This window comes from Nicotiana sylvestris, chromosome 3, assembly GCF_000393655.2.
Source record: "Nicotiana sylvestris chromosome 3, ASM39365v2, whole genome shotgun sequence".
Classification (NCBI taxonomy): domain Eukaryota; kingdom Viridiplantae; phylum Streptophyta; class Magnoliopsida; order Solanales; family Solanaceae; genus Nicotiana; species Nicotiana sylvestris.
This window is the reverse complement of record NC_091059.1, coordinates 196,105,940-196,177,591: the sequence shown is the minus strand read 5'-3', so window position 1 is coordinate 196,177,591 and position 71,652 is coordinate 196,105,940. Positions and strand designations below refer to the sequence as shown.

Genomic DNA, 71,652 nt, shown 5'->3' with positions numbered 1-71,652 from the left:
AATATGTTATAGGGAAATACTTTTCACATAAGACAGAAAATATTTTCCAAAAATTATTTACGTAAACACACAATTTTTAGCTAGGCAAGCATTATCTATTTTTTACTATTAATTATGTAAAGTAACTTTTTCTGTAATATCTGATCAAGGAAAAAAAAAAAAACCTTCGCTCAAATTTAACAAAAATTCACAAGTTTGAAGGGATAAGCCTATCCAGCCAGTGACACGTGTCGCCACTCAAATGGGATTCTATATCTCTAAAAAGATACCCAAGTTCGCCACATGTCTTGCTTGGATCCACGCAAAAAGATGAAAAAGCAAGAGGTATCCACACTCCGATCAATTGCCAGTCCACACTCTGAATTCTGAAAATAGTTTTGTTAGTTTGGAGTGAAAAGCCATGGCATCTTTGGCAGCCTTTGCTGCAGTGCAGCCCACTACCAATGTCAAGGGTCTAGCTGGAAGCTCTATTACTGGAACTAAGCTTCATCTCAAATCATCTCGCCTCAATTTGAAGCCCACTAAATCCAGGTAAATGGATTCCCCTCTACCTTTTTGTGATTGCCAACTGATAATTATTGTCGAAATATGTGACCACTTTATCTAAAAGTTTGAACTGTTAGAGAAACATACTGCTGATTTACTTAATTATATTTTCAACACGTCTCCTCGCGTGCATTCTGGCGCTCTTTCTCGAGCCAAAAAACGTAGTGCAACATCTATTTGATAGTGACTTAAACTCAATATCTCTGTCAGCTGTGGTAATACGTTGAAATGTGTGATCACGTTGTCTAAAAGCTTAAGCCGTTAGGACTTAGGAGAGCATGGTTTTAAATAACTAATCATGTTTTCAACTATTCTTGGTGTCATCTCTGAACATACATATGTTGGTTGGATTTGTTGGGGTATTGGATACTCTTAATGGTCTGAGGTCTTTCAAGAAAATACGTGCGGGCTTGGCCCAAAGCAGACAATATCACACCTTGTTACGAGTATCTTTGGGCGTTTTAGCCCAACAAGATTCAGTTCATCTAATAAAAGAAGGAACTTTTTAAAAGAATAAGTTCCTCTGTTCATATAGTCACTGAAGAAGGGGATAAAAACGACATTGGATTGGATGTATTTATGCGTATAAGCATGGCTTGTTTTGGTCATTATGAAGTGAATACATACATGTTTGTGTAGGGCTGGCCCTGTGGTTGCCAAATATGGTGACAAGAGTGTATACTTTGATTTGGAGGATTTGGGCAACACCACTGGCCAGTGGGACTTGTATGGATCAGATGCACCTTCACCATACAACTCTCTTCAGGTATTTTATTTTCGTCCACATCATTGATAAATAACTTCTATAGCACTGTGCTTTTGATCTGATTTAGTATTAGTTTGATGTATATCTGTGTTTGCTACTTCAATTCACTTTTCAATGACCTATCAAAGATTCTAACTTTATGCTTTTGCTTGTAAAAGCAATTGGAGTGAAAATGGTAGAATATACTTATCGCTATCGGACATTTTCCATGGCCACTGGAACAGTACATCTTAGAGCTTTTGCCCTTATTTGCCGATATTATACATGGTTTTTGATTTTTTTCAGATTTATTTTTTCGAGAAGGATGATCATTTAAGATTTATCACTGTATTAATCAGGATTTTTTTCCTTTTACATTTCAAAAGCTATCAGAATTACTTTTTTCTCGTTAGAATTCATTGGTCGTACTTGATTTTCTGCCTTGTTTAGTTACATAAGTTCAATGGGGCTTTTTAAAAGTCATTACTTAGTAAGTCTTTGTATGTCGCCAACATAACCTAGAGTTCTGTCTGTGTGAGCTCATCATTGAATAACTTAAGAGTTCAGTATTGCAGCACATGTCTGAGTTATAACTGTCTCGCCTGCTGCTTTGTGTTATGTAGAGCAAGTTCTTTGAGACATTTGCTGCTCCATTCACCAAGAGAGGTCTTTTGCTCAAATTCTTGATATTGGGAGGTGGCTCCACCCTTGCCTACTTCAGTTCGACAGCATCAGGGGATATCCTACCAATCAAGAAAGGTCCACAACTTCCACCCAAGCTCGGCCCACGTGGCAAGATCTAATTGCTTTTCTATCCAAAATTCAACCTTCAATTTGTAATTGATGTATGTGTTCCCAGTTTGTGTAAGTATAATTGAAGACTTCCCACAAGTTATATCTTATGGTAAATTTGTAGCACTGCTTTCTTACTTGGTGGCTTCTGATATTCTTCTCAAATAATTGGGATGTTAACTTTTATTAGTTCATGTTGGTGATCATTCCTATTTGGTGTTGTAAATTACACTATTAAAAGTACCAACTTTGACTTCTATAATAGGTCAGAAACTTCTATGTAACATAACTAAAAGAGTTCCTTGCCTTAATTTGTCTGTGAATTTCATCAAATTTTTGATATATTCTCACCTTATACTTTCTTTTGGTGAAGTGAAAGAAGGATTTAAGATAAGTTGCTGGTGAATTAACTAATAACCAATTAATGAATCTGTAAAGTGCAAACCAAATAGACTTTAAATTGTGAACTACAGATCATGTTACTAATAGATCTGAAAACAGAGGTTATTCAAGGTAAAAGGTCTGTAATTCCCATTGTTGTTCAACAACAAGGTGACATCTTGTACTGAGTAAATCATTTCAAGAACTGCCACAGACCCAGTAGGTCTACTAACTGTATCCCTATTTACAAAAGGAATGACTTAGTGAAATCCTAGATTGGTATGCTTCATCTCGATATGTACATTTGACGCCGAGCTTTCTTAATCTGATGAAACTCTGTTCATCGATCCTTGCCTCTGATGAGTCAATCAGTATTCTGCAGTGAAGTCTGCTAGTGGCGTGCTGTTGGACTTCTGGAACCAGCTAAATTCTCTAGGTAAGATACTCTCTTATTAGTGACTATATTTGGAGGTTTGCTTAGGAGCTTTCCATCAGTGTCTTTGGTTCGGTCCTCCTTCAATTCTTTCTCAGCATCATCGTCTCCTTGTTCCGCTCCCCAACCCATGAAATCCAGCAGTGTCATTGAATTAGGAGTCTCTGCAGAATTAAGCTTCTCTACTTCTTCCTTACCATCCGGGAATGCTTCTGATGCGACTCCTGAGGAATCATCTCCAGGAAACCTCTTTACCTCTCCATTGGAAGGATTTTGGGCCACAGCATCTGCTTGGAGAACATCTTCGATTCGTGACATGACTGTGTATGCCCTGCTTTCAATTATTCTCGAATAGCTTTCTAAAATAGCTTGCCCCACATCCTGTTAGATAAAAATAGATTATAAGTTAAATTTTTAAAGTTCAAGTACTAGATTATCTATAATATGTGGAATCCTTTTGTGAAGTCACAAGGACATCAAAGAAGAAAAGATGAAACAAACTTGAAAACTAAGAAAAAGTGGATGGATATATGGTAATATAAACAATGTAATTGCATATCATACAGAAGCTAAATAAATAGTCTAGACTCTTTAGAATATTAACAGGGGTTGCTTCTTACTCTGTTGTACTGGATTTTGCTTATGTCTAGTGATGACTGAGGAATTCCAGGGAACCGATGCTTAAGGATAAGCAAGATAGTTTCTGCTCTCTCCTCAAATAATTCTCTCTTCTCCATACTAACGGCTGAACCCCAGGCTGATTTCCCATCTTTAGCATTCATTTTTCTTCTCCATATAATTACAGAAGCCTCAATCCTGTTCTTGAGGTCTAAAATTTTATGTTCTGAAGACAAGTCCATAGTTGAAAGGAAGTAATCCGGATCAAAGTATTCGTCAGTGATGCTCCTGTATATCGAGTCTCCAAGGCTTGCTCTCCCATTCTGAAAACACAAGAAAAAGAGTAATACTAAATCCAGCTAATAAAACTTGTATTTAGCTATAGTGAAATTCTAGATTTTTATCTTACCTTTGGTAGGGATTCTATATAATTTTCAGGGACCTCCATTTCTGTTAGAACTTGAGCATTTATGGCCATGGCTGCTTTATGAACTTGGTTCACAGAATCTTTCTGAAATTGCAGCCATTTTCTCGTAGTATCGGACAAGCCATTTGGGGGAACTTTAGGGGTGGGTATCCACCATTTGTCATCTTTCCTGCTGTTTTTTCCTTCATCATCCTTAGATGTATAAGAGATTTCACTTTGGTCTCTAAAACTATCTAAGCAATCCTGTTTGTTTTCAAACCAAGCATAAGCATAATTGATCCCGCAAATTACACTACTTAGAATGACATCAAACACAAAAAAGGAAAACCAAAGAAAAGAAAAGAACTTTTCTCTTACCAGAAGCATCGCGTCTAGTTTGCGTAGTGCTGGGATGTTCATTTGAAGATCAGTTCTCTGCTTTGTCACCATAATCTGAGAAGTACACATTCGGCTCGTGTTAGTTTGCTGTTTAGATAGGTGACATATGTGAAGAAGAATTTCAGGGGAGAGAGGTGTATATACCTCCATGTTTGTTCCATCTTTTGATTTTTGTTTAGAAGGAACAAATTCAACAATATGATCTGTAACAGATAAAAGCCAATCAATTTCTTTTCTCCACTTGGCTTTTGTCTCTGGTTGCATGGGCTCTAATCTCTTCTGTTCCCCAAATGCAGAAGCTGCATTTTGTAAAACAAACAAAAGATATGAAAACGAAGCATACAATGAAACCTTCAAATGACTTCTGTAGAAAAATAACAGACAAAGTTGAGATTTTTTTTTCTGGTAATACATATATTCATCAGAAAAAAAAAATCTCAATTTTTTTTTTCTTTTTTCTGGTGATACATATATTCATTTTTTCTTTAGCTGAGGGTCTATCGGAAACAGTCTCTCTACCCGTTTAGGGTAAGGGTTAGGCTGCATACATCTCACCCTCCCCAGACCCCACTTGGGGAATAAACTGGGTCGTTGTTGCTGTTGTTGATACATATATTCATCAGATAAAGGTATATGTAGCTGAGAACATGGTAGGATTCAGATACCTGCTAAGTTTGTGATTGCATTTGACAATGCCAATGCTGATGAAACACCCTTTCCTCCGCCGGACATATCCTCACCAAGGAGCAACTTGGCAAATTTTTCCTTCATCAGCTCCATATCTGAACAAGAATGAGTAGAGTACTTTCGTCAAAACACGATATAACAAAATATAAATTGAGAATTAACAAATTTGAAAATATGGTTAAAAGAACACGATACAGCAAATTTTAAAACCCCTCAATCTGTCAATATATTTGTGCTCAATCATTGAAGGAATAAAGGGAAAATGTGACAACATTTTCAACAAGACTAGAGTTTTCCCATGAAATAGTAAAATTTTGAAGAAGATGATCACTTGCCTGAAGGCTGGTTCTGGTTGATGTTAGCGGAGCCTGAATCGTCGGCTTTATTACGTGACATGATGGTCTCTTTACGGAGAAGCTTCAACCCATTAACCTTTTGAGATTCAGCAGATGGAATCTCTTTCTCTTCTTCTAGTGCTCGAACCATCTTTTCTGATTCAAGCCAAAAGAATGTTGCCTTAATTATGCGACGAAGTTTGAGACCATAAAACAGAAATATAATATGATATGGAGATAGATGAACAAAATGGAAACTTTTGGCGTCAGAAAAAGGAAAGGGTTTCAGCTAGCGCAGATAGGAGAAGAGAAAAGGAGACAGAAGTTTTCTTGATAGAGAATGAAGAAGTCTTTTGATGTTTGTTCTCTTGTTTTTGTGAATGGTTGAGAGAACGTGGGGTGCATGTTTTTGGTAAATGAAAGATGAAAACAGGTCATTTCTGTTGCTTTACGAATTTAGGAAAATTCTCCTCTTTGGCTTAATACTTACAATTTTTCTTGCTTTTTTTTAGAAGAATATTGGTGAGACAATGGATGGCTGAATTTTGATGTCAGGCCATATATCCATTTAACGAATTAAAGAATCAAGAATAAAAAAAGACAACTTTTTGTCCTCAAATATTTGGGATAGGCGGTTCTCTCAAGGTTGACGAGTGGCCTTTTACTTTTACTACACTACATGATTGCTTCGCACGACCTGCTTCTGGTGTAAACAAGAGTCAGCTTCTATTAGAAATTACATTTCTGTGTTATTTAGTGTCCTGTCAACTTTTATTCGAGAATATGATTCCTTTTTCTGTAATATGATTGTGTTATAAATATATTATGTTATGGATGTTCATTTAGTACTCCGTTATAAATAATCTTTCTGAAGAAGCTTATCCATATGGGATTCCACCGTAAATATGTTTATCTATTTAGTACTCTATTGGAAATAAGCTTCCTGAAGAAGCTTATCACTTCGGTACCCAGTTATGGATAAACATTACCCTAGGTAGAAGATTATCCATACCGGGTATAATAAGCTTATCCATTCAGTACTCCGTTATGGATAAACATTGCTCTCAGTAGAAGATTATCCATATCTGGTACAGTAACAGCTTACACAGCAGCTTGCGTAGCAGCTTACACAATAGCTTGTAATAGCAGCTTACACAACAGCTTGCGTAGCAGCTTACACAACAGCTTGCGTAGCAGCTTGTAGTAGCAGCTTACACAGCAGCTTCCTTTCTTCTAGAAATAGAAGAGATTTCAGTTCATTATGTACATCAGTTTGAATTCGAATAATATATCAGTTTCTCTCTATACTTGTCTTTACTTTACAGTCTTTATTTTATAACACGTTATCAGCACGAGACTCTGACATCTCGAGCAAATACTTTGAAAGTATTAGAGGTAAGAACTTTCTTTTCCTAAATAATGTCAAATCTTTCTAAACTTGAATTTGTAGCCCTGGATATATCGGGCAAAAGCTACATGTCTTGGGTGCTTGATGCTGAAATTCATCTTGATGCGATGGGTCTGGCAGACACCATCAAGGATAAAAATCAGGCATCAAACCAAGACCGTGCCAAAGCAATGATATTCCTACGCCATCACCTTGATGAGGGCCTGAAAATGGAATATCTCACTATTAAAGATCCAGTCATACTGTGGAATAATTTGAAAGATAGATATGACCACCTGAAGATGGTCGTTCTTCCACAGGCACGTTATGATTGGACTCATCTAAGGCTACAAGATTTTAAATCTATCAGTGAGTATAATTCTGCTATGTTCAGAATTATTTCCCAATTGAAATTATGTGGTGATAATATTACTGATCATGATATGTTGGAGAAAACTTTCACCACTTTTCATGCCTCGAATATGCTCCTGCAGCAGCAATATCGAGAGATGGGATTTAAAAAGTATTCTGAACTTATCTCACATCTTCTTATAGCCGAGCAACATAATGGGCTATTAATGAAAAATCATGAAAGTCGACCTATTGGTTCTTGTCCATTCCCTGAAGTGAATGAGACGAACTTCCACCAAGCTAAACGTGGAAGAGGTCGTGGCCCCAGTCGTGGTCATGGCCGTGATCGGGGAAGAAACCCCAATCATGATAATAATAATGCACCAAAGAAGCCTCCTCACCACCAGCAGTGGAAAAGGAGGGAACAAAAGCATGAAGCGGTGCAAGCGCCAAATGCAAGAAAATGCATGCTATAGATGTGGAGGAAAAGGGCACTGGTCACGTACTTGTCGTACGCCAAAGCACCTGGTTGAGCTTTATCAAGCCTCCCTGAAGAAGACAGAGAAAAATGCTGAAGCAAATTTTATTTCTGAAGATAATTTAGACTTCATGCATTTGGATGTAGCTGATTACTTTGCACTCCCAGAAGGAGAAACAAGTCATGTAATCGGTAGTGAATCTGTAGAAATGTAAATATTTTAATTTTTGTTGTTTGTAATAGATAGTATGGTTATGTAATTATTGTACATAAATAAAAGTTATGCTTTGATAATGATGTTTACTATAATATATTTTATTTATGTTATTTTGAAGAATATGGATAACCCTCAAATTATGTTTGGATCAAAGACATATCATGAAGATATTTGTGTTATTGATAGTGGAACAACTCATGCCATATTCAACAATCAGAAATACTTTTCTTATTTGCATAAGGAAAAAGCAAATGTTTCAACAATTTCTGGTAATATAAGTTTGATTGAAGGCTCCAGAAGAGCCATAATATTTCTGTCTAAGGGAACAAAACTTATTATAGACAATGCATTGTTCTCCTCCAAGTCCCGAAGAAACTTGTTGAGTTTTATAGATATCCGCCGAAATGGATATCATGTTGGGACAATAGATGAAATGAGCAAGGAATATCTTTGTATTACAAAGAATATTTCTGGCCAGAAATGCATTGTAGAAAAGTTACCAACTTTATCTTCTGGCTTATACTATTCAAAAATTAGTACAATTGAAGCACACTCTATCGTAAACCAGAAGTTTACGGATTCAAATACTTTTGTGCTTTGGCATGGCCGTTTGGGCCATCCCGGATCAATAATGATGAGACGAATTACTGAAAATTCGAGTGGGCATCCATTAAAGAACTTGAAGATTCTTACAAATGACGAATTTTCTTGTGATGCTTGTTATCAAGGAAAAATGATCACTAGACCATCACCAATGAAGGTTGGTATTGAATCCCCTGCCTTTTTAGAGCGTATACATGGGGATATATGTGGACCTATTCACCCACCAAGTGGGTTGTTTAGATATTTTATGGTCCTAATAGATGCATCTTCAAGATGGTCTCATGTGTGCCTACTATCATCTCGCAACCTGGCGTTTGCAAAGCTATTAGCCCAAATAATTCGATTAAGGGCACAATTCCCAGATTATCCTATAAAGGCTATTCGCCTTGATAATGCTGGAGAATTCTCATCTCAAGCTTTTGATGATTATTGTCTATCCGTTGGGATAAAAGTTGAACATCCTGTAACTTATGTTCATACTCAAAATGGCCTTGCAGAGTCATTTATTAAACGCCTGCAATTGATAGCAAGACCACTACTTATGAAAATAAAATTGTCCACTACTACTTGGGGCTATGCTATCTTGCATGCAACATTACTTATCCGTCTCAGACCGACACATTATAATAAATATTCTCCGTCACAATTAGTTTTTGGTCATGAACCAAATATTGTCCATCTACGAATTTTCGAATATGCTGTGTATGTACCAGTAGCACCACCACAACGTAGTAAGATGGGACCACAAAGAAGGATAGGAATATATGTTGGGTTTGAATCACCCTCTATTATTCGCTATCTTGAACCATTAACAGGAGATTTATTTACTGCTCGATTTGTAGATTGTCGGTTTGATGAAACAAATTTTCCACAATTAGGGGGAGAGAAAAAGGAAATCAAAAGAGAAATTGTGTGGAAAATTTCATCATTATCTCACTTTGATCCCTGTACCCCTATATGTAATCAGGAGGTCCAGAAGATCATCCATTTACAGAATATAGCAAATCAAATGTCAGACACATTTACTGATTTGAAAAGGATAACTAAGTCACATATCCCAGTAGAGAATGTGTCTATCCGAATTGATGTCCCAGTAGGACCATCTACTAGCATGAGAGATAGTGAACCTAAAGCACGCCTAAAGCGTGGTAGGCCTTTGGGTTCTAAGGATCGAAATCCTCGAAAAATAAAATCGACAAATGATCAAAACGATACTATGAAGGGATCTCCTGAAGAGACCCAAAATCTGATTAGTTCTGAGATTCCTGAAGAAATTCAATGAACCTGAAGCTCATGTGAGTGAGGAACTTTTAATAAGTTCGAACGGTGATGGGATTAATTTAAATCGATTTGAAATAGTGGTGGATAATATTTTTGCATATAATGTTGCACTTAATATTATGCAAGATAGTGAGGATCTTGAACCTCGATCTGTCGAAGAATGTCGACAAAGATCTGATTGGCCAAAATGGCAAGAGGCAATTCAATCGGAATTGAAGTCACTTGCTAAAAGAGAGGTCTTTGGACCAGTAGTCCAAACACCTGCTGGTATAAAACCAGTTGGTCATAAATGGGTTTTTGTGCGAAAAAGGAATGATAAAAATGAAGTTGAAAGATACAAAGCTCGCCTTGTTGCACAAGGATTCTCACAACGACCTGGAGTCGATTTTGATGAAACATATTCACCTGTTATGGATGCCATAACATTTCGATATCTCATCAGTTTAGCACTACATGAAAAGCTTGAAATACATCTAATGGATGTAGTTACAGCTTATCTGTACGGTTCACTTGATAATGAAATTTATATGAAAATCCCTGAAGGATTTAAAATGCCTGAAGCAAAATCTCAGGAAATGTATTCAATCAGATTACAAAGATCTTTGTACGGTTTAAAGCAATCTGGGCGCATGTGGTATAATCGCCTTAGTGAATATTTGCTGAAAGAAGGTTACATAAATGATGTTATTTGTCCATGTATTTTTATAAAGAAAATGGCATCAGAATTTGTTATACTTGCTGTTTATGTTGATGACATAAATCTTGTTGGAACTCCAGAAGAGCTCCAAAAGGCAATTGAATATCTTAAGAAAGAATTTGAGATGAAAGATCTTGGAAAGACAAAACTTTGTCTTGGTCTGCAAATTGAACATTTAGCAGACGGGATCTTTATCCATCAATCTGCCTATACAGAAAGGGTCTTAAAACGCTTTTACATGGACAAAGCGCACCCATTGAGTACACCAATGGTTGTTCGATCACTTGAAGTGAATAAGGATTTGTTCCGACCTCCAGAAGAGGACGAGGAACTCCTTGGTCCCGAAGTACCCTATCTCAGTGCAATTGGTGCACTAATGTATCTTGCTAATGCTACAAGGCCTGACATAGCATTTTCTGTTAATTTACTAGCAAGATATAGTTCTTCTCCTACACGGAGACATTGGAACGGGATTAAGCATATATTGCGATATTTAAAGGGAACTCTTGATATGGGTTTGTTTTATGCTAACAAAGATAGTGCAGACCTTGTTGGTTATGCAGATGCAGGTTATTTATCTGATCCCCATAAAGCTCGATCTCAAACCGGCTACGTATTTACATATGGAGGTACTATCATATCATGGCGCTCCACAAAGCAATCTATTGTTGCTACTTCTTCAAATCACGCTGAGATAATAGCTATTCATGAAGCAAGTAGGGAATGCGTATGGTTGAGATCAATAATTCATTTTATTCGAGAAAAATGTGGTTTGAAATGTGAGAAAAGACCCACAATTTTATACGAAGACAATGCTGCATGCATAGCCCAATTGAAGGGAGGATTTATAAAAGGAGATAGAACGAAGCACATTTCACCAAAATTATTCTACACACACGATCTTCAGAAAAGTGGTGACATTGATGTGCAACAAATCCGTTCAAGTGATAATCCAGCAGATTTATTCACTAAATCTTTGCCAACTTCAACTTTTGAGAAGATGGTATACAAGATTGGAATGCGGAGACTCAAATATTTGAAACAAGGTTTTCATCAGGGGGAGTAAAATACGCGATGCACTCTTTTTCCCTTACTAAGGTTTTTTCCCATGGGGTTTTCCTTATAAGGTTTTTAATGAGGCACCTAGCAATGCATATTACTAAATATGTGTACTCTTTTTCCTTCACTAGGATTTTTTCCCATGTGGTTTTTCCTAGTAAGGTTTTAATGAGACACATTATCTTTTAATGAACATCCAAGGGGGAGTGTTATAAATATATTATATTATGGATGTTCATTTAGTACTCCGTTGTAAATAATCTTCCTGAAGAAGCTTATCCATATGGGACTCCACCGTAAATATGTTTATCTATTTAGTACTCTATTGGAAATAAGCTTCCTGAAAAAGCTTATCACTTCGGTACCCGGTTATGGATAAATATTACCCTAGATAGAAGATTATCCATACCGGGTATAATAAGCTTATCTATTCAGTACTCCGTTATGGATAAACATTGCTCTCAGTAGAAGATTATCCATATTTGGTACAGTAGCAGCTTACACAGCAGCTTGTAATAGCAGCTTACACAACAGCTTGCGTAGCAGCTTACACAACAGCTTGCGAAGCAGCTTACACAGCAGCTTGTAATAGCAGCTTACACAGCAGCTTGCGTAGCAGCTTACGGAGCAGCTTCCTTTCTTCTATAAATAGAAGAGATTTCAGTTCATTATGTACATCAGTTTGAATTCGAATAATATATCAGTTTCTCTATATACTTGTCTTTACTTTACAGTCTTTATTTTATAACAGATTGCACTTTTCTTGATTTCTTTCTATCTATTAGAAATTACGATGGAAAAAGGTTGTTTGAACCCGATGCATAATCATGTTGACTTATGTCAGCATAATTATTAGTAAAAATAGCACGGTATAGCCAGTTTTTGGACTGATCATTCAAAAATATCCAGCGTTTACGAAGTCAATGAAAAATAGTCACTATTTTGCTGCAACAGAGACCGGTCCAGCATAATATACTAGAGTTCGGTGCACCTATGTATGAACTCCAACATATTATGCTGGACCGGTATACTTTGCTGACTCCAGTATAATATACTGGAGATTGGAGCACCAGTGCTCCAAACTCCAGTATATTATAATGGACAATTATACTTGTTGGAACTCCAGTATATTATGCTGGAATTCTAGTGTACTTATGGAGGAACTCCATCATAATATGCTGGAGTTCCAGCATACTTATCTTGGAACTTCAGTATAATATACTGGCGTATTTTACAGGTTTTGAACAATATTTTCGCTCAGATTTATCTTTACATGAAAAGTGGCTAAATTTCGATTACTTTTGAAACTAGGATATTTTTGAATGACCAGTTGTAAATTTTGCTATTTTTGAATTTCTCCCTAATTATTACTCCTCTTTATGTAGGGTCGACTGGAGCTTAAGGCCCCAAAACACTTAGGGCCCCAAAAATAGTATATATAATATTTAATAATTATGCTCTACTGATGGAATTTTTAAATTATTTGGTTAAAATAGTTATAGCTAAAAGTTTACACATTTTAAATTGTAGTTACTAGTTGTTTTCTATCTTTAATTCGTCCCAACTTAAATCGATCTTCTTATAATGTTAGTTTAGAATAATTTTTTTAAGTCTTTGAGTGTCTTTGTGTACATTTTCAAGCTACTTTGATAAGTAACTATTAAAATTTGTCATTAATATTGAATGACTCTTGAAACATACTAGTTATAACTATAATATTATTTGTTTCAACTTATATTTAGAATTAAAAGTGCTAAGAGAAACTGTATAAGTAGAAGAATACTCTAATTGGCAACTCAATCGGGTAAAAAGTGTTAATTCAATTATCGTTAATATATAATTTCTATATCAGTTGCCTTGGTTGAAAAAAAATTTCAAAACTAAATCAATAAAGTTCAACATGATAACATGAGAGAAATTAAACAAAATGATTAGACAATAACTAAAACTGATTATAACCTCTTTAGTTTTCGATAAATTATAAGAGGAATTTTTTTTAAAAAAATTTAATGCCTCACTTTTTATTTTCGCCTTATGCCCCATATTATGTCGAGCCGCCCCCGTCTTTATGTGGCAAAGTATGAATATCCACCGAGTTTAAGATGAGAAGATAATTCTATGGTTGTAAATCGTATAATATAAGAAGTTTAAAATTAAATTATTTTCAAAAATTAAAAAGTTAACATTGAACGGACTAAAAAACAAATGTTACCACATAAAGTGGAACCCAGGGTGAGTATGTCTTAATTTCAAACAAATTGAAGTTTGATTGATGTGAAATACATGTTACTCCAATTAATTATGATGAGGGGATATATTTTATAAAGGAAAATGGTTCATTATAAATTCTTTGCAGTTTAAATACTAGAAGAAAATGACCTTGTAAGGATTTCTTATTTTCTTTTCTGATCACTTACGTACAAAAATAAAGATTTTTTAGAGATGTGACATAAAACTTGAAAAAACGAAATTGCAACGAGCACAAAATCAATTGATCCAATTTTATGTGAGAGCATCAGATGCTATTATGCGAACAAATATTTTTGTGAAGTCCACTCTCCACGTTTTTCCGCGGGCCTATCTCTCTCACCTACCAACTGCAGTAGGCAAGTAGTGAGATTCAAGAAAATAGGGATAAGCTCTCATCGATTCTGTTATGTCTGAAGCGTAGAAAATTGAGAAAGTGAAGAAATGAATTAGGGAAAGGGATAAGAGAAGGAGCCTATACTGGGCTGAATCGGTATTGGGCCTAAGTCACAAGTAACATGCCCAATTATTAGAAGCAGCAGTCCTTAATAAGCAGCAGCCCAATTACTAATCATTGCCAGCTAATAAATAACAAAATTGGGGGAGCGGTTACTAGTTTTGATTCTGGTAAATTTGTTACTCTCTTCTCTCTTCTCTCTTCTCTCTCTCTCTCTCTCTCTCTCTCTCTCTCTCTCTCTTCGTTTATCTTCCTAACTTTTTTCTCTCTTCTATTTTCCAGGTGGATACATGAGCTCTTTTATATTCATTGTAATTGTAACCCAATTGACGGAGCAATTGAATAATAAATTGTTCTACTTGTTCTCTTTCAATTTCTTTCGTAATAATTCTAGTATATTACAAATTGGTATCAGAGCCCGATCCTCGCACTATGACGATTACAGAAACTCGAGCCAAAGTTACAGAGGAAAGAGTTAAAAAATTAGAACATCAATTACAGAATTACATGACTGAAACCAATCAGAAATTGGAAACTAATGAAGCAAAAATGGATGATCTTGGTCACAAATTAGAAGTGATGATGGAGAAGCTATTCACCAACAAGGACGGCCTTTTGGGGAGTGCACCAGCTGGAATTCATGAAAGAACAGAAGGATCTGGTAGAGCCAGGATGAAGGATCTTCATGAAAATTCTGGCGGTAGATTCCATGTGAACAACAACAAGGTTGATTGTCCTTACTTCAAGGAAGGTGACCCCAGATCTTGGCTGCGAAAATGTGAGAGATATTTTCATTATAATTGCATAATAGATCCTCAACACAAATTAGAAACTGATGTATTACATTTAAATGGTAGAGCTGAGTCTTGGTACTTTTCATATCAATTAAGCAGGGGAGTTGTAAAATGGGCTGATTTTGTGGAGGAAATTTGTAAGAGGTTTAATAATTCTGATAATAACAATCTGAATTTACTTAGGAAATTCAAAATGATTGAACAAATAGGGACTGTGAGAGAGTATCTTGAGAAGTTCGAAGATCTTAAAGCTTGGGTGTTGATCAAACACCTTACTATGTCTTAAGGAAGAAATTAGACACACAGTTAAAATGTTAGATCCTTATTCCTTGAGTCAAGCAGTAGAAAAGGCTAGATATAAGGAAGATTTGTTGGAATCAATGAACAAAAAAGAAAAATTGGGTAGTAGTAGGCAGGGGGTTCAGTACAACACTAATCTTAGTGTAGGAGTGGTAAAGAATTCTGGTATAGGGCAAAAAGAAGGGAATCCTAACAGTTCTATATCTGGTAACAAACTGTTTGAGGCTAGAAAAGCTAGATGAGAGTGTTACAAGTGTGGGGAGAGATACTTTCCAGGTCATGTGTGCAAGAATATACAAATTAATACCTTATCTGGTACTACTGAATAGGAGGAGTTAGTAGAAAGGCCCAGTTTAGAGGAGACTAAGGAGTTGGAGGAGCCTTATGAGGAGGTGATTGATGAAGCCATTAGTTTAAATTCCTTATCAGGTACTGTTACATCCAACACAATCAAGCTAAAAGGAATGTATGGGAAGCAAGGGTTGATAATATTAGCTAACAGTGGGAGCACCCACAGCTTTGTGGCTAGTGATATTGCCAAACAATTAGGTTGTGTGATTAGAGAAGCTGCTCCTATGAGAGTGACTGCTGCCAATGGTAGTCATCTGATGAGCTACCACTACTGCCCTCAGTTCAAATGGAAGGTTCAAGAAGTAGAATTTGATTACAAACTTAGGTTGTTGGATATTGGAGGTTGTGATATAGTACTTGGGGGAGATTGGATAAGAAAACATAATCCTATACTATTTGACTTCATTGGGTACAGGTTGCAAGTGAGTGTCAATGGGAAAAGGATAGATTTGAAAGGATACACTAAAGACGGGAGCCTCCAAGCTATGTCAGCTTCAGGTGTGAAACAACTACTGAAGAAGGGTCAAGTATTGTGGGCACATCTATTCACTTTAACAGCCAAAGAAGAAAGGGTAACAGAAGCCATACATGAGGAGATTAAGTCAGTGTTGAAAGACTTTACAAAGGTCTTTGCAGAGCCAAAAGCACTACCTCCCAGAAGAAAGCAGGATCACTTCATTTCCCTCAAACCTGAAGCAGTTCCAGTCAGTATTAGACCTTATAGGTACAACTATTTCCAAAAAAATGAAATAGAGAAACAAGTTAATGAAATGTTCTTTAGTGGTACTATACATCCTAGTCATTTTCCCTTCTCTTCCCTAGTTCTTTTAGTTAAAAAGAAATATGGAAGTTGGATATTTTGTATCGATTATAGGGAGTTAAACAAAATGACTATTAAGGATAAGTTCCCTATTCCTTTGGTAGATGACTTGATGGATGAATTACATGGTTCCTGCATTTACTCAAAAATTGATCTAAGGGATGGTTATCATCAGATAAGGATGAGAGAAACTGACATCTATAAGACTGCTTTTAGAACTCATTCGGGCCATTATGAGTTCAAAGTCATGCTCTTTGGCTTGACTAATACACCTGCCACCTTTCAAAGTCTTATGAATCACATTTTTAAACCTTTTTTGAGGAAAGTTGTGTTGGTATTTTTTGATGATATCCTAGTTTACAGTTCTTCAGTAGAAGTGCATGCATTACATCTTAGAAAAGTGCTGGAAGCACTATGCAAGGAGCAACTATATGCCAAATTGTCCAAGTGTTTATTTGGACAAGATAAGGTTGAGTACCTAGGTTACATTATTTCAGGAAATGGAGTTTCCACTGACCCTTCAAAGAATGAAGCAATGATCAATTGGCCTATTCCTAAGTCTGTGAAAGCCTTAAGGGGATTTCTTGGGTTAACTGGCTGTTATAGAAGATTTGTTAAGTCCTATGGGGTTATTAGTAGACCCCTGACAAATCTTCTCAAGAAGAATTCTTTTCATTGGAGTATATAAGCAGAAGAGGCTTTCCAGCAATTGAAAGAAGCTATGTCAACTGTACCAGTATTGGCTCTTGCTAATTTTAGCAAACCCTCCATTATTGAAACTGATGCATGTGCAACAGGTATGGGAGTTGTACTCATGCAAGGGGGCAGACCTATAGCCTATTTCAGCAAGGCATTAGCCTTGAAACACATGGGACTTTTTACTTATGAAAAGGAGTATCTAGCTGTACTTTCAGCCATAAACAAATGGAGGCATTACTTACAAGAGGGGCATTTCATTGTCAAAATAGATCATCAGAGTCTTAAGTATCTGTTAGAGCAAAAAGTGACCACAACCTTGCAACATAAAGGACTCACTAAATTACTAGGGTTGCATTATGAGGTTCAATACAAGAAAGGTGTGGAGAACAAGGTTGCAGATGCTATTTTCAAGAAGACAAGAAGAAGACTCTACTTTACTAGCTATATCTACATCTCAGGCCACTTGGTTACAGGAGGTTTCTCAGAGTTTTGAGAATGATCCAATAGCTCTACAGATATTAAGTGAGTTAGTGATCAGTCCTAACAGTAAAGCTGACTATTCACTACACCAAGGGATCATCAGATTCAAGCAAAAGATCTATGTTGGTCAGAATAAAGAGTTGAAGCAACAAATATTGGAGGAACTTACAGGAGAGTGCAATCCATGTTCTATTGGCCAAACATGAAATCAGAAATCTTTAAGTGGGTTAGTGAGTGTGATATCTGTCAAAGGACTAAGACTGAGCACAACCATTATCCAGGGTTACTTCAACCCTTACCTATTCCTAAACAGGCTTGGCAGGATATATATCTTGACTTTATCGAAGGATTACCTAATTCTGGGTGTCACACCTCCTTTTTCAGCCGCGCCGCCGCAAAGGGGCGCGGAAGGGAGTTTTTCCAATTAAAGGACAATCGAAACGGGATTTTATTCAAAGATTCAGAGTCGCCACTTGGGAGATTTGTGGTGTCCCAAGTCACCGATTGAATCCTGAATCGAGGAAAAGAATGACTCTGTTTAACAGTCTGCGCACCAGAAATCCGGATAAGGAATTCTGTTAACCCGGGAGAAGGTGTTAGGCATTTCGAGTTCTGTGGTTCTAGCACGGTCGCTCAACTGTCATATTCGGCTTGATTATCTGATTTTATACAATTATGAACCTATGTGCAAATTTTAACTGTTTACCGCTTTTGTTATTATTTATTCAAAGAATTGCAACGTCGTGAGAATGCATTTCGAATTGCGCCACATAAATGTACCCGCAATTTTCGATATGTTCCAACTTCGTTGAGATTTGGATTTGGGTCACATAAATGTGCACCCAAGTTTAGAAAGATAACATTATTAAATACGCGCCTAAAGATACTAACGCATTGTTATTTTGAAAAAAGCCGTAAAGTTCGCTATGCGGCCTATCTCGAAATCTAAGCATTTGAAATAACTGTCCGTTGAGGGCCCCACAGTTTGTGTATGTTTGTCGAGGCTCGTCTCATTCATTATTTTTTAAAAGGATTTTGCAACGTCATGGAAATGCATCTCGAACCACGTCACAATCAATGTACCCGTGATTAACGACACATTTCGACTTCGTCGAGATTTGGATTTGGGTCACATAAATGTGCACCCGAGTTTAAGAGAGTAAATTATTTAAAGCGCGTCGGAAGTGACTTGCGCGTTGTTATCTTTTGGGGAAGGTCGTAAAATTTTGCTAAACGGCCCGTCCCTAAGTCTAAGTATTTTAAAACAAATATTTATTGAGGGCCCCGCAATTTTGTATTTTTTTATTCGGCGAGGCTCATCTCATTTTTTATTCAAGGATATCCTAAAACGACTATGATTTTCTATTTATTGGTCTCTAAGAATAAAGAAAAATCCTAATCAATTAGCATTAAAAGTTCGGGCTTCGAATTCAAGTCCAGGTCCAAACAAAAGGAAACACCTTCTAGTTTGAACCCGCCACCTAACTTAAGGTCCGCTGCCTGCCATTGTAAATATTAACAAACTAGCTACCATTTCTATCCAGTTCAACTTTAGCTTTATTATATGAATTGGATTATTGGAGTTAATCTATGTGGAACACAAAGTCATTTTTTGAGCTCTTTTTACGGTTTGTTGAAAAATGCATCAATGCTTAAAACTGACATCAAGCTAACATTAATCACTAACATTCGAGAACTAACATTAGTTACTAACATTATTTACATTGCTATTTAAAATGATGTTATTTACTCAAGTGAACTCGCGATTTCAGAATTAGACCTATTAAACCAACATGCTGATTTCCATGAACTATTTGAACCTGTTTCGTGGCATAACCTATTTGAAACTATTACGCGACTACTGGAAAAAAAAGAATTAACTACACTATATTTCATAACTAGTAATCACCAACTAAGATTAATTACAATTGATATTCCATATTTGTAGAAATAGATTCAATCAGTCCAGTTATGCATTTCAAAATCATTCCAATACATACTATGAAATATCAAGTGAACTACTGCTTATACATCAAATTAAACACAAAGAAATAGTTATTTTCGGAAATCCATTCCAACAACTCTTTACTTTCTTTCCATTAAATTTGAGAGCTTTAGAATATGTACCTGGATAATGAAAATACAAGAAGATGAAGGAGCAGTCAGCAACAGTAGTAACACAGCAAAACAACATCAACCCAACAGCAGTAGTTCAAACCAAATTCGAGGCTCAGAAAAATTTGAAGAAAACCAAACAAGCTCGAAAGAACAGCCCCAAAAGTTTGTAAAAGACTAAACAACAACCACCAATGAAACAGTAGCCAATAACCAATAGAAAACTCAAGAAGAACCAATTGAAACCACAACAGTACTAGTTCCTCAAATTACTGAACTTTTAAATGTTAAAAATTCAGCCTAGACTCTCTAGAAAAAAAAACTGAAAGAGAACTCGTTTTTCTTTCTCCAAAAACCAGCCCCAAACTCTCTTCAAAAAATCCCGCCCCTAACTCTGTCCTAAGTGACTCTATTTATAACCCAAAACAGGTATGGGCAACATATTTTAATCAATCCTTTTTTAATCTTTTCATACCATTATGTTTTGTTCCCCACACTTGCATACCTTGTTCTTCACTATATTAAACAAATGTATTAGTTCCCACTACCACATGTCTTGTCCCCCACTATATTAAACAATGCATTATTGCCCACTACCACATGTCTTGTCCCCCACCATGTATTAAACAATGTATTAATTCTCACTACCACATGTCTTGTCCCCCACTATATTAAACAATGCATTATTGCCCACTATCACATGTTTTGTCCTCCACTATATTAAACAATGCATTATTGCCCACTACCACATGTCTTGTCCCCCACTAGGCATTATTTTAATATTATTAATGCCTAGTGGATGGAGCACTCAAATTAATCATTTTTTAAAACTTAAAATCCCGAAAATGCCCCTAAAACTACTGAAATTATCATTCTACCACATCAGCTATATCCAATCCTCCTAAGTCAATTAACCAAACTTTAGCAGCTATAACCAATTCATCTAATCAATTTCCAATTAATAATCAAACTCAGCATAACAAACTCGCTAAACAAACTCCTAATCGACAACGTTCATGAATTAACAACAGAGTCAGATTCATATCCGAACAAACTTAACGGAACAAACGAGTAGATTTCAATCACTAACTTGAGCATCAATCGAACTCAAAATAGTAGGAAAGTCGTCCAAAATGCACACACACACACACACAATTTCCACGAATATGCAGTAGGAATATCATGCAAAAATGTTCAAAAATGAAACCACATATTAAAACGAAACCAAAGAAAAAGCAACAAAAATCCGTGAACGAACTATGGCTGACCTTTATGCTAACGATACGACGTCGAACAATGTTGAACTTCCGATGAAACACAACTTCGTTCGCAACACTGTTTCGACGCTAGACTAACAGACACGGACTCGAATGGAATCCTCGAATGGAAAGTGAAGACCTCAAACCAACCTCAACTTAAAACTGTTTTGCGTGTGTGCAAGTGGTTTCTGGTGGACTGGTTGGTGTTGCGACTGACTGGAGATGGAGTTGGGGTGAGCAGTTGTGGCTTGGAGATGGAGGGGTCATTTAGGACGATGGGTGAGGCAGCAGAGGCGAAGCAGCAGTAGCCATGATGTTCATCGCTTGGTTGTTCCGACGAAGATGAAGGAAATAGTGGCCATGGCGGACTGGCTATGCAGGTCGTGACTGGAGGTGAACGACGACGAGGCTGGGCTTTTTTGAGGCAGAAGCAAGCAGTAGCTGATGCGTTTTTGTCGCATGACGTAGCTGTATTTTCGTTGCTTCTTTGAACTGTTTTAGGAGCTAAACTCTAGCTATTTCATGGTTGATTTTGCCCGGTTTAGAGCTGAAGCTTGTTCGTTGTGGTTGTTGGATTTCTGGCGATTTGGTGGTGAACGACGACGAGGCTGGTTGCTGCTGGACGTGAGGGATCTGGTTGTTCCGACGAAGAAGAAGAAGAAGAAGAAGAAGGCAGCCATGGGAGGGTGGTCGTTTGGACGAAGATGAGTGAGGCAGCAGCTGCCATGGAGGTGAGGGGGCAAGGGGGAGTGGTTTGGAGAAGATGAAGGGAAAGGGGGGCGGGTGGTTTAGGGTTCTCTTTTGGTTAGGGGATGAAAAATAGAAAAGGGGGGTGGGGTTCGTTTGGGGTTATGGGGCGGACCGGGTCGGGTCGACCCGGTGTGGTTTGGTTCTTTGGGCCTGTGGTTTAAAATTGAAGAAAAGGCCCAATCCGATTTTCTTCTTCTTTTATTTCCATTGCTTTTTTTTCTTAATACTAAAATTCTAAAAATTCTAAATTAACTTATAGAACTAAATTAATTTATAAAAGTACTAATTAACTCTTAATAACAATTAACACACAATTAAATAGCAATTACGATAAAATCACACAATTTGGACATCAAATGCTAAAACTACAACGTACATTATTTTTTATGATTTTTGTTCTTGTAAAACAAACTTAATTGCTCCTAATTGTAGAATTAAATCCTAAATGCAAATGCGACATATTTTGTATTTTTTATTAATTTAATAAATAAACATGCACAGACAAATACCAATAATTATCCAAAAATGCCACGAAAATTCTCAAAATTGCACACAAAGGAAAATTGTTTTATTTTAAATTTTTGGGAGTAATTCTCACATAGGGCAAAAATCACGTGCTCACAGCTGCCCCTCTTTGTCCGAAAACACAAAGAATTTTCGTGCAAATATAAAGTGAGCAGATACGAGCGATTTTTGCCCATCCGAGTACTCCGTGTGAAGCAATTTTTTGAAAGATTTAACCGAACCTTTGCTTCAAAGGTTTCCTACATATCTCTGGCTAGAGGGGAATCAGGTTAATGTAGTTCGGGAAGTTTTGGTAGCTGAGACTACCATGTGACTGCAATGCTACTGTTGTTGCATGCTGTTATTACTGCTTGCCGACCTCCTTATTACACCATGCTGAAAGAAAACAAGAAGCTAGACTAAACTATAGTCTATGAATTACAAAATCTTATCTAGATCTTCAGTCGTGCTCTTGTATCTCTTATTGCTTTGATGTCTCGGTGACTCCTCTGGTATTTCCTTGCTTCTGATTTGTCTTGTATTCTCCCTTGACTGTCAATCTCGAACTACTTATGTCCTTCTCGTGAGCTTCGCATTATCTTTCCATCGAATCTTGAGCTTCCTTCCTCTGCTGGGGATTTTTGTTGTTTCCCGCTGGGGATTTCGGTTGTATTCCTCTCTGTTGTTTCTTTACTACTGGCTCGACTTGTGGTCTTCCTTCTGATTTCTGTTGGGTTTTTTTTGTTGTAACCCTCCACTTTACTGACTTCAAACTTCCATGTATTCCTCTGTTATATGGGCGGGCTCCCAACTTCCAAACTTGAAATGTAACGACTGAAATGTATTCCTCTGTTATATGGGCGGACTCCCAACTTCCAGACTTGAAATATAACGACTGAAATGTATTCCTCTGTTATATGGGTGGGCTCCCAACTTCAAAACTAGAAATGTAAAGACTGAAATATATTCCTCTGTTATATGGGCGGGCTCCCAACTTCTTCAACTTAAAATGTAAAGACTGAAATGTATTCCTCTGTTATATGAGCGGGCTCCCAACTTCAACCAACAACTTCAAAAAAATAAATCGTCATTCCGTTCTTCAGGCGGAGCTCCTGACCTCAACAACAACTTCAAAAAATAAATCGTCATTCCGTTCTTCAGGCGGGGCTCATGACCTCAACAACAACTTCAAAAATAAAGCGTCATTCCGTTCTTCGGGGGGGCTCCTGACCTCAACAACAACTTCGAAAAATAAATCGTCATTCCGTTCTTTAGGGGGGGGCTCCTGACCTCAACAACAACTTCGAAAAATAAATCTTCATTCTGTTCTTCAGGGGGGCTCCTGACCTCAACAACAACTTCAAAAAATAAATCGCCATTCCGTTCTTCAGGGGGGCTCTTGACCTTAACAACAACTTCGAAAAATAAATCGTCATTCCGTTCTTCAGGGGGGCTCCTGACCTCAACAACAACTTCGAAAAATAAATCGTCATTCCGTTCATCAGGGGGGCAACAACAACTTCGAAAAATAAATCGTCATTCCATTCTTCGGGGGGGCTCCTGACTTCAACAACAATTTCGAAAAATAAATCGTCATTCCGTTCTTCACGGGGGGATCCTGACCTCAACAACAACTTCAAAAAATAAATCGTCATTCTGTTCTTCAGGCGGGGCTCCTGACCTCAACAACAACTTCAAAAAATAAAGCGTCATTCCGTTCTTCAGGGGGGCTCCTGACCTCAACAACAACTTCGAAAAATAAATCGTCATTCCGTTCTTCAGGGAGAGCTCCTGAACTCAACAACAACTTCGAAAAATAAATTGTCATTCTGTTCTTCAGGGGGGGCTCCTGACCTCAACAACAACTTCGAAAAATAAATCTTCATTGTTTCCCCTTACCTCCTGAACCATTTTCCTTGATTTATCTTTCTTCAAAATCGATTCCCTCAAAACTTGTATTGTCTTCTCTGCGAACTGCTGGGGATAACATTTTTTCAAAAATATGTTATCTTACTCCTTCGAAGACTACTTCCTTTAAGACTGATATTTCATTTCTCTGCAAACCGTTTCCCTTTGCAAAACTGGTCTACAATTTTTTTATTTTTTTTTCCTTCGAGGACTACCTCCATTAAAACTCGTGTTATCTTCCTCCTGACATTGCTTTCCTTAAAAATTGTTTTGCCTTCTCCCGAAGAAATTGCTGGGGATACCCCTTTTCACCAAACTTGTGTTAGACTTCTCGAAAATTTTCGAAATGAACGAAAATTTTCTGCCCCAGTTTGACAATCTTTCTTGCGGCGCATCTTTCCGTCATTAGTAACATTCCATGTCCCTGCTTCAAATCAAAGAAAATTTGGTCAGTTTAAAACGTAGTGGTTGGTTGTGATACTCATGCTGGGGACGTTATCAACCATTTTCCCATCTGTGCGTTGTCTGACCATCTTGAATCTTGGCTGATACCTTCTGTCCTTTTTGGCGATTCCTCATTCACAAACCTCTTAACCAGTTTCCTTATCTGACCTCATGTATTTTCATGACAGCCGATTTCACTTGAAGATCTTGCATGTTCATTGATTAACCACTTCATCCATCGTCTGTGTTACTGAAATACCTTTTTCTCGGTGCAGACCCAATATCTTCTTTTGTGGTACTGTCCGTGAAATGGAATTTCCCCAACCTTTGAGTCTCCTATTATGCCTATCGCTCTCCACGTTGTTCTTCCTTGATTTTTTCACTGGCATTGGCCTTATAACCCTCGATTTCTGCTGGGGACATCCTTCTTGACACTGGTCCATCCTTTTGTCAATCTCATCATCGAATATACCCTCGGTTCAATCCCCCTGTCCCTCTTCTTGTTGCACAGTCCCTGAATTGATATGGACCAATCTTGGGTATTTTGCGCGAACCTCAAAGCAAGTTTGACCATTACCAGCTCATTGCGCTTGTTCTTTCCTGACTTACACCACTTTGATGTACTAGTCAGATCTCGTCTTGCATAATTGGAAAGCTGATGGCAAATTTTGAAATCATTTCTCGCTTGTTCTGACCAAAGAGACTCAAGAAGAGGAATTGACAAAGGTAAAAGGAACAGAGTAAAAGGCAAAAGAAATAGATGACCCCTAACAAGAAAACTATAAAGTAAAACCTATCAGATGTGGATACCAACTCTATTGGCCATGACATGCACAGGTGGCCTATCCTTCGTCGTTAATCGCCTTTCACAATCTTCGTCTGGTGATTTCCTGTATGATTCTCAATCTTTATTCGACTTGTAGTGCCCAAAGGGTTTTCACTATCAAGCCTCTCTCATTTTGATTTTTCTCTCAACTTATAGCCGCCTCAAGGTGCCCGTGAAGGTTTTCACCGATAAGACTCTCTCATTTTATTACTTTTCTGCCGGGGATCAGAGTGTTATTCTCGACTTCCATTTGTATGACCTGGCATCTTTCGAAGACTGGTCAAAAGGTCTTTCTTTGGACCGTAACGTGGGGTTTTGGATAGGGCTAGAGAAAAAGGGTATTAGCGGCTCAAAACAAATCAATTTGGGTTCAAAATTTACAAACTTCGGAACCAGATTTCTTTACATCAAACATAACTTCTACCCCAGTTTCTTGCTTGGGGATTTTTGATTTTTTTTTACACTATGTTACACTATGCACACTATGTTACACTATGACCGAGCCGTGAAGCGCCTACGTATCCTTCTTTGAGGAATCAGGTCAAACGTAGTTCCCAATTCCTTTTTGTTTTCCTTTCCACTTATTTATTCTTTTCTTTTCTTTTCTTTCTCTTTCTATTTCTCATTTCTCCTTTCTCCTTTGTCGTTTTGTTGTTTCTGTTGTTTCTGTTTTTTCTGTTGTTTCTGTTGTTTTCTTTTCCTTTTTTTCTTTTTCTTTATCTTCCATGCTTGTGTTTTCTAATTTTTGCTACTGATTCCGAATGAGGGGTACGAAAGAAAACAAATAAGGCTTAAAAGGGTTAACGAAGGATAAAGTGTTTAGATAGCAGAATAAAATGCCTTCGTTATTCCAATCTTCAAAACATGCCAAGCACAAACAACACAATTAAACACTCGCCACATTTCTGATTGTGCCGGACTTGATAACCATATCCACACATTCGCCTTTTCATTTGTCATTTTTAAAGCACCATTGGGCAATACTTTTACTTTCGTTACCATGAACGGCCCCCTTTGTGAATATGGCTAACTTGCTTTTATGGTTTTCTTTATGTTTTACTTGCCCCAGTTTCACGTAGCTCGGGCTTCAAATGATCTCAAGCTGTTCTTATTTCCCTTAAGTATCTCGATCATCTCCCAATGGCTTTATAATTAACTTTTAAGATTAGGCCCAAACTGTGCGCGCATGTCATGTCACTAGAATCGGCGTTGACCAAAGGCAAAACAAAAGGATAAAAAGAGACAAGCGGTGAAATGGTTCGTATTACGAAACAAGCAAAACAACTGGGGTACAAACTTGGAACAAACCTAAAACAATCCTAGACAACACTAAACAAACCACTATGACAAAATGGAAGGATAAGAGGGTTTGACACAAGACAATGTCTGGATTGCAACCCTGCAAATAACTCGGACAACAGAAATGATAACAAAATGAACCACCAAAACTCCTCCCTGACCAACCAAGAAAGGAGCATCTTTCCAATTGCCAAGCTCGACATCTTAGCTACTGAATTCGGCATCAACATTATTGGGACCTCCACCAGCTTCCATCTCATTGTTCTTAACAAATTGCTCTTGGGTTCCCTTTGCGGGCTTATTCTTAAGAGCAACCTCTGATAGCACTGAAAACTCTGCAATGCGCGGACCTCCGAGGATCTCAGAAGACTTCTCATATTCCTTTTCAAAACAAGTCATATTCAACATATGCATCTCATTAAGATTAGGCGACGGACTTTGGCGAGTGTCTGTTGCATCTGGATTTTGCATGACAATGTCACCTGCATTAATAAGCTTCTAAATTGCTTTCTTCAGCTTCCAACACTTTTCTGTGTCATGCCCCGAGGCATCTGAGAAATATGCGCACCTTCGAGAAAAATCAAACTTCTTTGATAGAGGGTTTGACATTTTTATATGAATCGGCTTCAGCATGTCCAATTGCTTCAAATTTTGGAACAAACTGGCATATGATCCTCCAACAGGGGTGAAAGCCTTTTCTTTCTTCAGCAACCTCTCATTCTTAAATGCTTGATTGGGGCGGAAACCTGATCCAGAGGGATTTCGGTAGGCTTGTGAGGGTGGATAGGCATTTTGTGGAGCTGGGTACTGGGAAAGTGAAACATGTTTTTGGGAGTCCTGTGGAGAGAAGTAGCGTTGGGGAGGGGAGTAGCGCTGGGAGAATATAGTTGGATGACGAGTGATGGAGCTACTCGGGTGGCTGGGAAAGCTATTATAAGCGGGTAGATATGGAGAGTATGAGGGATCATCCGTTATTGTGTTAAGTGCTTGGGTAAGGACAGAGTTCAGGAAGCTAGGCGGTGGCGGGGGTGGTGCTTTCCCAGTCATCCATGCCCAATACATGTCTACCACATGCTGTCTCAACATTCTTACCTCTTCTACCAACCCGTAGCCCAGTTCAACCAACTGTTTTCGGGCATCGGTACCAACCCGCTCAGTTCTGTTGCTCTCTGCCATTGTCTTTTGCCTTTGTGTTGCAGGGAAGCGTTACTTTAGAATCACAACCAACCACCTTTCTGATTATTGAAAAGAGGACAAAATGGTAGCAACTTGTTAGCGTTAGGGTTTTCAACAGATAAGAAAACACACATTAAGGATGCAATGCAACTAGGCAATTAACCCTTTCTATCATGCATTTGCTTCAGTTATGTGCGTCATTCCGGCTTCTTGTAATTGTGCTCCCTTTTTTTTCTATTTTTCTTCTTTTTATTTTTTCTTTTTAGTAGTGGTCAAATCTTATGTGGATTGCCTACGTATCATATCCCCGCATGAATCAGACCGGGCGTAGTTCTGCCCACAAGTGCAAAAAAAAACAAAGACACCATTTTTTTGGATTTTTCAATCTTTATTAGCAGAACGATCTATTACAAGGCAAAACATTTTGAAAGGAAACTGACAGACTTGTCACAGACTACATACTTTATGCAAAAGGGAAATTACAAACTCCAACGGACAACAGACTCTGAAGACAAAGAAAATACAGACTTCAAACTGTGAATGTCTCAGAGTTTTTAATTTTGGCGCCCGCGGGGCATCGTTCGGCCTCGCCGCGGGTTTTGGTGAACAACCCCTCTGTAGATCATTTAAATCTTCCATAACCTGGTGGACTTGAATCATTTTTGAAGCAAAGAAGGTGGTACGGGACATATCCTCACAAGCTAGGCACTTTATGGTGATGTAGTGCCTGATATCGTCGATTCTTCCCTTGATTCTGTCCCTTTTCATAAGCAATCACTCTATTTGTTGATTCCGTATCCCCAGCACTTTGAGCGTTGTGAAAGAGTTGATCTAGAAACCCATTCATCTGTTTCTCCATCCGGGCCATCATATCATAACAGCGCTTCCTATATGTTCTGGCATCTTGGGCTTGTCTAAAGATCCGCTCTTTTGAGAGTGGATATTGTTTTGCTCAATATAGTGATGTTCCCTTCGTAGTCCCTCTTTATTTGCCGCGTATGCTTTGCTCGCGCTTATGTACCTCTCGAAGAAATCTGCCTCGTCTTTACAAGCTGTGAGAGCTCAGTACATCTTGGATACCATCATGGGACAAGCGTGCTTTCGTTGCTGGCAACCAAGGTTTTGACGACTCCTGCCACCTTTAAATCAATATTTCTGTCTTTCCCGGGAAACACCACAATGCCTAAGGATGGTTACCATGAAGGCGAACCGCCTATGTTCATCTCATTTTGTCTGACTCCCTTTGCTGCCAACCCCGCTTTTTGGATCGTCGAACCCTCCTATATGTCCATGAACTGCAGAGTAGAGAAATTTTATCCGACTCAGAGTACAAGACTCCTTTGCTTATCTTTAGTAGATTCATGACCTGGTGCGTATCGACGGCTCTTGGAACAATCAGATATTTGTGCCTTAGCCCCTCAGTAATGTCCCTATAACCTGCTACCTCTTTTGGGGTGAGTTCAAAATCTGAGAAGTGGACTACATTGTGGGCTGTGTCCCAAAATGTAACAAAAGCTTTTATGATATTCCCCTAAGATTAATCTTCAGCAACCCAGTGAGGTCTCCCAGGTATAGCTCGAGCGTGTCGCGCCCTGATTCGCCCAACTCATCCCTCCATATGTGCAACTTCGAAGGGATCTTGTTCACTATTGTTATGTGTAAATTTTGATCTGTGCTCATTCTGCACATTTATTAGGGTGTTTAAAATTTAAGACTTATTTGACTCAAAATAAGATTAACACACATTTTTCAAAAAATAAAATAAAAATCCGATTTCGCAAATACGGCCTTTCAACACTTCGAGAACGAAGATTTTAAGGCTGTGTCGGCTCACTGATGAAAGCCTTGCGAAAAATGACCACAGGTGGCCGTTCTTGCAAAAACGGCCTTTCGGCGCCCTTTTTAAGGACATTCGGCTATTTATGACAAGAATGACATTACTCTAACTATTTTTCAAATAACAGTAAATTTTGTTCTTTTGGCTATATTTGCAAAAGGGGAGGTTGGACCCGATTAGGGTTGCCTACGTATCTCACATCCGGTGAGAATCAAACCGGCGTAGTTCGGGCAGATAAAACAAACTTCTTTTGAAAACAAGATTCTTTTCAATGGCAAATAAAAACCTTTTTCACAACCCTTTTCCTTTTTTCTTTTTTTCTCTTTTTTTTTGTTTTTTCGTTTTTTCAAAAAATCGACAGAGTTTCGACGCTATTCGGACATTGATGATTTTTTCCAAAACAGGCGATTAACTCTCTTTAACCCACACACTGCTATTTCTCTTTCCTCAAAAGCCGGTCAGCATGCAAGTCTGAAACAAATAAATGCACAAGTAGAAGCAAGTAAGATGCATCAGGATGGTCTTTTGTCATTTTTGGTACACATGTCCTAGACAGACCCAACCCCTGTGTTGAGCCTCCAAAGTCAAATGCACGTGATGCAAGCAAACGTTCCTACTAGGGATCTGGCATGAAGCTGAGTTATTATAGGTTCGTAACCTGGGTATTTGTTCTAGACTGTGTACCCGAGCGGACAACTCGAGTCGAAGAGGGGGCTACGTACCGGGAACCAAAAGGTCATCCGGCTTAGTAACTTATCCGGTCTCTTTCTTATTTCAGGGTATGACACTAACATAATAGGGAGTCTCAACCAGTAAGCACATCCCCAGAGGCAAGAAAAGAAGGGTTCGGCACAGTTTATATACAGCTCAGATAATATCAAAACAGTAAAAGCATCATTTAGTACATTAGGCCCAAACATGTAACAAAATCAGATTAAGCCAAATATAACAATTTATCTAAGCTCGAATTTTGAACCCTGAACCAGAGATTCTGGACTCGCGTCCCCAGCAGAGTCGCCAGAGCTGTCACACCTCCTTTTTCAGCCGCGCCGCCGCAAAGGGGCGCGGAAGGGAGTTTTTCCAATTAAAGGACAATCGAAACGGGATTTTATTCAAAGATTCAGAGTCGCCACTTGGGAGATTTGTGGTGTCCCAAGTCACCGATTGAATCCCGAATCGAGGAAAAGAATGACTCTGTTTAACAGTCTGCGTACCAGAAATCCGGATAAGGAATTATGTTAACCCGGGAGAAGGTGTTAGGCATTCCCGAGTTCCGTGGTTCTAGCACGGTCGCTCAACTGTCATATTCGGCTTGATTATCTGATTTTATACAATTATGAACCTATGTGCAAATTTTAACTGTTTACCGCTTTTGTTATTATTATTCAAAGAATTGCAACGTCGTGAGAATGCATCTCGAATTACGCCACATAAATGTACCCGCAATTTTCGATACATTCCAACTTCGTTGAGATTTGGATTTAGGTCACATAAATGTGCACCCGAGTTTAGGAAGATAACATTATTAAATACGCGCCTAAAGATACTAACGCATTGTTATTTTGAGAAAAGCCGTAAAGTTTGCTATGCGGCCTGTCTCAAAATCTAAGCATTTGAAATAACTGTCCGTTAAGGGCCCCGCAGTTTATGTATGTTTGTCGCGGCTCGTGTCATTCATTATTTTTAAAAGGAATTTGCAACGTCATGGAAATGCATCTCGAACCACGTCACAATCAATGTACCCGCGATTAACGACATATTTCGACTTTGTCGAGATTTGGATTTGGGTCACATAAATGTGCACCCGAGTTTAAGAGAGTAAATTATTTAAAGCGCGCCGGAAGTGACTTGCGCGTTGTTATCTTTTGGGGAAGGCCGTGAAATTTTGCTAAACATCCCGTCCCTAAGACTAAGTATTTTAAAACAAATATTTATTGAGGGCCCCGCAATTTTGTATTTTTTTTATTCGGCGAGGCTCATCTCATTTTTTTTTCAAGGATATCCTAAAGCGACTATGATTTTCTATTTATTGGTCTCTAAGAATAAATAAAAATCCTAATCAATTAGCATTAAAAGTTCGGGCTTCGAATTCAAGTCCGGGTCCAAACAAAAGGAAACACCTTCTAGTTTGAACCCGACACCTAACTTAAAGTTCGCCGCCTGCCGTTATAAATATTAACAAACTAGCTACCATTTCGATCCAGTTCAACTTTAGCTTTATTATATGAATTGGATTATTGGAGTTAAGCTATGTGGAATACAAATCCATTTTTTGAGCTCTTTTTACGGTCTGTTGAAAAATGCATCAATGCTTAAAACTGACATCAAGCTAACATTAATCACTAACATTCGAGAACTAACATTAGTTACTAACATTATTTACATTGCTATTTAAAATGATGTTATTTACTCAAGTGAACTCGCGATTTCAGAATTAGACCTATTAAATCAACATGCTGATTTCCATGAACTATTTGAACCTGTTTCGTGGCATAACCTATTTGAAACTATTACACGACTACTGAAAAAAAAAGAATTAACTACACTATATTTCATAACTAGTAATCACCAACTAAGATTAATTACAATTGATATTCCATGTTTGTAGAAATAGATTTAATCAGTCCAGTTATGCATTTCAAAATCATTCCAATACATACTATGAAATATCAAGTGAACTACTGCTTATACATCAAATTAAACACAAAGAAATAGTTATTTTCGGAAATCCATTCCAACAACTCTTTACTTCCTTTCCATTAAATTTGAGAGCTTTAGAACATGTACCTGGATAATGGAAATACAAGAAGATGAAGGAGCAGTCAGCAAAAGTAGTAACACAGCAAAACAACAGCAACCCAACAGCAGCAGTTCAAACCAAATTCGAGGCTCAGAAAAATTTGAAGAAAACCAAACAAGCTCGAAAGAACAGCCCCAAAAGTTTGTAAAAGACTAAACAACTACCACCAATGAAACAGTAGCCAATAACTAATAGCAAACTCAGGAAGAACTAATTGAAACCGCAACAGTACTAGTTCCTCAAATTACTGAACTTTTAAATGTTAAAAATCCAGCCTAGACTCTCTGGAAAAAAAAATTGAAAGAGAACTCGTTTTTCTTTCTCCAAAAACAAGCCCCAAACTCTCTTCAAAAAATCCCGCCCCTAAATCTGTCCTAAGTGACTCTATTTATAACCCAAAACAGGTATGGGCAATATATTTTAATCAATCATTTTTTAATCTTTTCATACCATTATGTTTTGTTCCCCACTATATTAAACAAATGTATTAGTTTCCACTACCACATGTCTTGTCCCCCACTATATTAAACAATGCATTATTGCCCACTACCACATGTCTTGTCCCCACCATGTATTAAACAATGTATTAATTTCCACTACCACATGTCTTGTCCCCCACTATATTAAACATTGCATTATTGCCCACTATCACATGTTTTGTCCTCCACTATATTAAACAATGCATTATTGCCCACTACCACATGTCTTGTCCCCCACTCGGCATTATTTTAATATTATTAATGCCTAGTAGATGGAGCACTCAAATTAATCATTTTTTAAAACTTAAAATCCCGAAAATGCCCCTGAAACTACTGAAATTACCATTCTATCACATCAGCTATATCCAATCCTCCTAAGTCAATTAACCAAACTTTAGCAGCTATAACCAATTCATCTAATCAATTTCCAATTAATAATCAAACTCTGCATAACAAACTCGCCAAACAAACTCCTAATCGACAACGTTCATGAATTAACAACAGAGTCAGATTCATATCCGAACAAACTTAACGGAACAAACGAGTAGATTTCAATCACTAACTTGAGCATCAATCAAACTCAAAACAGTAGGAAAGTCGTCCAAAACGCACACACACACAATTTCCATGAATATGCAGTAGGAATATCATGCAAAAAATGTTCAAAAATGAAACCACATATTAAAACGAAACCAAAGAAAAAGCAACAAAAATCCGTGAACGAACTATGGCTGACCTTTATGCTAACGATCTGATGTCGAACAATGTTGAACTTCCGATGAAACACAACTTCGTTCGCAACACTGTTTCGACGCTTGACTAACAGACACGGACTCAAACGGAATCCTCGAATGGACGGTGAAGACCTCAAACCAACCTCAGCTTAAAACTGTTTTGCGTGTGTGTAAGTGGTTTCTGGTGGACTGGTTGGTGTTGCGACTGACTGGAGATGGAGTTGGGGTGAGCAGCTGTGGCTTGGAGATGGAGGGGTCATTTAGGACGATGGGTGAGGCAGCAGAGGTGAAGCAGCAGCAACCATGACGTTCGTCGCTTGGTTGTTCCGACGAAGATGAAGGAAACAGCGGCCATGGCGGACTGGTTGTGTAGGTTGTGACTGGAGGTGAACGACGACGAGGCTAGGCTTTTTTGAGGCAGAAACAAGCAGTAGCTGATGCGTTTTTGTCGCATGACGTAGCTGTATTTTCGTTGCTTCTTTGAACTGTTTTAGGAGCTAAACTCTAGCTATTTCATGGTTGATTTTGCTTAGTTTAGAGCTGAAGCTTGTTCGTTGTGGTTGTTGGATTTCTGGCGGTTTGGTGGTGAACGACGACGAGGCTGGTTGTTGCTGGATGTGAGGGAGCTGGTTGTTCCGACGAAGAAGAAGAAGAAGAAGAAGAAGAAGGCAGCCATGGGAGGGTGGTCGTTTGGACGAAGATGAGTGAGGCAGCAGCTGCCATGGAGGTGAGGGGGCAAGGGGGGTGGTTTGGAGAAGATGAAGGGAAAGGGGGCGGGTGGTTTAGGGTTCTCTTTTGGTTAGGGGATGAAAAATAGAAAAGGGGGGTGGGGTTCGTTTGGGGTTATGGGGCGGACCGGGTCGGGTCGACCCGGTGGGGTTTGGTTCTTTGGGCCTGTGGTTTAAAATTGAAGAAAAGGCCCAATCCGATTTTCTTCTTCTTTTATTTCCATTGTTTTTTTTCTTTTCTTTTTTTTCTTAAAACTAAAATTCTAAAAATTCTAAATTAACTTATAGAACTAAATTAATTTATAAAAGTACTAATTAACTCTTAATAACAATTAACACACAATTAAATAGCAATTACGATAAAATCACACAATTTGGACATCAAATGCTAAAACTACAACGTACATTATTTTTTATGATTTTTGTTCTTGTAAAACAAACTTAATTGCTCCTAATTGTAGAATTAAGTCCTAAATGCAAATGCGACATATTTTGTATTTTTTATTAATTTAATAAATAAACATGCACAGACAAATACCAATAATTATCCAAAAATGCCACGAAAATTTTCAAAATTGCACACAAAGGAAAATTGTTTTATTTTAAATTTTTGGGAGTAATTCTCACATAGGGCAAAAATCACGTGCTCACACTAGGCAGTGATGTGTTGGTGGTCATAGATAGACTAACAAAGTATGGGCATTTCCTCGCTATTAAACACCCATATTCAGCACAAGATGTAGCAGAATTGTTTATGAGAGAGATATACAGATTACATGGGCTTCCCAAGACTATTGGCTCTGACAGAGATGCCATTTTTACTAGCCATTTTTGGTAGTACCTCTTCAAGGCTTTAGGCACTAAACTCAACATGAGTTCTGCCTATCACCCATAGTCCGATGGTCAGACTGAGCGACTTCACAGGTATTTAGAGACTTATTTGCGAGCTATGGTATTTGAAAATCCCAAGCAGTGGGCTAAATGGCTACATCTTGCAGAGTGGTGGTACAATACTAACTACTACACTTCTCTCAAGACGACACCATTTGAGGCGCTATATGGATACCCTCCGACTCAATTACCATTGGGTTCACTGCCTCATAGTGGTCACAACCCAGCAGGAGTCAACTTAGCACAGAGGCAGCACATGCTCCAGATTCTCAAAGATAACCTCACCCAAGCTCAGTCTAGAATGAAATTTTGTGCAGACAAACTAAGGTCAGAAAGAACTTTGGCAGTAGGGGATCTAGTCTACCTAAAGCTTCAACCTTATAGACAATCTTCAGTCGATGTTCGTAAAAATGTGAAGTTAAGTGCTCGCTATTATAGTCCCTACAAGATTCTACAAAAGATTGGTACAATGGCTTACCTGCTTGAACTTCCAAGTGGATCTCAGCTTCATCTCGTCTTCCATGTATCTCAATTGAAGAAGCGGATCGGTCCAGCAGTGACATCTCAGCCACAGTCTCCCACTTGTGATGATGAAGGTCGAGTCTTGATCCAACCAATTGCCATTTTAAAGAGAAGAATGGTTAAGATCGATAATGGGGTTCAAGTGAAGGTGTTGATTCAATGGGCTAACTTGAGCAGAGAAAAAGCATCCTAGGAAGATTGGGGCTACATCAAGCACCGATTTCCAGATTTTGTGGCACAACAAAGACCTTGAGGACAATGTCTGTCTTGAAGGGGTGGAGAATGTTATGTCTGAAGCGGAGAAATTAAGAAAGTGAAGAAATAAATTAGGGAAAGGGATAAGAGAAGGAGCCTATACTGGGCTGAGTCGATATTGGGCCTAAGTCACAAGTAACATGCCCAATTATTAGAAGCAACGGTCCTTAATAAGCAGCAGCTCAATTACTAATCATTGACAGCTAATAAATAACAGAATTGGAGGAGCGGTTACTAGTTTTGATTCTGGTAAATTTGTTACTCTCTTCTCTCTCTCTCTTTGTTCATCTTCCTAACTTCTTTCTCTTTTCTATTTTCCAGGTGGATACAAGAGCTATTTTATATTCATTGTAATTGCAACCCAATTGACGGAGCAATTGAATAATAAATCATGTTCTGCTTGTTCTCTTTCAATTTCTTTCCTAATAATTCTAGCATATTATAGATTCACCTACTTCTAAAACTTTCACAAGAAATGGAATCTATAGGAGTGTTAATGACCTGACCAATGTCGCCATACCTTGAGCAAGAGCTCGACAAGCATTTCAACTTTCTCCGGCTCTGGAATTTCCCCGAACACCAAAAGAGCCACTTCTTGAACTTGCATTCTGAATCTATTAGAGGAGTCGTTGGAAACGCAACAATCGGAGCAAATGCGGAGCTAATTGGTGCTTTATCGAAGCTGAAAATTGCATTGAGTTACAGTGTGGGATTGGACAAGATCGATTTGGAAATCTGCAGGGAAAAAGGAATTAAGGTTACTTACTGTCCCGATTTGATTACTGAAGACGTTGCAGATATTAGCATTGCTTTGTTTTTGGCAGTTTTGAGGAGAATTTCCCAATGTGATCGCTACGTTAAGAATGGCCTTTGGAAGAATGGCGATTTTATGTTGACGACCAAGGTCAGGCTCTCTCTCCCCATTTTCCATTTCTTTATTAGCAAAATATAAAATTGGCAGATTGACCGGAACTAATTATATTCACAAAATATAAAAGACATATATAAAAAATATATAAATTTTTTAGTTACTATTATTTTTGGATGCAGCTAAAATTATTATTTATTTCGTTCGTTTAGATTTTTGGCCCAAGTACTTGTTGGTCCAACCTTTTACCTAGGTTTATATACATGTTAGGACTAGTTTTGGACTATTGTATGGGTCTAACAACGGAGAGATTATGAACTGGCCTACAATACACTCATTAAGTCACATGATTAACTTGATTTTCCGCTCTAAAAATAGCACGGCTTAGCCAGTTTTTGGATTAGTAATTAAAAAATAGTCAAAGTTTGTAAAATAGTTGAAAAATAGCCACTATTTTGCTGCAACACAGAAAGTTCCAGCATAAAATACTGGAGATTGATGCACCTGTGTATGAATTTCCAGCATAGTATGCTAGAACTCCAACACACAGAAAGTTCCAACATAATATATTGGAGATTGGAGCATATGTATATAAACTTCCAGCATATTATGCTGGACCAGTATATTATGTTGGAATATTTTCCGAATTATGAACAACGTTTTCGTTCAGATTTATTTTTACATAAAAAGTAGCTAATTTTTGATTGCTTTTGAAACAACATCTATTTTTCAATTACCACTTGTAAATCTGGCTATTTTTGAATTTCACAATTTTTCGCTAAATTACGTGATGTTTGTTATTTTTAATTGAACTTTAATTATTTATAATTCATTAACAATATTTTTATGTTATGTTAAATAAAAGTTTAAAAATAAAAAAATTGTGTACTTACATTTGTATCTACTATATAAGTATGTTAACATTGGAAATTGTTCGTGTGAAAGAACAAAAAAAATCAACCACATACCTTAAATTCATGGGAACACCCAATAATTAAGCAATAAGAAAAAAGAGAATACGTAACTTGTCAATTACATTAAAATATGTTGTCGATTTAGTGCAGATCTGTTGCATTAAAGGCAGTTATACTGCACCGACTGTAATAGTGAGAAATAACAAATGTCTTCTTCTTCTTCTAAGTTACATGCAATGTCGATTTAGTGCAGATCTCTACTGAGATTTTGTCATGGTATTAGAGTGGGGGCGATTTGAAGTTAGATCAAGGATTTCAAAATTCCAAATTGACAGCCACTGTTGAAGCTTGAGCTGGTTTGTCATGGCAGAAACTGAAAATTTACAAATTGATCACAAGCACCCACTATTTTTGCAACAAACAGACACACCTGGGATAGCACTGATTGACATCAAGCTCACAGGACCTGAGAATTACGCATTATGGAGCAGATCGATGAGGATGGCATTGATGGTGAAAAATAAGTTAGGGTTCATCGACGGAATCTGTTTGAAAAGCTCTTATAGAGGTGAATTAGGGCATCAATGGGAACGATGTAATGTTGTGGTGCTCTCGTGGATTGGTCGCACTATTTCTGCTGAATTACAGCCTAGTATTATCTACGCATCTAATGCGAGGAAGGTATGGAATGAATTTAAGGAACGATTTAACAAATCGAACCTTACTAGATTTTGTCATTTGTGGACAACAATAGGGACCCTAAGGCAGGGAACAGATTCTATAACAACTTATTACACTAAAATAAAAGATTTGTGGGATGAAATGGATCTAATGGTACCAAGAGCAGGGTGTGATTGTGAGGAAACCAGACTTTTTTTGGATCAGTTCAAAAGCCTGTGTTTATTACAATTCCTTGTTGGTTTGAACGAGAGTTACGGTCATGTGAGAAGTCAAATTCTTCTGAAAACACCTATATTGACTGTGAATCAAGCTTATGCACTAGCAGTCCAAGAAGAAAGTCAACGTACACTTAGTATAGCTAGTTCAGATAAGGAACCTTTAACTATGCTAGCTGAAAGAGGACAAGGCGGCAAGGCGGCAAGGAAATCAGGTCTCATATGTGATTACTATGGGTATAAATGTCACTTGAAAGAGAATTGCTATAAGATCATAGGCTATCCACCGGACTTTAAAAGTAAGAAGAAGCCTCAAAACACTGGAGTAAAGGGATATGCTAATGTATCAACAGGAGAAGGAGGAAGTTTTGACACTGCCTCTCAGATGCAGGGGCATTTTTTCACAAAGGACCAGTACAAGCAATTACTAAGCCTCATAAACAAGCCAGATCCTGATCCAGATGAATGTCATACCTTAATGACAGGTATAACTTCTTTTTTGTCCAAGGTATTTGACTATGATTGGATAATTGACATCGGTGCCTCTCATCATGTTACACCTTATAAAGAAGTGCTAGATAATGTAAGAAAAGTTGAAAATCAAAATAATAGTGTTGTACAAGTCCCTACAGAGGGGAAATGTCATGTAACATATACATGGTGAAAATGTTAGATGAATTAATACTGAAAGATGTTCTATATGTCCCTGATTTTAAATTCAATCTAATGTCAGTGTCTAAACTGAATAAGGAGTTATCATGTTGTGCTGCATTTTCCCACATTTCTGTGTATTTTAGGGTCTCTACGGTGGGAAGGTTTTGGGGATTGATAAAGAACACAATGAACTATATTTGTTAAAAAGGGAGATCATTAAAGAATTTCCAGCTATAGCAGGAAGTATTGTGCAAGTGTAGGAAGACTTAGTACGATGGCACCTCCGGTTGGGTCATCCTTCAGCTGTTGTAATGCAACATATTTCTCTGCTAAAGAATAAGATAGATGCCAGGACACAACACAGCTTTGAAGTGTGTCTCTTGGCCAAATAGAATAGACTTCCTTTCCAGCATAGTAGCAATAAAATAGAACAGATTTTCCAATTAGTGCATGTAGATGTTTGAGGTCCTCACAGGATACCAACATATGATAAGAAATATTACTTTGTAACACTAGTTGGTGATTTTAGCAGATATACTTGGATAAGTTTGTTGCAGTCAAAGTGTAAAGTGTTTGTTTTGCTAAAGAATTTCTTTACTATGGTGCACAATCAGTTTAATCTGAATGTAAAAAGATTAAAGCCAGACAATGGTACTGAATTATTTAATTCTAAGTGTAATGAATTAATGAGTTGATTGGGCATAGTGTATCAAATTAGCTGCCCATACACACCCCAACAAAATAGGGCGGTAGAGAGAAAATACAGGCATATACTGGAAGTAGCTAGAGCATTAAAATTTTAGATCTCCTTGCCAAATAGATTCTGGGGTGACTGTGTTAAGGCAGTAGTTTACTTGATAAACAAATGACCAACTTCTGTTCTATCGGGAAAATCACCTTATGAGTTGCTCTACAAGAAAACAACAAGAATTGACCATCTTAAAGTTTTTGGATGTTTGTGTTTTGCAAGCATTCTACCTAGAGGAGACAAATTTGCAGCAAAAGCAAGGAGAGCTATACTGATAGGCTATTCAGAGACTCAGCAGGGTTATAGATTATATGATTTGGAGAATAGAACATTTCTAGTAAACAGAGATGTTGTTTTTAGAGAACAAATATTTTCTTTCAAAGGAATGGCTTCAGATTTAGATGATATATTCCCAGAAGATCCTCCTGAATTAACACCTATTGATATCCCTTCCCTACACAAACTTCTTCCCAACCTGATCCTTCTGATAACCCTACACATGAAGATATGCCTCTAAATATCACATACACAGAACCATAAGAGCATTTACATGAAGAATTGAATGAGGATAGTATAGATCAGTCACAACCACTGAATCAGGAAGAAACAGATATCAACATGAGTTCAGATACCTTATCTGTAGATATAGTTGAGGAAATTGAAGAAACTTCACCAGCAGAAAAAGCAGTGAATGTTAGAAAATCAGCAAGAATTTATAGGCCACCTATATGGATGAAAGACTATGTGGCACCAGGAAACAACTTATACCGTATTTCTCAAGGACTCTCATATGCTAACCTCACTACATGATATCAGTCATACTTCAAAGCTTTCTTAGCATACATTGAGCCTAGTTCCTTCAAGGAAGCTGCCCAGGATAACTGGTGGATTGAGGCAATGCAACAGGAGATAACTACACTAGAAGAGAATAACACATGAGAGCTGGTTGATCTACCACCAGGAAAGTAGGCTATTGGGTCAAAGTAGGTTTATAAGATAAAACATAAAGCAAATGGAGAGGTAGAAAGGTTCAAGACCAGACTAGTAGCAAAAGGCTACAATCAGAAAGAGGAATTGGATTACCATGAGACATTATCTTCAGTGGCAAAGATGGTAACTGTTAGAACCATCATTAGTATTGCTGCAGCCAAAGGATGGGATTTGCATCATATGGATGTGAATAATGCTTTTTTACAAGGGGACTTGTATAAAGAAGTATACATGGTACTACCACAAGGGTTTCACAAACAGGGGGAAAAGAAAGTGTGCAGGTTGCTGAAGTCACTCTATGGGCTGAAACATGCATCAAGACAATGGAACATTAGTTAACAGATGCATTAGTTACACATGGTTATCTACAGAGCAATTATGACCATTCCTTGTTCAGTAAAAGGCAGGGTTCAGATTTGGTCATTATACTTGTTTATGTAGATAACATGCTGATCACTGGCAGCGGTTCCAAGCTAGTTAATGATGCTAAAAGGACATTGCAAAGTCAATTCAAAGTAAAATATTTGGGTGAGCTAAGATACTTCCTTGGTATTGAGGTGCTCAGATAAAAAAAAAGGATTCTGCTGAATCAAAGTAAATATGCACTTGAGTTGATCTTAAGTGTTGGTTTGAGTGGTTCTAAGCATGTTTCAACACCTCTAGAGATGAATCAAAAACTCGCCACAGTAGAATTTGTTGCTCGTGTAGGAAGACTAGGAGATCCAGACTTGAAGGACATTACTGCATACCAGAGGTATATTGGGAAACTTTGTATTTGACAATTGCACGACCTGACATCAGTTTTGCAGTACAGACATTGAGCCAGTTCATGCAAGGTCCAAAAAATCTCACATGGATGCAGCTTTGAGGGTAGTTAAGTACATAAAAGGAGCACCAGGTTTGGGAGTTCTTCTGCAGGCAAAGCCAGTTGACACATTGTATGCCTACTGTGATGCAGCTTGTGTGCCTGTTCCAATACTAGGAGATCAGTGACATGTTATATTATTAAGTTAGGGAGCTCCTTAATCTCATGAAAATCAAAAAAGCAGCAAACAATTAGTAGAAGAGAGAAGCATAGCAGTAGTGACAACATAAGTTGCCTGGTTATCAAGACTCCTAGAAGAATTGAAGATGCCAATTTCTAAACAAGTCTAGTTGTTTTGTGACAACAAAGCAGCCATTCAAATTGCAGAAAATCCAATTTTCCATGAACGGACCAAACACATTGAAATAGATTGTCACTTTATAAGACAGAAGATCAAGTTTGGGCTCCTCACACCACACCATGTTAGTTCAACAATGCAACTTACAGATTTGCTCACTAAATGGTTATCTGCAGCTCAACATCATTCCTTAGTTTCCAAGCTTGGAGTGTTGGATGTCTTCCAACCTCCAGTTTGAGGGGAGTGTTGAATACTCAGTAGTGATGTTAGTTAAGTAGTTGGGGTATTTTGGTCTTTTTACCTCATCACACACGTGACTCGTGTGAAAGGTCTTGTATTAAAGACAATTATAGTGCACCGACTATAATAGTGAGAAATAACAGATATCTTCTTCTTCTCGGTTATATGCAATATCGATTTAGTGCAGATCTCTACTGAGATTTTATCACATGTATACACTAAATTATATTAATTTATTATTAAGTTAAATTAAAATAAATGATTATGTCAATTGATTAAAGTTAAATAGAAAAAACTTAAGTAAATAACATATGCCATGTAACTACGATTTGGATACACACGAGATTGGGATAAAAAATAGTTTGGAAATCGATCAACCCCTCATTTGTTAGCTACAAAAAGAGTACACTTGTATCACTCTTCATACTCCACACACAAACAAGAAGAGAAAAAATGGAAAGCATCGGAGTGTTAATGGCGTGTCCTATGTCATCCTACCTAGAGCAAGAGTTAGACAAGCGATTCAAGCTCTTCCGCTTCTGGAACTTTTCCCAGAAGAACGAATTCCTCAATCAGAACGCCGATTCCATCCGCGCTGTCGTCGGCAACGCCTTCGCCGGCGCTGACGCTGAGCTCATCGATTCCCTCCCCAAGCTCGAAATCGTTTCGAGCTTCAGTGTTGGTTTAGATAAGATCGATTTGAACAAGTGTAAAGAGAAGGGGATTAGGGTTACTAATACCCCTGATGTTTTGACCGAGGACGTGGCTGACCTGGCTGTCGGGTTGATGTTGGCTGTTCTCAGGAGGATTTGTGAATGCGATCGCTATGTTAGGAAAGGGTTGTGGAAGTCTGGTGATTTCAAGTTGACTTCTAAGGTTGGCCGATTTTCCTCCCCTTTTTTCGTTTGCCGTTTTTATTTTGTCCATCTTATGTCTGTATCACAAGCCATCGTTTTTGCTTTGTATTTTTTCTTTTGCATTTTATGTTCCTATTTTCCCTATGATCTGCTTGATGAATAGATTCTCTCCTTTTGTCTTTTTATTATCTTGAGCCGAGGGTCTTTCGGAAACAGATTCTCTACCCCTTCGTGTAGGGTAAGGTCTGCGTACACACTACCCTCCCCAGACCCCACTTGTGGGATTCTACTGGGTTGTTGTTGTTGTTGTTATGTCTGTATCACATCGTCTGATATCTATGTGAAAGGTGTAGATAAATGAAAGCTTGAATCTTTGCTGCCTGAAGCAAAATGATGGGAAATTTAGCTATAAATAGACGAAAATATTATCTGTGTATTCTTGGCTTTACTCCGGTTATATAAAGGAGATGATGTCCGCTTTCCCCTAGATGTAATTTCAACGGTATTGGCGCCTACTGTAGGAATGAATTGTGTCAATTATGGTTACAGACTCTGACCTATATCTATCAAGGCATCTTATTCTTTGAATTAATGGAATTTTGATGTGCTTGAGGCCAATTAAGTATCTAGTTAGTGATATGGTACTAATAGCTTTTGTGTTGTCAGTTGTCATTTATTCTTGACAAGAAATATTAAGACTGTAAACCAATTCTCTATACAAGATAGGTTGTTGTGCCTTTGGTGTAAACTCTCTTAGTATCTGGTTTCGAGTTTTATTTCATGCAGCCTATGGTTTAATATTCACCTTTCTCCTTTTCAACCTTTTTATCCTAACTGCTATGAAAGCTTCTTTGCTTCAATAATACATCTGTGACAATATGTTATCCTTGAGTTGCTCGTTGTCTTAGATGAGCCTCAACATTTGTCTTTAACTTGTGTTCAATTTAGAGAAACTATTCCATAATAGCCTTTTATTATGTTGCATATTACATTTCATTTTAATATAATTCAAATAATCAAAAAATATTTGTTTTCCTTTTCAAAAAAAAAAAAAAATATAATTCAAATAATTGTATGGCTGTGATTACATGCAGCAAAAATCAAAGCATTTTTTCATTTGGAAAATTTGATAATGAATACCAGTACGTCTTTGGCTAGCGAAAAACTTGAGTTTCTTTAGAATGAAACTGTAAAGCATATTGTATCACCATATCAGTTGTAAGTAATTGTTTTGGAGGTGGTGTCACATTAACTGTGAGAAGCTACGGCCACCAGAGTAGCAATTGTGATTGTTCTTAACGGAACTTTTTGGAGCCTTTTTTCTGCGGTTATATCTGGCAAATGAACTGAGGAAAATGCAACATAATCATTCATTAAATGGTGTATTTACCAGAGATCTAATCTTCTTCATAAAGTTAAACCCATGAATATCCAATTTTATTTTTTCTTTGTATTTGCCTGAATTGTATTAACTTCTGGCCACTGGGATGTATTCTAATTTGTACATCTTACTATCTCTTTTGCAGTTTAGTGGAAAATCAGTGGGTATTATAGGACTGGGAAGGATTGGCTTGGCAATTGCTAATAGAGCGGAAGCTTTTGGCTGTCCGATCAGTTACCACGCAAGATCACAGAAGCCAAATACAAATTACAAGTATTATCCAAGTGTAGTTGAGCTGGCTTCCAATTGCCAGATTCTGGTTGTGGCATGTGCGTTGACTCCTGAAACTCGTCATATTGTCAACCGTGAAGTCATTGAAGCTTTGGGATCAAAGGGGGTTCTGATTAACATTGGTAGGGGTCCTCATGTTGATGAAAAAGAGCTTGTATCTGCTCTTGTTGAAGGCCGTTTAGGGGGTGCTGGTCTTGATGTGTTTGAGAATGAGCCTGAAGTACCTGAGCAGCTCTTTGGCCTTGAGAATGTGGTCCTATTGCCTCATGTAGGCAGTGGCACAGTGGAAACACGCAAGGCCATGGCCGACCTTGTCCTTGGGAACTTAGAAGCTCACTTTCTGAACAAACCGCTGTTAACTCCAGTGGTTTAAGTATATGAACTGCTGCTATTAGTTATTGTTTGGAGGTTACCTTTTGCTGCAGCAACTAGGTTCACTTCATATAGGAGCACATTGTCTCCTGAACTTTTGGAGCAAATATTTCGTGATTGTTTGGGTGCTTCAACCTGCTGTCAATCTTTTTATTGGACTATTTCAATTCTCTCGTCTCCAGAACATAAAAATAAGCCTAATAAGAATACAACATTGATGGTTTAATGGGAGAGTTCATTAGAGAATTTGTGATCAAATTGTTAATTGGTGCTACTGATTGGTCGGTCACTTTGTAGGTTGGAGAGACTGTCCTGTGATAGTTTTGCAATGATGAGGGGAAGATAAACTATTTAGTAATGCAGATTGTCAACTCAATCTTGAATTGATGCCCGCTTTGAGTGTTTCAATTTTATTATTCAAACTGTCTGGACATTCACGCTGGAGTTATTAAATTGTTTGGACATGAAACAACGGACCCAAGCTCGTTGAAAACCTAAAAATTGTATGGGTAGTCACTTTTTAAAGTTGTATTTATTTTTTATCAAAATGCTTAGCAATAGTAGCCACTAGTCTATTAAAATTAATATAAAAAGATTGTGTTATCCTTTCTTCTACCTCTTTCATGTTAGGGAGAAAAATTATATTGCTGTCTGTGAGACTCGACTGTCGTGGACTCCATTGGAATCTCTTTTTGTAAGGTGTCTCCGACTCTGGATGATAATTTCTCATATAATTAGTGGGTTTACAGAGGATATCCATTGATGACAAACATCTTCATTTTGCATACTGGTACTTGATAGTGTGTGCATAAGACACTTGGTAGAAAAGATTCATTAGCAGAAGTTGGTACCTTTCTAGGACAGATTAGAACTATTTCCTCTTAAGATAGTTTGAACGAAGCACCTGCATGGGAATACACTTGGCAACTAATTTAAAGGATAAACTAGAACTTTTTATTTTGTAGATGGTGATAACTGTATGTCCTGCATATAACAGGTAATAGTTTCTCTACTTTTGAACTTGTATTGAACTTTTCATTACAAGTTCAAAAGTTAAGGACACTTGGTCCGAACTTTGAGTTCCAAGTTCAAAAGTTAAGGACACTTGGTCCTGAACTTAGACTAACAAGCTCAAAAGTTAAGGACAATAAGTCTTGAACTTACAATTACAAGTTCAAAAGTTAAGGATAATAGGTCCTGAAGTCATTAACTTAGACTAACAAGCTCAAAAGTTAAGGACAATAGGTCATGAACTTAGGCTAAGAAGCCCAAAAGTTAAGAACAATAGGTCTTGAACTTGGACTAACAAGCTCAAAAGTTACGGACAATATGTCCTGAACTTAGACTAACAAGCTCAAAAGTTAACGACACTTGGTCCTAAACTTACAGTTACAAGTTTAAAAGTTAAGGACACTTGGTCCTGAACTTAGACTAACAAGCTCAAAAGTTAAGGACAGACTTACAAGTTCAAAAGTTAAAGACAAGTAGTCATTAACTTAGAGTTACTAGCACAGAAATTAAGGACAGGTGGTCCTGAACTTCGAGTTCTAAGTTCAAAAGTTAAGGACATGTAGTCCTGAACTTCGAGTTCCAAGTTCAAAAGTTAAGGACATATAGCCGTGAACTTAGAGTTGCAAGTTCAAAAGTCCATGTAGTCCTGAACTTAGAGTTGCAAGTTCAAAAGTTAAGGACATTTGGTCCTAAACTTTATGATCAGAAGAGTGTTTTCGTCCGGATAGGTAAAATTTATTAAAGTAGTGGCTAAAGACTAAAGATATTTTAAACAGTGGCTTAAAAGTAAATACATGTGTTATTAGTGGCTAACTGTGCACTTCCCCCGTTGAAAACTCCTCTAAGCTTTAGTGCCAATTCCACTGTATATTGTTTAATGTGTTAGGAACACAACCTTCCTTTCTTCCTCTAGCCAACCAAAAGTGCTTATACTTCAAAAAAACACAAGTTGAGAGTGATCGAACTATAACTTGTTGCTGATTTTGTCTTACAAGCATTTTTGGAGTTTATAGATAAGCCGCAAAGTGTTTTAACCAGCACATAAGCTTAACCATAGCATCTTTTGTTGTGTGTGAATAAAGAATTTTTTTTTAAAGAAACAAATCTGAAGACATAACATAGGATACTAATAACTTGTTTGGCAAAACTTTAAAATCAGTTTATTTTGAGAAGTATTTTTGGTGAGAAGCATTTGTATTTGGCTAATTAATTCAAAAATTACTTCTAAGCAAGAAAGGTGGGGCTGGGGTGGGGTCCTCCAGGGGTAGGAAGGGGGGTAAGAAAGCCTCTAGGCTGAGAGTTGGGTCTTGGAACATTGGGACGTTGACGGGGAAGTCTATAGAGTTAGGTAAGATTCTTCAGAAAAGGAAGATCAACATAGCGTGTGTTCAGGAGACTAGATGGAAGGGTGCTATGGTACGAGATGTAGATGAGTTTAAACTATGATACTCAGGGAGCGATAAGGGTAAGAATGTGGTAGGTATTTTAGTTGACAGGGACCTCAGGGAGCTCGTTGTTGAGGTTAGGAATGATAGGTTGATGAGTATTAAGCTGGTAGTTGGTGGATTTACTATAAACGTGATTAGTGCATACGCTCCTCAGATAGGTTTGGACCAGGAGGTCAAGGAGCAACTCTGGGAGGATTTGGACGAGATGGTGCGTAGTATCCCGCACATAAAGAAGTTGTTCATTGGTAGAGATTTCAATGCTCATATTGGGGCTAGTGCTAGGGGTTATGATGATGTGCATGGCGGGTACGGTTTTGGGGATATGAATGAGAGAGGTAATTCATTGTTGGATTTTGCTAGAGCTTTTGATTTGGTTATAGCTAACTCGAGTTTTCCGAAGAGGGAAGAGCACTTGGTCACTTTCCAGAATTCAATGGGCAAGGCTTAGATTGATTATCTTCTCTATAGGAAATGCGATAAAGGTCTGTGCATTGACTGCAAGGTCATCCCAAGTGAGCACCTCACGACTCTACATAGGCTCCTAGTTATGGACCTGGAGATCAAGAGGAGTAGGAGGTAGAGGGCGGGGTGCAGGCAACCTAAGATCAAGTGGGGTAACTTGACCAAGGACAAAACTCAGGAGTTAAGGGGAAGTTGTTGGCTTTGAGGGCCTGAATGAGTGGGGGGTAGGGGGATGCGTCTAGTATATGGTTCACGACTGTGGATTGCATTAGGGTAGCTGCTAGAGAGGTCCTAGGGGTAACGAAGGGCTCTCTTGGGAGTCATAAAGGGGACTGGTGGTGGAATGTAGAGGTTCAAGCTAAAGTGGAAGCTAAGAAAGCTGCTTATTTGAAGCTAGTGGAAAGTACAAACGAGGAGGAAAAAAGGACTTATCGGGAGTGTTACAGAAAGGCAAAGAAAGAGGCGAAGTTAGCAGTTATGACGGCTAAGAACGCGACCTTTGCTTGTTTGTATGAGGAGCTCGAGGGTAAAGGCGGAGACAAGAAGTTGTACCAGTTGGCCAAGGTGAGGTAGAGGAAAGCTCGCGACTTATACCAAGTCAAGTGCATCAAGGATGAGGATGGCAAAGTGTTGATGGACGGGGCACTTATTAGGAGAAGATGGCAGACATACTTCCATAAAATGTTGAACGAGGAAGAGGATAGACACATTGTGTTGGGTAAGTTAGAGCACTCCGAGAGTCGGCGGGTTTTTAGGTACTGTAGGCAGATTACGGTAGAAGAGGTGGAAGGGGCGATGTGTAAGATGTATAGGGGCAGAGCGACGGGGCCAGATGAAATCCCAGTAGAATTCTAGAAGAGCGCGGGATGGGCAAGTTTGGAGTGGATCACTGGGCTATTTAATGTAATTTTTAAGACAAAGAAGATGCCCGAAGAATGGAGGTGGAGTATGATGGTTCCGCTTTACAAGAACAAGGGTGATATCCAAAATTGTAACAATTATAGGGGTATCAAGTTGTTGAGTCACACTATGAAGGTTTGGAAGAGGGTGGTGGAGGCCAGGGTGAGGAGGTGCATGTCTATTTCCGAGAATCAGTTTGGATTCATGCCGGGGCGTTCGACTACGGAAGCAATTCATCTAGTAAGGAGATTAGTGGAGCAATATAGGGAGAGGAAGAAAGAATTGCATATGGTATTTATTGACCTTGAGAAAGCATACGATAAAGTCCCGAGTGAGGTCCTGTGGAGGTGTTTGGAGTTTAGCAGCATTCTGGTAGCGTACATTAGGATAATTAAGGATATGTATGATGATACTAAGACTCGGGTGAGGATTGTGGGTGGTGATTCAGTGTATTTCCCTGTGGTGATGGGGTTGCACCAGGGATTGACTCTTAGCCCATATTTATTTGCCTTGGCGATGGATGTACTATCGCGATACATCCAAGGGTAGGTGCCTTGGTACATGCTATTTGCCGATGATATAGTTTGATTGACGAGACGCGTAGCACAGTTAACGTGGGGTTGGAGGTTTGGAGACAGACCTTGGTGTCTAAAGGTTTTAAATTGAGTAGAACCAAGATAGAATACTTGGAGTGCAAATTTAGTGACGGGACCCATGATGCAGACACATAGGTTAAGCTTGATGCTCAATTTATCCCTAAGAGAGCGAGTTTTAAGTATCTCGGGTCTATTATCCAGGGTAACGGGGAGATTGACGAAGATGCCGCACATCGCATCGGAGCGGGGTGGTAGAAGTGGAGGCTTGCTTCCGGTGTTTTGTGTGATAGCAATGTGCTGCCAAGACTTAAGGGTAAGTTTTATTGAGTGGTGGTTCGACCGGCGATGCTGTATGGCTGAGTGTTGGCTAGTTAAGGAATCACATGTGCAGAAGATGAAAATAGCAGAGATGAGGATATTAAGATGGATGTGTGGGTGTACCAGGAGAGATATGATTAAGAATAAAGCTATCCGGGATAGAGTGGGAGTAGCCTCCGTGGAGGACAAGATGCCGGAGTCGAGGCTGAGATAGTTCGGACATGTTAAGAGAAGAAGCATTGATGCTCCTGTCAGGAGGTGTGAGAGGTTGGTCATGGAGAGTTTGAGAAGAGGTCGAGTAGGCCTAAGAAGTACTGGGGAGAGGTGATTAGACAGGACATGGCGCTGCTTCAGCTCACTGAGGACATGACCCTTGATAGGAGGGTATGGAGGTCGAAGATTAAGGTAGAAGGTTGGTAGGTAGTTTATAGTTCTTCACCGATAGTCTTAGTAGCATGCATGTCCCTTCATATTCTTAGATTTTTATTACGTTATGTGGTTTTGTTCGCCTCAGCTATTGTATTCCCTGTTGCTATTATTTGGTACTACTTATCATTTATCTCTCTCTTTTCTTTTCTCTTCCTTCTTTCTTCCTTCCTTGCTTTCCTCTTCTTCTTGCCCTTCCTGAGCCGAGGATCTATTAAAAACAGTCTCTCTACCTGCATTAGGTAGGGGTAAGGTCTGCGTACAGACTACCCTCCCAGACCTCACCTGTTGGGATCAAACTGAGTTTGTTGTTGATGTTGTTGTTACTTCTAAGCAACAAATAGTGTTAGGTCAAACTTTTTTTTGTTTCTCTAAATTTGCTTCTACTAATACTTAAAGCTCTTTTTTTTTTTTTTTTTTATATTCTAAAAGCTTCCAAACACCTCTACTTAAAATAAAAACAAAAGGGAAAAAAAATAATGCTTTTCACCTTGGAGAACATGCTATAAAATTACAAAGGGGATTTGAGTATTGGAAATGAAAACATTTTGGGAATTAGTTGGACCAATAGGTTTCAATGTCTCGAGTAAAAGTAAAACACAGTCAGTAATCAACAAAGAGCTCCTCCAAAACTTGCGTACTGAAGTGCGAATGAACAAAAAAGAGCTCCTTCTTTCCTAGTAAAGCAGAAATGGAGGGGATAGGGGTATTATTGATGCGTCCGCTGTCCAATTACCTCCAGCAAGAGCTGACCAAACGTTTCACTCTCTTCAAATACTGGGAAATTCCCTCTGAATCTCTCAAACTACACTCGAACTCCATCCGAGCAGTAGTGGGAAATGGAGTTCAGGGAGCTAATTCGGCGTTGATTGATTCGCTACCCAGATTGGAAATAGTATCGAGTCACAGTTCAGGGCTTGACAAGATTGATTTGGTGAAGTGCAAAGAGAGAGGGATTAGGGTCACTTCCACTCCCGATGCTCTCACCGATGACGTTGCTGACATGGCCATTTTACTCACACTCGCCACATTGAGGAGGATTTGTGAAGCTGATCGATTCGTTAGGAATGGGATTTGGAAGGAAAAGGATTTCAAATTGACCACTAAGGTATTATTCTTGTACAACTGTTATATCTACTTTTGCCCAATATATACATCTTTTAGCCTTTAAAGTTCGTGGCTTTTGCTTAACAGTTCGCATCTTTAGTTGGATTTGGTTAGAAACAGAGTCAAATGTGCTTTTTCCTTTGATTCATTAACTTAATGCTGACGGAGGCAAAATTAGTTGTAAATAATAGGAGCAGCATTTTGGCTTTTGTTCAAGATTCTTGAGTTAATGCTTGTAAAACGTGTTCAGATAGGTTCAATAGTTAAGATTTTTAGGCTAACTCATTGCAATTTTGAAATTATGGTTTCATAAATTAATGTTTATTGAAACTTTAGTGCTTTTTCGCATATATATATTTATGTTCCGCGTTCATAATACTAGGTTTAGTTGAACCCATAGAGTATATGCTACATCTGCCTTCGGACGTGTTCATCAAATGCCTTACTTGAAGCTGGTCTGATGCAATTGAGTCAAGCATATTGTCTGCTTCCCACGATGAACTTGTGTATTTTGAACATATATGACTATCTTCTTCTTTTAGAGTACTTAAGTTGGTCCAGACCAAATCTAACCATATTATCCTTTGACTTTTCCCTTTCTAAGTTTTGTTTCTCCAAAGAGCTTAATTGTTTTGCTCTTCATTTTTCTTTCAGTTTAGCGGCAAATCAGTAGGTATTGTAGGTTTAGGGAGAATTGGTTCAGCAATTGCCAAGAGAGCTGAAGCTTTTGGATGTTCAATCAGTTATACTTCACGTTCACAAAAACCAGAGTCAACGTACACCTATTATCCACATGTTAGCGACTTGGCCTCCAACTGTCAGATCCTCGTTGTTGCTTGTGCCTTAACAGATGAAACTCGCCACATTATCAACCGTGAAGTCATAGATGCCATGGGTCCACATGAAGTTGTTATCAACATTGCGAGGGGTTCTCATATCGATGAACCTGAGCTGGTGTCTGCTCTTGCAGAAGGCAGATTAGGAGGAGCAGGGCTTGATGTGCTTGAATATGAACCTGAAGCGCCCGTGCTACTAGCTGGACTTGATAATGTTGTCCTATCACCTCATGTGGCAGCTAGCACTTTGGAGACTCGTAAGGACATGGCTGACCTCGTGGTTGCAAACTTGGAGGCACACTTTTCGGACAAGCCATTACTGACCCCTGTTATTTGACAGTTTCTGGCAAAAGGTATGGTGATCTTGGACTTCTTTTTGTCATGCATTCTTCCACTTCTATATTCAGGATACTGCATTGGTGCTCAATAACATGCTATCTGGTCTCCTTCTAAATTTAAGCATAAGCTGTAGTTGGAACTTGGAAATGCTTTTTAAGTTCTTCTTTTTTGATTCGGTAAAGTGAAATTTCATTAACAATTGCATCCAGTAGATGCTAAAATTACAAGCTATAGCAAAAAAAGTTAGTTCATGAAAACAACGGATCTTCTATAAACTTCATAGCGAGCTAACAAAGTAAAAAACTGAACAAAATTATTTACATCGTTACTGCCTCTGCTTATAGATTCTGTGTTTGAGCAATTAACGGAAGGTAATATGTAGTTGCATTGCAGATTATAAGGCAAGTTCGCTCAACAATACAGAAATTGAGCACTACTGAGCTAACATCTAAATCGAGATGTAATATATCAATAGGTTCAAACTAATGTCAAATTTTAAGGTCTAGTACATGTCTGTTTTCAGATTCTCAGAAAGAATGTCTGGATCCCCTCTCAATGAAGCATACACTTCTCGTCACTTCATAAGCCCCCGAACGTGTTAATGAACTTGGATTATGACTGATTGGCCCCGAGGATGGTTCACTTCAGCTCTCTTGTGAATGTTTATAGTACGAGTATGCAGTCAAGCACACCAACTATTCAAGTTTGACAGCCAAGATACAGTGGTTGAATCTCAGGCAATGTTCAGCTCAATGTAAGGACCACTTTAGTTTGAACAACTTCTCATCTTTTGAGTATTCAATCAACTATCTGCTATATATCCTTGCTTTTGTGAACTGCTCCTATGCCAGATAGAGGCCAAATATTGAGGAGAACACCACACTTTACTAATTTAATCATGGATATACGAGGAACTTAATCTTAGCAGCTAGAAGAAAAAGGTGAAAGATCCATGCAGATGGCAACTGCCAATATTTACATTATCATCTATCCTTTTTAGTTTTCATTTCTCTCTAGATATTTGCTCGTGGAAAGTGAAAAACAAATAGAAGTCGAAAAAGGGGGAGGGATCTTGGACAGAGATTGAGAATGACCTAGCTAAGAATAATTACAGGTCCCATTTTCATCTCAATCTTCCACCTTTCTTGAAAACCCAACATCAAGGAGAAGTGGCTCCTTTGAAGATGAGGAAGTTTAGCGTCTCCAATGTGAAATAGATAAATGTTCCTTTAGCATGAGTGAAGAAACAGCCGAATTTTGACCCCACCACGCACTGCCATCCTCCCCCATATTTCTTGTCAAATTCCTGGAAATATTACAAAGCTGTTACGGACATATAATCTGAGCTACAAGAAATAATGTATTGAGACATTACATAATCAAGTAATCAAGTGTGCTCTGTAACAACTTAAGCTTTTATATGAAATGATGATCTAATTCATCAGAGCAAGCCAGGATGTGGCCTAGGTTCAAATTGCACCGTTATCCAAAAGCAAATAGTAAGCTCACACATGAGGACAAGCTGAAACATAATAGTATAATTAAGAAAATAAAAATGCACTCGGCTCGGGTTTAGAGAAGATGGTCATACACTTCAAACCGTAAATAGGAGAAAATGGCAGTCTTTTGTGGATAAAAAAATATAATTGGAATACTACCTTCTTTATGTGAGCAGCAATAGATTTGCAGTCCAAAACATCATAAAGATCCAGAGCTTGAGAAGCCCAACGCATGGCTTGGATCTGCATCTTCAATGGCATATCTGTATCTTCAATAACAGCTTTTCCTTCCAACATATTCTGTCTCTCTCTATCTATTGCTCTGAAGTAGAAGATCCCAATTTAGTAGTGGAAGCAAACTCAGTAATTTATTACTAGCTTTGGTGTTTAAAATCAAGAGGAACCTTCCCCTGTTTTTTCTCAGAAAGAACATGAAAGGAGTGAGTAGAAAATCTCTTGTCACAATTCCTGTTTCAGCTAAAGTGTAAAGGTCACATATTCTTATGCTGACACATACGATCGTGTCGTGTTCCTACTCACCTAAAGCACATTTTAACCTTATTCTATTTCCTAACCTTCTTCTCTCTCTTTGTCATGTCCTTGTGGATAATGATGTTGAGGATAGAGCTTACGAGACCTAAACTATAATTCGTGCTTTCCATGATCTCTTTTTCTTATCAAAATTGTCAAACTATTCGTGCCAAAATTTTCTTTGAGCACTGATTTACTACAACTGATGGCTCATCCCCAAGTTGACAGCAGCAATTTCATATTTTTTCTTGTTCTGTTTTCGTGTGCGTATTATTTATTAGACATTCATATGTACCTGCTTCTGAATTCGCAAAAGATAGTTTCTGACTGAGTTATTCTTATCTTGTTTATTCAAAAAACTCATGTAAAAAATATTATAACTCATAATGTTTATTCTTTACAAAAGGTTTAATCAAATGAAACAATTATTCAAACCTTAAATCTATCTATATATAATAGGAGAGGCAGACACCATAGTAAGCCAACTGACAACATAATTAAAAGCCACTTGGCAGTTTTAGAACAAAATTAGTTAAGTTAGGTAATAATTAGTTATTCTTTTTGAATTTGAATTTAAGAAGAAAAGTCTAATTTAAATTTGAAATAATTACAAGAAACATAGTAAAAAAAAATCAAAACTTTATATCGAAAATAAAATAGAAGATAAGTCTAATTGCTTATTCCATATAATGTAGAAAAAATTCTAAAACTATTGATACATTTGATACAAAATAATAAACGAACATATATTTAGGACGAAGTAAAAAAATATAAAAATGGTAAGTAACCTCCACTTCCAACTAAGAGGTTGTGAGTTCGAGTCAACCAAGAGCAAGGTGGGGAGTTCTTGGAGGGAAGGATGCCGAGGGTCTATTTGGAAACAGCCTCTCTACCCCAGGGTAGGGGTAAGGTCTGCGTACACACTATCCTCCCCAGACCCCACTAGTGGGATTACAATGGGTTGTTGTTGTTGTTGTTGTTGTTGTAAAAAAATATAAAAATCAAAACTTTATATTGAAAATAAAATAAAAGAAAAGTCTAATTGCTTATTCCATGCGATACAGGAAAAAATAATCAAAATATTGATACATTTTATACAAAATAATAACAAAAAAAATATTATGGACGAAGTAAGAAATCTATATTATCTATGTTATATTAAAGGAGGTATCTATATATTAGATATTATATTATCTATACGTAATAAAAAGATATGCAAAGACATCATATTAACTCAAGTGACAGCATAATAAAAAGCCACTTAGCAATTTTAAGATAAAAAAATTATTGTTCATAAGATTAAGCCAAATGTCAAGATAGTACAATATATTCTCCACGCAACGCGCGGGTATAAATACTAGTACTGGAGTAACAAAAAATCTTTCTTTTGGACGATGGACTGGAAATCGCGTCCCAGCCCACCCCCTCTGTATAACCAGCCCTATCACATGGCCATTTGCATCTATACCTAGTTTTGGGGTCACAATTAACTTATACTCACTTTGTACAAAACTTTGCAAGCCCACATACTTTAGGATTAACTTCAGACTTATCGGGTCTGAAGTTAAAAGAAATAGTCGGAAGTGCAATGCACTCGAGGCCAATTATGTCTAAAGTGCAAAAATTATACTTAAATACACTTAAGGCCAAATATGTTTGAAGTGCAATAAATATTTTAATGCACTTAAGGTCAAATTGGTCTAAAATGAAAAAAATTACACTTCAGATGCACTTAAGGCCAAAAAGGTCTGAAGTACAACCAATGTTTTCATGCACTTAAGGTCAAATAGGTCTGAAGTGAAAAAATTACACGTCAGATGCACTTAAGGTCAAATAGGTCTGAAGTGCAACCAATGTTTTCATGTACTTAAAGGCAATTGTAAGGCCCCATAAAATTTTATCTAGAACACGGGATTTCGTGGTGCCAAGGTGAGCTAACATGCTTGAGGGTTGTAGCTCGCCGTGGTACGAACTTTTTGGGTTGTGTAGTGCGTCAGGAAGTTGGAAGAATAATTTTTGCAGAACATGACATTTCTATGGTCCATTATGCAGCAGTAGAATCACTCTACGGATCGCAGATCCGTCGCAGAGTGCAATAGGAACAAAGACAATTTTTGGAGGTCATTTTGCGGTCCATTATACAACAACAACAACCTAGTAAAATTTCACTACTGGGGTCTGGGGAGGGTAGTGTGTGCGCAGACCATACCCCTATCCCGAAGGAGTAGAGAGGCTGTTTTCGAAACACTCTTGGCTCAAGAAAACAAAAAGACAAAAGGAGACAATATTAGTATCAACAAAGAAATCATATGAAAAACAGGAACAACATGAAATTCAGAAGAAAGATGCAAAGCAAATTCTCAACTGTTTGCGGTCCATTATGCGACCGTATAATCATTTCGCGGGCTGCACATTCGTCGCAGATTCAACATGAAAAATTTCGAAAGGAGACTTTTGCGGTGCGTTATGCGACCGCATAACTGTTCTGCGGGCAGCAAAACGGCCGAGACTTGATCAGGCCAACCCAGTTTTTAGGACCATTTCTGGGTCCATTTTGCGGGCCGCAGACCTGATCTGCGGTGCATTCTGCTACCGCGTAGATGAGTTCGGAGGGTTCATTTTGTGATTTTATAACCCGACCTCATTTTTTATAAAACGACTTGGGGTTATTTTGGCTGGTAAAAACGGCTATTTTAGAGGGAGGGGGGTGCTTTAGAGAGATGAGGAATCCCCCAAGTGCTTTGATCATCAATCTTTACCCTAGTCTTGAAGATTCAAGAGAATCACTCACTAGGCCACCACCTATCCGAGTAAGTTCTTGTTCTACATCATCCATGCAAGTTTGTTTTGGGTTCAAGCCGGGCGGGGAGTAGAAGATATGGCATGCATGTTTCGATAGAGGGGTCTTGAAGGTTGTTGAATTGCTCGGGATGAATTATTGGTTGATATGGGTGGTGGGGTGAAATTTTTTTTATACGAGAACCTTGTAGTCTAATTTGAACACCTAGTGCTTGATGAAATGCGTATGTGAGCTGAACCCATGAATCTCTCCTAATTATGGTTCAATTTTGTTATGTCCCTGATAGATCGACGTCGCTAAGATTTTTGGAGTGTTGTAGTAGTTTAAAAAGGCTCAAGCGAGGTATGTTGGCTTAACTTCTATTGTATAGTCGAATTCCATGATGTTCTCGTAAGATTCAAGTATGATTAGCCCAAGTTCCTTATTCCCGTGTTTTGAGCCATCCCTAGTAGATTCAGCTATTCCAAATGAGCATGTATCGAAAATTATATGCTCAAAATGTGTTTTAATTGCTCCTATAATATTATGCTCTCCTTCGGGAATGTATTCAAGTATGATTTATATATCATAATGCTATGACTTCAACTCATGTTTCAAATGCAAGATTTATTATGCCTTATTCTTGGAAGAAATATTCAATGTGTTTAAGACTTCTATTGCTCATGTACATATTAAAGTCTTGATTACAAAAGCCCTTATTATTGATAATCTATGATGATGCTTGAAAGCGAAAAAAGTGAGTATGAGATATAAAATGTGGCCATCGTGCCAAGAATGAAATTACACCTGTGGCCAATAGTGCAAATGAAATGAAAAGAATGTATGAAAGATTATGAAAAGAGCTTTAACTCCTTGATATAATAAATATTTTGGGAGCATCGTTTAGTCATCGAGGAAGGGTAGGTTGAAATAACCTAACCCCGAAACTACACGTGTCGGTGTAAGAGTGATTGAGGGATAAATTCCCGTATTGATATGTTGAGATTATTCCCCTTAATTGGGAGGAGATTGATGTATTGAGATTATTCCCCTTAATTGGGATAAGATGATTGCTAGCGGAATGTGATGTCGACCCACACGACATTGTGGTGATACAACTTAGCCGATTGGGTCGAGATAGGACGTCACGCACGTGGTGGTGTTATGATTGGATGTCTTGGGATGAGACGACTAGCCGATTGGGCTGAGATCGTACCCTGTGCTAAAAGCACGGTGGTGTATCGGTACTAAAGATCTCCCAATTTAAAAATATTGTTATTCACTTGAAAAATTATCTTCTCTTAACTTGATGCTTTTGATATTGTTTGAGTCTCTCATTGATTCCATGTTTCTTTCTTCTTGTATTGTTACTCGATTCATCGAGGATGTGTTTAGTATTTATATATTAGTTCTATTCCATATGTACTAACGTCCCTTTTGTCGAGTGCACTGCATCTTTAATGGATGCAGGTGGCTCCATAGCAGGCGGCATCGATCGGTGATAGTGGCACACCCTATTCTCAACTGACTTGGTGAGCCTCATTTCATCTCGGGGTCTTGTGTCTTTTATACCTTATGTATACTGTTTTAAGGTATAGCCGAGACCTTGTTGTCGGCACCACCATATTACTCTTTTCTATCTATTAGAGGTTCCGTAGATATAGTGTGGGTTGTATCTTGGTTTTGAAAAGTCAAACTAGAAATGTTGTATTTGTATCACATGTCCCCACTTCTAAACTATGAACGTGTAATATATTTTTGGAAATTGCAAATGAAGTAACTAATGATAATGAAATTGGTGTTGTTCACGAAATCCTCTCATTGTATAACAAATGTTATCCATCTTCACTTTATTCATGGGTAAGGTCAGGTAGAAGTCATCAAGCAGGCTTGCTTGACTGGGATTTCTCGGTTGAGCGTCGGTCGCGCTCCCCAAGGCCGGGTCGTGACATCAACTTAAGTCTAAAGTGCAAATTGCCTAAAAGCAAAAATTTGTTCTTTGAATTTCAACAATCCAATACACGATTTAACACCAAAATCTACTCCAAATGAGCTCAAATTTGAAAAAAAACCTCCAAATATCATCAAGAACAACCTCAATCATCAATTTCTTAGAATAACAAAAAATCTTACAAACCCATTTTGCAATTAAGAAGAAGTAACCCTAAGCATTAATAAAAAAAATAAAGCGTCACAATAGCTCACCGCTATAAAACATCATAAACTACATTAAAATAGGAAGTTATCTAAACTTTGGGTACTAGTTCCAAAAAATTTAAAAAGTGGGTATAGGTTAAATGGGGGCAACTAGAGTTGTAAAATTTGGCCCAAGCCCAAATGACCCACCCAAAGTTGAGCTAGTTATTGACCTGCCTATTTATTGAACTTAGCTTATCTTGATCCTTTTTATTATTATTTGATATGTTATATATGACCATAGCAAAAGAAAAACAAAGTCTTATTTAGTAATTATACTATTTATAAGAAAACACATATTAATTAAAGCTTAATAAGAGTTGGGCGGGTTGGGCTATGACCCGAATTTTGTCCATCTTGAACCAACCCATCTTAGCACGAATAACTTTTGGGAGAAATTAAAAAATAGCCAGATTTACAAGTGGTCATTGAAAAATAGCCACAGTTTCAAAAGTAATCAAAATTTTGCCACTTTTCATGTAAAGATAAATCTGAACGAAAACACTGTTCAAAATCCGAAAAATATTCCAACATAATATACTGTAGTTCCAGTATAATATACCGGTCCAGCATAATATGCTGGAAGTTCATACACAGGTGCTCCAATAATATACTGAAAGTTTCCGCGTGTTAGAGTTCTAGCATAATATGCTTGAAGTTCATACATAGGTGCATCGATCTCCAGTATATTATGTTGGAACTTTCTTTGTTGCAACAAAATAACAGCTATTTTTCAATGACTTTGCAAACGTTGTAATACGATCCGAGATACAGAAACAGCGGTGTCACGACCCAAAAACTAACCCTGTTGTGATGTCGCCTATCATGGTACTAGGCAAACCGATACTTTACCAAAACAAACCGATATTTTCATTTCAAGGATAGTTCCAAAGCTATTTAAGATATGTAACCTTCACGAGGGAGTTCAAATCAAAACAAAAGTGCGGGAAAAAAAGTCCGACATCGGGGTATCACTATTCTTGAGCATCTATTGCAACCGTCTGACAATATCAAGACTAACAAAATCTGGAAATAACTGAATACAACTAAGGAAAGATAAAGAGGGAGGAAAGCAGGGTTGCGATCGCCATGCAACTACCTTTCTAACTTCGATGGATCCGCAACTGAATAATCAACACTCGCTACCGTATCTAGAAATGCTTGGATCTGCACACAAGGTGCAGAGAGTAACGTGAGTATGCCAACTCAGTAAGTAACAACAGTAAATAAAGGCTGAGAAGTAGTGACGAGCAATAAATCATGTAAAGTTCATATCATGAAATCTTAGTAAAAATACAACATGCTTTAAAAACCAAAGTTTGGATCAAATCATTTCATTTAAACTCAGTTCCAATAAATTATTTGAAGATAGTTTTCAACAGTTCTCAAACACAGGCTCCATGCAATAGTGAGCAAAATGATGGAATCACAAACAGCCCTTCGGGAAAACCTCACAGTCACTCGTATACAGCCCCTCATGCATACCTTACCATCACTCAAATATAGCGCCTCGGGCAAAACATCACTCAGTAGGTACCTGCAATCACTGGGGGTGTGACTCCGGAGGGGCTCCTTCAGCCCAAGCGCTATAACAAGCCATCTCGTGGCATAAATCAATCAGGCTATCGACCTTACTCAATCATGAATCAGTAAAACATGCTGCGACGTGCAGCCCGATCCCATAAATATCCTCACAAATATGGCAATCGGTCTCACTCAATCATGAATCAGTAAAACATGCTATGGCGTGCAACCCGATCCCATAAATATCCTCACAAATCAGGCCCTCGGCCTCACTTAGTCATAAACCTCTCAAGCCACTCGGGCTCTCAGTAAAAATAGGGTACTTAACCCAAAACAATTTATATGCATCAAAACGGAGTAATAAAGACTGAATTATGAAATCAACAAGTATAACATGACTGAGTATAGATTTTCAATCAAAAACAGTAAGAGGATTGCAAGAAAAAGGCCCCTAATGGTCCAAACAGCTCTGGCACAAGGCCCAAACATGGCATTCAACCCAGTTTACAGAAACTCTTTCTAAAACAAATAAGTATTATATAGTTTCAACCAAATACACAACTTTATAGTTGATATGGGACATACCAAGTCACAATCCCTAATGGTTCACACTCACACGTCATTACCTAGCATGTGCATCACCTCAAAATAGTAAAACGATACGAAATCCGGGGTTTCATACCCTCAGGACTAGATTTACAATCTTTACTTACCTTAAACAAGCCAATTCCAATACCGAGCAAACCAAGCGATGCTCCAAAAATTCCATCTCGCACGTTACGACTCCGAACGGCTAGAAACTAACCAAAAATAACTCAAATACATCAAACAATGCTAAAGGAACCAATCTCAATCGAAAAAGGTCGAATCTTTAATCAAAAGCCCAAAATTGGCCAAAAATCCCAATCTGATCCCGCATCTCAGAACCAGACAAAACTCACATAATCTGATAACCCATTCAATCATGATTCCAACCATACTAGTTTCATCCAATTCTGACTCCGAATCGATGTTTAAAACTTAAAAATTCACTTTATGAAATTTTAGGCAAAACCCCCCAAATTTCACTTTGAACTCATTAATCAAATGCAAAAAACGAAGATGGATTCATGAAATATAACCAAAATCGAGTAGAGAACACTTACCCCAATCCATATGGTGAAAATCGCCTCCAAAATCGCCCAAATCTGAGCTCCCCAACTCAAAATATGACCAAATGAACAAACCTTTATTTATTATATTTTTCTTCCAGCTATTCTACCTCGCTTCTCATGCCAAATGATCTCGAAACTTTCTTTCGATACCTCAAATGGATTCCTTATGAAATTTCAGTCACGTTAGGCTCTTGAATCACTCCATTTGACCTTATATTGAAGGAGATATGTTGGTTTCGATATTTGAAAATAGTGCAGATTTTTAAATACGAATTCAATGGCAATTTCATAATTAATCTGAAAAATCTCGTAAGCCAATACTTAGTAAAATGACCATAAAATACTCATACGATGTCCAAATTCAACGATCCTTTTTGCTATGACTCCGTAATTACGATACAGATCTAATTCTTCAATAAAAACAGAAATTGGAGCTTATTTTCTTAATCTACTACCATTTACGCTTGAAAAATGACGTCGAAACATAAAAAATGAGTGCAACACAACCCAAACCTATCTGAAACTCACCCGAACCCCTCGGGACCCTATTTGAACATACCAACAAGTTCCATAACATAAAATGGACCTACTCGAGGCCTCAAAACACACATAACAACATCAAACTTCCATAACCGATGCCGAAGCCTATCAAATCACGTCCGATTGACCTCAAATTTTACACACAAGTCACATTTGACATTATGGACCTGCTCCAACTTCCGAAATCGGAATCCGGCCCGATATCAAAATGTCCACTCCCCATCAAACTTTTCAAAATTTCAACTTTCGCTATTGCAAGCCAAATTCTACGACAGACCTCCAAATCACAATCCGGATGCGCTCCTTAGTCCAAAATCACCCAGCGAAGCTAACGAAACCATCCGAAATCGAATCCGAGGTCAAATCATAAAAAGTCAAAACTTGGTCAAACCTTTCAAATTTAAAGCTTCTAGCTGAGAATCATTCTTCCAAATCAATTCCGAATTACCTGAAAACCAAAATCGACGATTCACATAAGTCATAATACTTCATACAGAGCTACTCATGCCCTCAAAAAATTGAGCGAAATGCAAATGCTCAAAACGACCGGTCGAGTCATCACATCCTCCCCCACTTAAACATACGTTCATCCTTGAACGTGCCCAGAGTTGTTCCAAAAGCCATAAAATCGCCATGTATCCTCACTATGCACATACCCAAGTGTGATCCCACGTCACACTATCCCATATAGGTCTGATAACGCACATGACCGAAATTTCTTAATCTAACCTAGTCCATAAGTCTTAGAACCCAATTTCCAACATCTAAAATTTTCTATAAGATCAGAATCTCGCATCTACACATTGTATAAGGCCGAACAAGCTGTATCAAACCATATCCGTAACCCAAAAATGTAATCACACGATATACCACATGACTCAAATACTCATAGCGATAACTTCTAATCACAGTAGTTGCTCAAAACAATCCAATATCGGTAAATAACCTCTTATCAAGCAAAGCCTCGTTCTAAATCTTTCATATACTGCCAATGATGAAAGAAATGCACAGAAACTCGTAACCATTCGTCAAATCAACAAGTCATGGAGCTCCCTATTCTCCAACAGGAACTATAGCATATTTCTAAGTGGACTTCCGATATTATTCTTCCAACCATGTTGTAACCAATTCTGATAGTATTCATTCTAGGTCCAATAACCCCATCTCATCCAACACGACCACTCTGATGACATGACACATCAATATAATCCAAAGCCATAACCTGTGCAATTCGTGCACCCAATAGCAACATCCCAATTGTACTCAAATCATGAAGAAATATGACTCAAACCACAACAAAATACTAAAAATCCATCACACCCCGTAGGACCATCACACAAATCTAAGACAAAGGTTCATACTTCAATATAATTTCTCTGCAATGTGTGCCCCATCCAAACACTAATGTATGGCATATACCTCAAGCCATCTTGCTCAAAATCAATAACCACGCGCAATTTAACATCAAGTACTCAAAGTGCATTACTATAACCACGGAGAAGCAAATGACATAATGTCACACAAAACCCGAAAGAGCATAAGTAATATGCCATCCACCAAGCAATACCCAATACTCTTCCCGCTCAAATTCCGTTATAAGACCCTAATAGAACCACACCATATGTGTATATAATCAACAAATCATAACCCCTCGTAACACAGAAGAGTAACTCATAGATCACTCCAGAACACGAATAAGCTTAATAACAATCGAACGACACATCCCTCAACAATAGCAGTTCAGAGTCAACAAACCCGACCCGGTGTAGAACACACATCTATATTGGGCCTACCAATGAACCCCTGGTCACCCACAACCGATAAATAACCCTCTGAAAGTTCACAGTGACTGAATCACAACACACACTACCCTCTGACTAATCATAGCTACATTTTCACAGTCCACAACCACGAAACAATCTACTCATGAGAACTCCTAGTCTCCAAATCCATAGAGCACACGAATCACCATATATGATCCCAACTCCACCGGTCAAATATCTGACGCAACTCTCATACAAGATCATCCCACGAGGAATGCTTATCTGGTTCTTCCATGCCACATCACAAAATCTGAGTACCAGCAGTTGATCAATTAGACGGGTACCACAATACCGATGGAGTATCTATAAATCAAAACACATTTCCCCCTTCTGAATTGTATACTCTTATCAATCCACACCAAATAATAATATCTTTTACCTAGTCATCTGAAACTGCCCATGCCGCCTAAGGATACCTTGTGACTCTGCTCATGCAAATCTCAATCTCACATAACACACCGCATGTACCATGCCATCGTATGAAAAGTATGAAAATCTCATAATCCACTCTGAGTCACAGTAAACTACATATTCAACAAGTTAGAAACCTTCCATTTGATTTCATCCAAGAGAAAATCCCTATTCGCAACATGTTCCACACACCGATAGGAAATATATACCTCGAACCATGGTAAAACTATTGAGAACTCTCCAAATCCCATTTGCACAAAACCCAACCGTCAAGATTGAATCCTTCTAACCCAACCAAGCTATCCAGGTCACCAAAACTCAAGAGCATTGTTACCTCATAAACACCCAAAGAACTAATCATACTCATTACTATGTCGATCCAACCTACTACCAAGCTGTCCTATCTATCCGAGTTCCTTCTGAATTGCATTCACATTGATACTTCTCCTCGCCATAATACCTCAATCATCAACCCAGACTCACAACACGAGACCATAATATAAACCATACTGCCTTAAGGCTCATAAGCCGCTGAATGCTCTCTTAAGCACCCCGAAAGTACCACAATTGAGATACCCACTCCGAAGAGACCTTCTGTGAATTTCAAGTTTTTCATCTTACTTTCCTGATACTAAAATGTAAAATCCACAATGATGTAGAAATACTGCGAGCCTCGACACCATCCAATGTAACTCTCATCTTCTAGCCACATAAAACCCGCAAAAATTCTCAATTGCCACATATAAATCTTGAATTCATTAGAACCATTCTCGAGAATTATCCACTCTACTCAAATCTCAATTAGACTGATCAAACGGGCCGATCGACCTGTGCCCCATTAGCACTCCAACACCTAAGGATGTAACCCAACCTTAATGCAATTAGATAAATTTTTACTCCATGCACATTACATCCTTCACTAATAATAACTCAAATCATTCCATGATTCTCATATACTCATAAAACCTAATACAATTCGTATCTAGAAATTCCCTTTACTCGATTCATCCTTGATCTCCACCTCTGCAAGTCATAATTGATTCACCAATATACCTCAAAGTGAAACTAATACGACACTTAGCCGTGCAATCAACTTATTAATAGCAGACTCCCCCAATTGGCTCAAAGCCATAGATCAAAACACATAAAAACTCACAATGCCCATACTCTATTACTCCCATAATACTATAGAGAGATTCAACTAAATCCTTTATAAGCTCATGCAACACAAACCATTTAGTATTTCAAATCATCTGCAATATCACATTCACCCTCGTAATAGTCAAGCTCACTCTCATAAGCGATCCAAACTCAAATTGCAACACGTATATTTCTCTGGTAAAATGGGACTCCCAACAAACAACATAGGGATCACACAATCCTCAGAACACCCCGCAGAAGAAAACCCATCTGCTTAGCCTCACACTGGTATCTCTCTATACTCCTCCATAATCATAAATATTATGCAATCACTTAATCCCCCTGAGTCTGAACTCATAACACAATACGAATATCTACTCACTTCACAACTAAGCTACATGAGAGGTCCTTCAATGCACCCATAGCTCGAGGCCATACGCCAACTCAAGATAGAAGTCAAACATCTAATGGTCCTTGCTACATCTACAACAAACTCTTCTTGTCATATTCGAATAATCTAGACACATCTCGCTATCAAATCATACTCACCCCATAGTAATCCAGTCATAAATCCCACCAATAAGGACACAAATGGACATATAAGTCCCAAATGCAGGTGCTCACAAAATCGAAATCTCTGTACTCAAGCCACAAAAAAACCCGCCTCAAGTCCTCCCGACCGGCCCATCATCAACATGCCAAAATCACATCTCGCACCTCAACCATGGAACTCACAAGCCGTTGATGCACAACTGATACCGAGCGCTCATATGTGCACATGAATATGTGGAAGGATTTCAAGAAGTTACGCTTCAAGATGAATCAATAAGGATTCAAGAATGTGGAATTTCCTAAAGGTTTTGCAGCCTCTCGAAGATAAGTAATGATGTTGCCGTACCGATCAGCAAGACTTTACTAAACCCGCTAATGACTCGTGAGACCTATGTAACCTAGGCTCTAATACCAACTTGTCACGACCCAAAAACTAACCCTGTCGTGATGGCGCCTATTGTGGTACTAGGCAAGCCGACACCTTACCAAAACAAACCGATATTTTCATTTCAACGATAATTCCAAAGCTATTTAAGATATGTAACCTTCACGAGGGAGTTCAAATCAAAACAAAAGAGTGGAAAAAAGCCCGATATTGGGGTGTCACTAGTCATGAGCATCTACTGCAACCGTCTAACAATATCAAGACTAACACAGTCTGGAAATAACTGAATACAACTAAGGGAAGATAAACAGGGAGGAAAGCAGGGCTGCGATCGCTAGGCAACTACCTTGCTAACTTCGATGGATCCGCAACTAAACAATCAACACTCACTACCACATCTATAAGTGCCTGGATCTGCACACAAGGTGCAGGGAGTAACGTGAGTATGTTAACTTAGTAAGTAACAACAGTAAATAAAGGCTGAGAAGTGGTAACGAGCAATAAATCATGTAAAGTTCATATCATGAAATCTCAGTAAAAATACAACAGGCTTTAAAAACCAGAGTTTGGATCAAATCATTTCATTAAAACTCTGTTCCACTAAAATCATTTGAAGATATTTTTCAACAATTCTCAAACAGAGGCTCAATGCAACAATGAGAAAAATGATGGAATCATAAACAATCCTCAGGCAAAACATCGCTCATATACATCCCCTCGGGCAAACCTCATAGTCACTCGTATACAGCCCCTCGAGAAAACCTCACAGTCACTCGTATACAGTCCCTCGAGCATACCTCACCATCAATAATATACAACGCATCAAGCAAAATATCACTCAGTAGGCACATGCGATCACTAGGGGTGTGCAGACTCTGGAGGGGCTTCTTCAGCCCAAGCACTATAACAAGCCATCTCGTGGCATAAATCAATCAGGACATCAACCTTACTCAATCATGAATCAGTAAAACATACTGCGATGTCAACCCGATCCCATAAATATCCTCACAAATATGGCCCTCGATCTCTTTCAATCACGAATCAGTAAAACATGTTGCGGCGTGCAGCCCGATCCCATAAATATCCTCACAAATAAGGCCCTCGGCCTCACTCAGTCATAAACCTTTCAAGCCACTCGGGCTCTCAGTAAAAATAGGATACTCAATCTAAAACAACATTTATATGAATCAAAACAGAGTAGTAAAGACTAAGTTATGAAATCAACAAGTATAACATAACTGAGTATAGATTTTCAATCAAAAACAATGAGATGATAGTAAGAAAAAGGTCCCTAAGAGTCCAAACAGCTCTGACACAAGGCCCAAACATGGCATTTAGCCCAGTTTACAGAAACTCCTTCTAAAACACATAAGTATTATATAGTTTCAACCAAATACACAACTTTATAGTTGCTACGGGACGGAGCAAGTCACAATCCCCAATGGGGCATGCCCACATGCCCATCACCTAGCATGTGTGTCACCTCAAAATAGTAAAACGATACGAAATCCGAGGTTTCATACCCTCAAGACTAGATTTATAATCTTTACTTACCTTAAACAAGCCAATTCCAATGTCGAGCAGGCAAAGCAATGCTCCAAAAATTCTATCTTGCGGGTTCCGACCTCCAAACGACTCGAAACTAACCAAAAATAACTCAAATACATAAGACAATGCTAAAGGAACCAATCCCAATCGAAAAAGGTTGAATATTTAATCAAAAGCTCAAAATTGGCAAAAAAAAATCCCAACCTGAGACCGCATCTCGGAATCTAACAAAATTCACAAAATCCGATAACCTATTTAATTATAATTCCAACCATACTAGTTTCATCCAATTCTGACTCCGAATCGATGTTCAAAACTTAGGCAAAACCCTCCAAATTTCACTTTGAAATCATCAATCAAATGCCAAAAATGAAGATGGATTCATGAAATATAACCAATACCGAGTAGAGAACACTTACCCCAATTCATATGGTGAAAATCTCCTCCAAAATCACCCAAATCCAAACTCCCCAACTCAAAATATGACCAAATGAACAAACCCTTATTTTATATATTTTTTGCCAGTTATCATGCCTCGCTTATTGTGCCAAACGATCCCAAAACTTGCTTTTGATACCTCCAATGGATTCCTTACGAAATTTTAATCAAGGGCTCTTGAATCACTCCATTTGACCTTATATTGAAAGAGATATGTTGGTTTCAATATTTGAAAATAGTGTAGATTTTTAAATACGAATTCAATGGTAATTTCGTAATTGATCTGAAAAATCTAACAACCCAATTCTTAGTAAAATGACCATAAAATCCACATACGATGACCAAATTCGACGATTCTTTTTTGCTGTGGCTCCGTAATTATGATTCGGATCTAATGCTTCAATAGAAACAGAAATCGGAGCTCATTTTCTCAATGTTGTACCATTTATGCTTGAAAAACGAAGCCGAAACATCAAAAACGAGTGCAACACAACGCAAACCTATCTGAAACTCACCTGAGCCCCTCGGGACCCTGTTCGAACATACCAACAAGTCCCATAGTATAATATGGACCTACTCAAGGCCTCAAAACACACATAACAATATCAAAGTGCCGAATCACACCTCAATTCGAAATCAATGAACTTGAAACTTCAAACTTCCACAACCGATGCTGAAACCTATCAAATCACGTGTGATTGCCCTCAAATTTTACACACAAGTCACATTTGACATTATGGACCTGCTCCAACTTCCGGAATCGTAATCCGACCCTGATATCAAAAAGTTTACTCCCTGTCAAACTTTTCAAATTTTCAACTTTCGCTATTTCAAGCCAACTTCTACTACATACCTCCAAATCACAATCCGGATGCACTTCTAAGTCCAAAATCACCCAACGGATCTAACTGAACCATCAAAAATCGAATCCAAGCTCAAATCCTAAAAAGTCAAAACTTGGCCAAACCTTTCAAATTTAAAGCTTCTAGCTGAGAATCATTCTTCCAAATCAATTCCAAATAACCTGAAAACCAAAGTCGATGATTCACATAAGTCATAATACTTCATACGGAGCTACTCATGCCCTCAAACAACCGAGCAAAGTGAAAATGCTCAAAACGACCCGTCGAGTCGTTATAAGCGGAATATGATAATAACAATAATTAAAGAAAACTAATGATAGGTTTGATTAAGATAATCAAAGCAATCTGAATAATGAAGTATAGAAGAAAATCTAGAACCCTAATTGAACGTCTCAAACAACAATCAAAATATTATCCGATCGCCTTCCAAGAATGACAAATTAGAAATCGTAGATATAAAGAAAGGAGAAGAAGATTACCCTCAAGAACCCAAGTCTTGAAAACAGGTAATCCAAAGTCGAACTCGAACCAAGTGGTTCTAAATCTCTCTCAAGGGTTTTCTTACGTCAAAATATGCTAAGCTTCTAATAAATAACCCTAGGTTGTTATAAAACCAATGAGTAAAATATGAAAAATTTCAAAGTTAATGTCCCAAAAAAAACTCGTCAGGCCAAAACGTAGCCTCAACTTGTCACGACCCAAAATCCATTAAAGGCCATGATGGCACCTAACACCGCTGTCAGGCAAGCTAACAATAAATAATTAACTTGGTTCTCATTTTAATATTTTTGAAATCATAATTTCCTTCAATTAAATAATAAGGAATAAAATTTACGGAGTAAATGATAATGTTATCACCACTACAATCCCGAACAACTCCTAAGTACCCCCAAAACCCGGTGTCACAAGTGCATGAGCATCAACTAGGGAGTAAAATAAAATATGGCATCTGTCCAGAATACAAATTAGACAGGAAAAATATAAATAACTGTCATGACCCCGGTTCGCCCTCCGTGAACCATCCTGACGACACCTAGTCTCTACGACTAGGTAAGCCTAATAATGCGGAAAATAAACAAAAATTACGGAAGAAATAATTAAAAACCGAAATAGTAAAATAAAATAGTGTTTAAGGTGTCGTTTGACACATACAATAACAACTCTCGAAACTAGCAACATTTCCCAAAACCCAGAGTCTCATGAAACACAAGCTTTTGAATGTCTACGGTATCTAACTCCAAAATATCTAGCAAAGAAAAGAAATACAGAAGGGCTAGTACTTAAAAAGAGAGTAGAAAGGGACTCTTCGGTCTGAGGACACATAAGATATACCTCGGAGTCTCTACAAGCACCTCGTCTCAA

At 38.1% G+C, this 71,652-nt stretch overlaps 7 protein-coding genes across 7 annotated transcripts; 5 read left to right on the top strand and 2 right to left on the bottom strand.

The window, feature by feature from the left end:
• The first annotated feature begins 366 nt into the window (after positions 1–366).
• LOC104239671 (photosystem I reaction center subunit VI-1, chloroplastic-like) lies at positions 367–2,416 on the top strand. The gene is made up of 3 exons (NM_001302570.1): positions 367–531; positions 1,186–1,312; positions 1,915–2,416. Exons 1-3 carry the CDS (start codon positions 401–403, stop codon positions 2,092–2,094), a joined length of 438 nt encoding a protein of 145 aa, NP_001289499.1. The 5' UTR covers positions 367–400; the 3' UTR covers positions 2,095–2,416.
• A 127-nt stretch (positions 2,417–2,543) lies between these two features.
• Positions 2,544–5,655, bottom strand: LOC104239672 (rop guanine nucleotide exchange factor 12-like). The gene is made up of 7 exons (XM_009794361.2): positions 5,343–5,655; positions 4,986–5,102; positions 4,465–4,619; positions 4,300–4,374; positions 3,925–4,185; positions 3,518–3,838; positions 2,544–3,278 (listed from the first exon to the last, which is right to left on the bottom strand). Exons 1-7 carry the CDS (start codon positions 5,491–5,493, stop codon positions 2,856–2,858), a joined length of 1,503 nt encoding a protein of 500 aa, XP_009792663.1. The 5' UTR covers positions 5,494–5,655; the 3' UTR covers positions 2,544–2,855.
• Positions 5,656–36,598: 30,943 nt separating this feature from the next.
• LOC104246689 (glyoxylate/hydroxypyruvate reductase A HPR2-like) lies at positions 36,599–38,224 on the top strand. Its single transcript, XM_009802554.1, has 2 exons — positions 36,599–36,994; positions 38,156–38,224. Exons 1-2 carry the CDS (start codon positions 36,599–36,601, stop codon positions 38,222–38,224), a joined length of 465 nt encoding a protein of 154 aa, XP_009800856.1.
• A 4,670-nt stretch (positions 38,225–42,894) lies between these two features.
• LOC104246687 (glyoxylate/hydroxypyruvate/pyruvate reductase 2KGR-like) lies at positions 42,895–45,690 on the top strand. Its single transcript, XM_009802551.2, has 2 exons — positions 42,895–43,439; positions 44,947–45,690. The coding sequence occupies exons 1-2, from the start codon at positions 43,017–43,019 to the stop codon at positions 45,463–45,465; spliced, it is 942 nt and encodes a 313-aa protein (XP_009800853.1). The 5' UTR covers positions 42,895–43,016; the 3' UTR covers positions 45,466–45,690.
• A 2,324-nt stretch (positions 45,691–48,014) lies between these two features.
• LOC104246688 (uncharacterized) lies at positions 48,015–48,371 on the top strand. Its single transcript, XM_009802553.1, has one exon. It carries the CDS (start codon positions 48,015–48,017, stop codon positions 48,369–48,371), a length of 357 nt encoding a protein of 118 aa, XP_009800855.1.
• Positions 48,372–51,162: 2,791 nt separating this feature from the next.
• On the top strand, positions 51,163–53,743 carry LOC104246685 (glyoxylate/hydroxypyruvate/pyruvate reductase 2KGR-like). Its single transcript, XM_009802549.2, has 3 exons — positions 51,163–51,733; positions 52,387–52,921; positions 53,431–53,743. The coding sequence occupies exons 1-2, from the start codon at positions 51,317–51,319 to the stop codon at positions 52,903–52,905; spliced, it is 936 nt and encodes a 311-aa protein (XP_009800851.1). The 5' UTR covers positions 51,163–51,316; the 3' UTR covers positions 52,906–52,921; positions 53,431–53,743.
• Positions 53,744–53,836: 93 nt separating this feature from the next.
• Positions 53,837–54,848, bottom strand: LOC104246686 (dynein light chain 1, cytoplasmic-like). Its single transcript, XM_009802550.2, has 2 exons — positions 54,566–54,848; positions 53,837–54,213 (listed from the first exon to the last, which is right to left on the bottom strand). Exons 1-2 carry the CDS (start codon positions 54,701–54,703, stop codon positions 54,067–54,069), a joined length of 285 nt encoding a protein of 94 aa, XP_009800852.1. The 5' UTR covers positions 54,704–54,848; the 3' UTR covers positions 53,837–54,066.
• Between the last annotated feature and the right edge of the window lie 16,804 nt (positions 54,849–71,652).

Coding starts and splice junctions, on each gene's coding strand:
- LOC104246687 (XM_009802551.2), top strand. CDS start 43,017: ATGGAAAGCATCGGAGTGTTAATGGCGTGTCCTATGTCATCCTACCTA. Junction 43,440..44,946: donor ATTTCAAGTTGACTTCTAAG/GTTGGCCGATTT, acceptor TCTCTTTTGCAG/TTTAGTGGAAAATCAGTGGG.
- LOC104239671 (NM_001302570.1), top strand. CDS start 401: ATGGCATCTTTGGCAGCCTTTGCTGCAGTGCAGCCCACTACCAATGTC. Junction 532..1,185: donor TTGAAGCCCACTAAATCCAG/GTAAATGGATTC, acceptor ATGTTTGTGTAG/GGCTGGCCCTGTGGTTGCCA. Junction 1,313..1,914: donor CACCATACAACTCTCTTCAG/GTATTTTATTTT, acceptor TGTGTTATGTAG/AGCAAGTTCTTTGAGACATT.
- LOC104246686 (XM_009802550.2), bottom strand. CDS start 54,703: ATGTTGGAAGGAAAAGCTGTTATTGAAGATACAGATATGCCATTGAAG. Junction 54,214..54,565: donor TTGCTGCTCACATAAAGAAG/GTAGTATTCCAA, acceptor TAATATTTCCAG/GAATTTGACAAGAAATATGG.
- LOC104246689 (XM_009802554.1), top strand. CDS start 36,599: ATGTCGCCATACCTTGAGCAAGAGCTCGACAAGCATTTCAACTTTCTC. Junction 36,995..38,155: donor ATTTTATGTTGACGACCAAG/GTCAGGCTCTCT, acceptor TCATGGTATTAG/AGTGGGGGCGATTTGAAGTT.
- LOC104246685 (XM_009802549.2), top strand. CDS start 51,317: ATGGAGGGGATAGGGGTATTATTGATGCGTCCGCTGTCCAATTACCTC. Junction 51,734..52,386: donor ATTTCAAATTGACCACTAAG/GTATTATTCTTG, acceptor TTTTTCTTTCAG/TTTAGCGGCAAATCAGTAGG.
- LOC104239672 (XM_009794361.2), bottom strand. CDS start 5,493: ATGGTTCGAGCACTAGAAGAAGAGAAAGAGATTCCATCTGCTGAATCT. Junction 5,103..5,342: donor CAACCAGAACCAGCCTTCAG/GCAAGTGATCAT, acceptor ATTCTTGTTCAG/ATATGGAGCTGATGAAGGAA. Junction 3,279..3,517: donor GCAAAATCCAGTACAACAGA/GTAAGAAGCAAC, acceptor TTTATCTAACAG/GATGTGGGGCAAGCTATTTT.
- LOC104246688 (XM_009802553.1), top strand. CDS start 48,015: ATGAGTATTAAGCTGGTAGTTGGTGGATTTACTATAAACGTGATTAGT.